The following is a 72,089-nucleotide window of genomic DNA, read 5'->3' as shown; positions in this document are numbered from 1 at the left end:
TAGGGATTTAGTTACAAAATTGATAAATTGCCCATCTGCCCTTCTCGAGAAGACACTTTTACGACTGCTATTTGGAGAAGATAAATTATACAACTAATTGACACATCTAACTGTTTTTCTTCAAAAAATCTTTACCTTTTCTGTTTACTTTCTTCTCTTTTCAGCTCAGCTCTAAGGATAGTTACTTGATTTATGATCCAATTACCAGGATACAATCTATGTGGAGAACATTGAAGAAAGGGAGGTGGCTGGAACACCACTCTATGTGGAGAACATTGAAGAATGGGAGGAGGCTACATTGATATTCGATGGAAAGCTCAAACAAAACAACATTGATATTGAAACAAGCTCTCAAAACTCTTACGTGATTGACAAATTTGAGGCTTTTGGTAATTCGGTGCTTTAGTTGTGTTGATAACATAATTATGATGGATAAATATAAACAATAGAATATAATTTTTCTACAATTTTACTACAACTTTACTATAATTTTGTAAGTATAATGTATGTCATGTCGTCGTCTTCTTCTTCTTCTTCTTTTTCTTCTTCGACGAGTTTCAATCTGAAATTCAGCCAAAATTAAGTCTAGTCTCTACCAAATTATCTTCAAAATTGAGATATATACTCCAAATAATATTCCCAATTATTTGCAACAACACCCAATCCAAACAAATAATGGATTTTGAAAACCCAAATTCGAATTCAAACCTTCAAAGCTTTTTAATGGCTGTCAATGGTGGAATTGCTGCTCTCTTTTTCTTTGTTCTACATTACTGGAATTAGGGATTGAGAGATATAGAGATGTAGAGGGAGAGAGAGAGAGAGAGCATGAGGGAGAGAGAATAAGGATGAGAAATAATTGATTCCTAATATAAAGGGATATTCATTTAATTCCTAAAGAGTATATAATTGGTAAATTTGTATATGGGATGTAATTAAATTGAAACTTGAGTAGGAATGGTAATAAAGTTTCAAATAGTGTATAGGAATGTAAAAATTACTTCTTGTAAACCGTCTCAAGAATGAAAGATAAAAATACAGGAGAAAAAGGTTTATGAGAGCCACTCTAATTTGAGTGGGTCCTACTGCTCTCCTCTGAAGTTTGACAATTTAAAAAGTGGACAAAAGAACTGTTCAACATAGAGGTTTACATGGTCGTAAATAAAAATCTTAATGGATGCAAGAAATAAACTCAAAAATAAACAATTTTAGTCATCGTAAACTCGTACAAGGATATTGTTATTGCTCAAAGGAGCAATAATAAGTAGGAATGACACATTTGAACCGGTGGCATTTTGTATCGAAAACAAACGCGTTAGCAAGCTGCACCACATTCCTTTAATTTGCACACTGTAATTGTAGAGAATTCGTAGTAAACAATTGACGTATCACATTTGACACTTTCACATGCCTTCTTGTAAATGTTGCAGCCAATTTGAGAAGCAGTTTCTTGAGTTTAGTTTATGCTAGGGTTTGAGGAATAAATGAGAGAGAGAAAAAGAGAGAAGCAAATATTTTCTTTACTCTGCAAGAAAGAAAAAATGTTTCTTCTTTTATCTAGAAGAATTCAATATAGTGGCTATATACAAAAGAATGAACTAAGTAGTAAAAGAACCGGACTAAGCTGACTATTACAAAAATGGGCCTCACTATTACAAGTGGGCTGATACAAATAAATACATCAAATGGACCTATTATGTAGGATGTGCCTCGGCATCAGCAACAAATCGGGCCAACTTCTGCTCAACTCCAACACTTCCCTTCAAGGTGGAGGGTGACTGAACCCCCAGCTTAAGCAATAAGGTATGATGAACAAGGCCTGTCAAAGGCTTGGTAAAAACATCAGCCAATTGAGAAGTAGTAGGAACATGATTCAAGGCAATCAACCCCTCATGAAGCTTTGCCCGAATAAAATGGCAATCCACCTCAATATGTTTGGTCATCGCATGAAATATAAGGTTCTTGACAATGTGAATGACTGCTTGATTATCACATAAGATAGGGATAGCAACAGAAACAGGAATACCAAAGTCAGAAAGCAATCCGACCAGCCAAGTTAGCTCAGCTACAACCTTACTAATTGCTCTATACTCAATCTCAACAGAAGAAAGAGACACAACAGTTTATTTCTTAGCCTTCCAACCAGTAAGTGAGCGCCCCCCAAGAGAATGCAGAACCTAGTAACTAATCTCCTTGTGTCTGGGCAAGCAGCCTAGTCACTATCACAATAAGCAGAAAGTGAAAGATCAGGGAAGTTGCTGATGAACACCCCAACCTCAGAGGACCCTTGATGATACCTAAGTATATGCAAGACTGCATGCATGTGAGAGAAGGTAGGTTTCTGAAGGTATTAGCTTAGGCGTTGTACAACAAAAGCCAGGTTTAGTCTGGTGTGGGTGAGAAAGTTGAGCTTACCCACCAGACTCCTATAGGATTCAGGAGAATGAAGAGGATCCCCCATATCTGTTGTGAGCTTGGCAGTCAGGTCAAAAAGACAAGTAACATTCTCACAATGGTACTCTTTGAGAAGGTCTTTAATAAATTTTCTTTGATGTAGTAACAATTCACCAAAAGTGTATGCAACTTCAATCCCAAACAAATAGTTGAGAACTCCTAAGTCTTTGATTTTAAATTCATTGTCGAGAAAGCTCTTTAATGCAGTAATTTCAGCCAAGTCATTAATAGTGAGAATAATATCATCAACATACACAGCCAACAAGATAGTGGAAGAACCAGATTTTCTAGAGAAGAGAGAGTAGTCATTGAGAGAAGGAGAGTATCCCCTAGAGCATAAAGCTTGAGACAGCTTGACATACCACCACCTTGAAGCCTGTCTCAAACCAAATAAAGACTTTTGAAGATGGCAAACCAAAGGGGAAGAAGATGAAGTAGAACCATATGAAAGAGTGGTTGACAACCTAGGCGGCAACCTCATATAGACCTCCTCATCCAGGTCATCATGCAAAAAGGCATTGTTGACATCAAGTTGAAAGAGAGACCATCTTTTCTTGACAACCACAACAACAAGGCACTTAACAGTGGAAAATTTAACAACATGAGAGAAGGTTTCATTGAATTCCACACCCTCCACCTAGGTGTCACCCCTAACAACCAATCTAGCCTTATATCTTTCCACAGTCCCATTAGCCATATACTTGACCTTATAAACCCATTTGCAACCAATGAGTTTCTTGCTAAGTGGCAGATGAACAATGGACCAAGTATGATTGGTCTCTAAGGTCTTAAATTCCTTCCTCATGGCCTCCTGCCATATATGAATGGAAACTGCCTGCTGATATGAGGCATGTTCAATCTCAGCAGTGTTAACTAAACTATGAAGACAAGCAAAAGAAGAACTGGGGTCAGACAAGGATGGATGAAGGTTACAAATATATTATTGCAGATGAGCAGGAGGAACATGAGTCCTACTCGGCCTCCTGGGAGCAGGTGGAGTGTGTGAAGAAAAGGGATATTGTTGAGAAGGAGGAGATGGTGAAAGAGGAGTAGAAGGTGAAGGCACATGAGCTGGTGGATGATAAGGAAAATCAGAGAAGGAATTGTCAATTGGGAAACTCCAACTAGTAGCAGGATTGAGAGGAGGAGGCGGAGAAACATTGGGGTGATTGAAATAGGTAGCAAAGGAAAAAATAGTTTCATGGAAAACTATATCCCTGGATATTAAGGTAAGCTTATTTTTCAAATTGTATAGGTGAAATTGGGTCGTGACAGATATCCCAGAAAAAACAAGGGTCAGCTTTAGGCTGAAACTTGTCCCTATGGCATTTAGGAACTGCAGTAAAACAGAGACAACCAAAGGTTTTAATATGATTATAAGAAGGAGATTGCCCAAACAGTAGTTCAAAAGGTGTTTTGTTATTAAGAAGCTTAGAAGGGAATTTGTTTATAAGGTATGTAGCAGTAAGCACACAATCTCCCCAGAATCTAATAGGTAAGTGAGAATGGAAAAGTAGGGCTCTTGAGGTTTCTAAAAGATATCTATACTTTCTTTCAACCGCACCATTTTGTTGTGGTGTATGAGGGTAAGAAGTTTGGTGAACTATTTCATTCTCAACAAAGAAATCACTGCCATAATTACTAGACCCAAGCTCAAAAACATTATTACTTCTATCAATTTGTACAACAGACTTGAATTGTGTTTTGACCATGGCAATGAAAGCTCTGATAAGAGGGAAAGCATTGCTCTTAGACCCCATAAGGTGAGTCCAAGTAGCTCTAGTAAAGTTATCAACTATGGTTAGGTAGTATTTATACCCATTAGCATGTGTAGTTTTGATAGAATTATTAGGAAAAGGTAGCCTAGGCTGCCTTGCTAATGGACAAACAGTACAGGTAAATGGCTGTTTAGTAGAGAATTTACAAGGTATATGAGGAAATTCTCTCATTCTAACAAAAGTTATATGTCCCGGTCTATTATGCCATAACATCTCCATTTTATTCAATTCAGAATGATATGTACAATAAGAAGAAGAAATAGAATCAGCAACTAATAGAGAATGATATTTATAGGGAACATTTTCAGAAAGTAAAAGAGCACTCATAGAAATAGATTGACATGCAGTTGCATGAGATTGAAAGGAAGGGGAAGACTGCACACGTCTGTAAAGTCCATCGTCTAATTTACCAATTTCCAGTGGCCTCTTTAGTGAAGGGGCCTGTATCAAACATGAAAATTTAGTAAATAGGACAATATAATCCAATTGGCAAACAAGTTTGGATATAGAGATAAGGTTGTAATGAAATCTAGGAATGTAAAGGACATGATGCAATGTGAAAGAAAGAAATTGAATCGAACTAGTACAAGTTACCTTGACCTTATAACCATTTGACAAGGTGACTAAGTATGGTATGAATAAGGGTTTAATGTCAAAGAGAAGATCTTTATTGGAGGTCATGTGGTTAGTGGCCCCAGAGTCTATAATACAAATGCATTCATTTATTTTAGTTAACATGCAAGCACTATAAGATACATTTCTTACCCAACTGGGTGAAGAGAGAATACCAGCTAAGTTAGCAGATGCTATGAGGCTGGATTTGGGTTGTGATTCTGAGATTTGTGTCTACTGAAACAACATTATGAGTTGTGAATTTGGTTAACCCGGGGATCAAAGACTCTGAATTAGAAGACCCTTCAACTAGAGAGTGAGAAACCTTAGCAGAATTTTGATGACCGACAGAATTTTGATGACCCTGCACCTCAACATTTGCAACAGTCCTTTTACCCTTGGTAAACGTGAAGCCTGGTGGAAACCCATGGAGCTTATAACATTTGTCAACCAAATGCACAGGCTTCTTACAGTACCTACACACTAGATTTAACTTGTTGTATTCAAAATTGACTCTTTGAATGAACTGTTTAGGAGGGACATGTGTCCTTGGGAACTTGTTAGTATGACGGGCATTGAAAGAAGTAGAATCAGTACAAAAATGAGATGGTGAGGACACTTGTTTTTGTCTTTTATCCTGAAGCAAGATGTCGTAGGCAGTTTCTAGAGACGGAGGAGGCTGCATCATGAGCAGATTACTCCAAACTCCAACATAAGTCTCATTAAGCCCCATAAAAATCTGATGCAGCTTGTTCTCATCATCCTCTCTTTGAAGCTCAGATTTAGCAGCACGTGTGGAGTTTTTAGCCAAAATTCTCCCTTATATTTGGGGGTAAGTTTAACTTTGTCCTTTATCTATTGCCCTGAGCACTTATTGTCCTTTAAGTTTGCTAAGCTTGAGCAACTTTAGTCCATTTAACAAAAGACCTAAAGGGAGACCTAAAAACTAACAGTGATTTCACTGAGTCAACTGGGTAAAGAAACTTTCAGTACTCAAATTTTATAGAACCGATGTAGTAAACCTAAACCTGTTTAACGGGTCGGGTTGACCCAGTTCCGGATCGACCTAGACTGGTAGTAAACCGGACCGTCGACCGGTAGAAGGGGGCCGGGTAGGGCTGGGTTAGGGGGTTGATTTGTATATATGTTTTTACCAATTAATCGGACCGGTCAAACTCGTTCAATAAAAATTATTATTGAATCGGTTAACTGGACCGGCCCGGTTGAGAAAAATAGTGACCGACTGGTTACCGAGTTTTTAAAACCGGACTTAACGGGTCCGAGCCCATTCGGTGGAACAATTTCGGGCCTAAGAGGTCGACCCGGCCTGACCCACCCCTTTGTTACTTTTAAGATTGTATAAACTAGTGTGATAATTTTAAAAAAATAAAATAAAAAAATAGTCGTTGAACCGGGCCGGGCCGGTTAACCTGTTCAACAGTAATTTTTATTGATCGGGTTTGACCGGTCTGATTAACCGGTAAACAAATATACACGGACCAACCCCCTAACCCCTAAACCCAACCCTACCCGTGCCCCTTCCACTAGTCCGAGCCGGTCCGGAACCGAGTCAACCTTAAACAAGTTTAGATTCACTACATCGGTTCTGCAAAATTTGAGTACTGAAAGTTTCTTTACCCAGTTGACTCAGTGAAATCATTGTTAGTTTTTAAGTCTCCCTTTGGGTCTTTTGTTAAATAGACTAAACCTGCTCAAGTTTAGCAAACTTAAAGGACAATAAGTGTTAAGGACAATAGATAAAGGACAAAGTTAGACTTAACCCCAAAGATAAGGGACAATTTTGGCTAAAAACTCGCACATGTGCAAGAGCTACCACAAGAGGCACACATGAAAACCAATTCATCCTACAATTTCTTGAGTTTGTTGAAGCAAGATGCTAACTCTTGTTTTTGTTAAGCTGAGTCCAAATGCTTTGGGCAGTGTCAGAGTACTGAACACTTTCAGCTATGTCTGGTGTAAGGGAGTTGGTTAACCAAGAGATGACCATATTGTTACACCTATGCCTAAATTGAGGGGAATTTTCAGGAGGCTTAACAATTGTTTCATCAATGAAGCCTATCTTATTCCTAGCAGAAAGGGAAACAATCATATTCTGTCTCCACTCCCCAAATCCAGTTCCAAAAAAATGAGTACTAACAAGAGAAACCCCCGGAACATCAGAAGACAGAAGAAAGAGTGGTTTCGAAGGGTCCAGGATGAAACTAACAGAAGAATTAGCAGATGTAGACTCGTCAACGACATTCACCATTTTTGAGTTCAAATAATTAGTCAAAAAATCTTATAGGAATCAACCATAACACATGCAACTGCATAACTCCACCACAATTAACGATATAAGAAACACGTGAAAACTCATGACTACTCACCCGACCAACTAGCTACACCAAATGTCACCTAAACATATATATTGTAATCCGGATCCAACAAGCACAACTCAATCATGACCCAAAATTCAACTAGTCGTGATGACACCAAACCCAACCCGCTAGGTAAGCCAATTAACAACTATCCAATTCCAATAAAATTTAATAAGACAATTAAGTGAAATAAAATATCTGAATCTTATAAATTCCCCAAGGACTGGTAGTACAAATCACGAGCGTCTAAAATTTAGAATTTACAAAGCTGGTATGAACTAAAGTACATCATCTATTTGAAATATACATGACCAGATCTTTCATAAGTCTAGAGCTACCATGAACAAGAGGCAACTATAACCGGAACGCAGGTACATTTTCAAATCAGCTCCCGTCGAACACAGCAACATCAGCATCTAACATCTGCACACAAGGTGCAGAAGTGTAGTATGAGTACAACCGACCCCATGTACTCAATAAGTAACAAACCTAACCTTAAGTTGAAAGTAGTGACGAGTTAGAACAGATGTCGGAGTCCAACACCAATATCCAACTACAGTTCGTAACAACATAATAATAATGGTACTAGAAACATACTCAGATATAAGATGCTCATCTCGTTCACAATTTCGGAAAAATAGGCATGCTTTTCAAGTATATCAGTGAAAACCCAATTCTTTTACCGAAATTACCAAAATATGAGTAGGTTTGTAAAACTGTGATTTTTTCCCAAAACTTTTCAACAATAAAGAAGATGTTTCACTTTTCAGATAGCATGAGTAAAGTACATCTTTATGCCTACATGTCACTATGCAGGTGAAACCATAAATGTCGCCAAAACCGGGTAGCAGAAAAAAATGCATCTCTATGCATGTATCTCAAGTACGCATGTCAAATGCAATGTATCTCAGTGATGAACTCATGTACTCACACTCTAAGAGTACTCAATCTCACTGTCTCACACTTTCCACTCATCATGCTCAATCACTCGACATGCACAGTCACTTAGTATTGTATATGGCCAATCTAGCCCAGGGAAGATCCATCCCAAATATATATATATATATATATATATATATATATATATATATATATATATATAAACCAACAATCAGTCACTCAGTACTATATAAGGCCAATCCAGCCCTGGGGAAGATCCATCCACAAATATAAATGATTCGAGCAAGATCCACACCCAGGGAAGATACATCCCTTAATATAAATCAACTGTGCTCACTGGGGGTGTGTATAGACTCCGGAGGGGCTCCTTCAGCCCAAGCGCTATAATAAGCCAGTTCGAGCACAAATCAATAAAGCATGATGCGGCGTGCATCCCGATCCCATAAATATCACTCACAATTAAGTCCTCGGCATCACTCAGTCATCAAACTCTCTAGTCTCTCGGGCTCACAATGTCATGAAACTAGCCCAAAAATGATGATATGATGTATCAATAAATAGCAACAGATACTGAGATATGATATGAAGTGAACAAATATGACTGAGTACGAAACTTCAATTTTAACATATAATTCAACAATAGAAATGATCTCAGTGGGTCCCACATTCTCACACAACTGAAATCCCCGTGCTCGAGCTACAGTCAAAACCCGGCCTCAAGTCCTTTAGACTGGCCCATCATCAGCACACAAAAATCACATCTCGCACCCCATCCAAGGAATCACAAGCCGTCGATGCACAACTGATACATATAACTCATGTTCGCATACGAATGCATGGAAGAAATTCAAAGAGTAACGCTTCAAGTTGAATCAATATCGCACGATAAGGAAAGAAAGATGTGGAGTTTATCCTAAATACCTTATAGCCTCTCGAAGATAGGTATGGACGTCATCATACCGATACACAAGGCTCTACTAGACACTTGCTCATGACTTGTAGAACCTATGAACCTAGAGCTCTGATACCAACTTGTCACGACCTAAAATCCAACTAGTCGCGATGGCACCTAACCCAACCCGCTAGGTAAGCCAATTAACAACTATCCAATTCTAATAAAATTTAATAAGACAATTAAGTGAAAGAAAATATCTGAATCTTATACATTTCCCAAGTACTCGTAGTACAAGTCATGAGCGTCTAAGATTTAGAATTTACAAGCTGATATGAAATAAAGTACATCATCTGTTTGAAATATATATGAACAGATCTTTCATAAGTCTAGAGCTACCTTGAACAAGAGGCATCTATAACCGGAACGCAGGTACATCTTCAAATCCAACTCCCATTGAACACAGCAACATCAACATCCAACATCTGCATGCAAGGTGCATAAGTGTAGTATGAGTAAAACCGACACTATGAACTTAATAAGTAACAAACTTAACCTTAGATTGAAAGCAGTGACGAGTTGGAACAAAGGTCGGAGTCCAATACCAATAGCTAACAATAGTTCATAACAACATAAAAATAATTGTACAAGAAACATACTCAGATATAAGATGCTCATTTCGTTCACAATTCAGGAAAAATAGGCATGCTTTTCAAGTATATTAGTGAAAACCCAATTCTTTTACCGAAATCACCAAAATATGATTAGGTTTGTAAAACTATGATTTTCCCCAAAACATTTCTACAACAAATAAGATGTTTCATTTTTCAGATAGTATGAGAAAAATACATCTCTATGCCTATATGTCACTATGCAGGTAAAATCGTGAATGTCACCAAAATCGGGTAGCAGAAATAAATGCATCTCTAAGCATGTATCTCAAGTACGCATGTCAAAAGCAATGTATTTTAGTGATGAACTCATGTGCTCACATTCTCAAAATACTCAATATCACTGTCTCACACTTTCCACTCATCATGCTTAATCACTCGACATGCTCAGTCACTCAGTATTGTATATGGCAAGTCCAGCCCAGGGAAGATCCATCTCAAATATATATATATATATATATATATCAACTGTCAGTCAGACACTCAGTACTGTATAAGGCCAATCCAGCCCACGGGAAGATCCGTCCCCAAATATAAATGATTCGGGCAAGATCCATGCCTAGGAAAGATCCATCCCTCAATATAAATCAACTGCGCTCACTGGGGGTATGTACAGACTCCGGAGGGGCTCCTTCGGCCCAAGCGCTATAATACGCCAGTCCAAGCATAAATCAATAAAGCATACTGCGGCGTGCGGCCCGATCCTATAAATATCACTCACAATCAGGCCCTCGGCCTTACTCAGTCATCAAACTCTCCAGTCTCTCGGGCTCACAATGTCATGAAACTAGCATAAAAATAATGATGTGATGTATCAATAAATAGCAATAGAGACTAAGATATGATATGCAATGAACAAATATGACTGAGTACCAAACTTCAATTTAAACATATAATTCAACAACAGAAATGACCTTAGTGGATCCCAATAATGCCAACATATGCCTAAGCATGATATGGAGTTGCCAACATATGCCAACAACATATGAAGTACAGTAAAAATATCCAAAGAAGATAGCTACACAGTTCCATGGAATCGACTAAATCACAATTCACACGGTGCACGCCCACACGCCCCTCACCTAGCATGCGCGTCACCTCAACATCAATCATATAAAATGCAATTCAGGGTTTCATACCCTGAAGTGTTACTTACCTTGAACAAGCCAAATCTAATACCGAGCAAGCCAAACGATGCTCCAAAATGCCATCCCGCGCGTACCTGCCTCCGAACGACTCAAAACTAGCCAAAAGCAACTAAAATACATCAAATAATGCCAAAGAGAACAAACCCAATCGATAAAGGTCGAATAATTAATCAAAATCCCGAAATCGACCAAAACGTCAAACCCGGGCCCACACCTCAAAACCTGATAAAACTTACAAAATTCGACAAACCATTCAATTAAGAGTCCAGCCATACTAGTTTCACCCAAATCCAACTCTGAATCGATGTACAAAACTCAAAAAATCACTCTATGAAGCTTTGGACAGAAACCCTAAATTTTCTCTTTAAAATTCACAATCCAATTACCAAAAACAAAAATAGATTCACGAAATATAACCAAAACTGAGTAGAGAACATACCTCAATTCATATGGTGAAAATCGCCTCAAACATTGCTCAAATCCGAGCTCCCCAACTTAAAATATGACCAAATGACAATCCCTCGATATTAAATATTTGTTGTCCAGCTGTTATGCCTCGTTTCATGTGCTAAACGACCCCGAAACTTACTTTTGATACTCCAATGGATTCCTTGTAAAATTACAGTAAAGTTAGGCTTTTGAATCACCCAATTTGGCCTTAAAATGAGGGAAATATGATGTTTTAAAGTTTTAAATGAAGTCTGGAAATTTAAGGGATAAAAAATAATATTTTCGTAATTATTTTACACCAGAAAATCAGCAACGAAAGAATTTTCGTTTTAGCACCTAAAACTCATTCGGAACCTCCCGGACACAAATCATATATGCTTTTCAATCATACAACACGCTACGAACATGCCCATGCACTCAAAACACCGAAAAGAGGTCATTTTGACCCGATATTGACCATGGTCAAACTCCAAATCCTTAACTAGTTTCTCAACCAATGATCCAAAACACACTCGAGCCCCTCGGGACCCCATTCAATCATGCCAACAAGTCTTAAAATACGATACGAACTTATTCGAAGTTTCAAATCACATCAAACAACATAAAAACCATGAATCGTACCTCAAATCAAACTTAATAAACTTTTGAACTTTCAACTTTCAAAACTCGTGCCAAACCATATCAAATCAACTCGGAATGACCTCAAATTTTGCACACAAGTTTCAAATCTCGGAACCAAAATCCTAACCCGATATCACCAAAGTCAACTTCCGGTCAAACTTCTGAACATTCCAAAACTCCAAATTGCCAACTTTCGCTAATTAACGCTAGAACCTTCAAGAAACATCCAAATACAAATTCGGGCATGCACCCAAGTCCAAAATGACCATCCGGGCCTAACGAAACCATCAAAACTATGATCCGGGGTCAAATACACAAAATTAAAACTTGGTAAACTCTTCCAACTTAAAGCTTCAATCATGAAGTTCATTCTTCCAAATCGATTCCGAACTACTTGAAAACCAAAATCAACGATTCACACAAGTCATAATACATCATGCTTAGATACTCGTGCCCTCAAACTATCGAGCAAAATGAAAATGCTCAAAACGATCGGTTGGGTCATTATATTCTCCCTCACTTAAACATACGTTCGTCCTCGAACGTGCCAAGAGTCGTTCCAAGGCCATAAAACCGCCGTGTAACCTTACCATGCACATAACCAGGGGTGATCCCACATCACCCTAATCCATATAAGCCCGATAACATAACATAACTGAAGATCATTACTCCAACCTTAGACCGTAAACCTTAGAATCCAATTTCCACATCCAGAATTCCTTATAATACCCGAATCTCGCACCTACACACTATATAAGTCTGAACAAGTTGTATCGAGCCATAACCATAACCCAAGATGTAATCACATGATGTACCACATCAATGATCACTCAGATGCTTACAACAATAACTTTTGGCCATAACAACTGCTCAAAACACAACTAATACTGGTAATGAACCTCATATCAAACAAAACCTCATTTTAAAACCTTTGTACAGTGCCAATGATGAAAGAAACATATAGAAACTAATAACCACTCATCAGACCAATAAGTCATTGAGCCCTCTCTCGTCCAATCAGAACCAAAGCCAAATCCTAAGCCGACTCCCAATATTATTCCTCCATACATACTGTAATCAAATTCGATAGCACCCATTCTAGGTCCGACGACCTTATCTTATCAAATACAGCCGCCCTACTGACATGCCACACCAATACAACCTTACTCCACAAACCGTGCAATCTATGCACCAATACGTAACAATTCAAGTGTACTCAAACATAGAAAATGACTCAAATGCGAGAACTATCCCGCAAGCTCAACAAGTACCACCACAACGTAATGCTAAGAACCCATCACATGCCGTCAAACCAAAACACACGAATCAATCACAAAGGATCATATCCTGGCATACCCCAGTTGCAATGCGTGACCCCATCCAAACACTGGTCCATATGAAATATCTCCAGCCAAAATGCTCAAAATCAATGACCACGCATAATTCGACATCCAGTACCCAAAGTGCATGACCATAGCCACGAAGGAACCAATAACACAATACCACAAACCGGAAAGAACATCACCAAATGCGCTGTCAGTCATTCAATGCCCTAATAACCATCTCGTTTAAATTTCGCTATAAGGCCTAAATGGAACCGCACCATGTGTGAAGATAATCAATAGATCACAACCCCTCATAGCATAGAAGAGTAACTCATAGAACATATCAGAACATGAACAAGCCCAACTCTAAACCGACTGACTCACCCCTCAACACTAATTGTGTTGAGTCAACAAATCCGACCCGATATAGGATACACATCCTCATTAGGCCTACCAATGGGCCATGAATCAACTTTGGTCATCCATAAATAGATAAATAACCCTCCAAAGTCCTCAATCATCTAACCATAACATCTATCACCATCTAGCTAACTTTGGCCACATCTTCACAGTTCACAACCACGAAATAATCTGCTTCTGAGAACTCTCGTTCTCTAAATCCATAGAACACACGAGTCACCATATATGATCCAAACTCCACCTCCTGAATGGCTAACACATATCTCATACATAATCATCCCCCGAGAAATACTTCTATAATTCTTCCATGCCACATAGCAAAATCTGAACATCAGCAGTCGATCAGCTAAGCGAGTACCGCAATACCCATGAAGCATCTGTAAGTCAAAACTCAGTGCGCCTTGTGAATATACACTCTCCTCAGGCAATACCAAGTTGTAATAACATTCATCTAGGCATCTGAAACCGTCCATGTTGTCTAAGAATTCATGACCTTCCCTTCAAAACTGAACCATGACCTTACACATGCAAATCTCAATCCTACACAACACACCGCATCTATCATGCCATTATATGAAAAGTACAAGAATCTCATAATCAATCTCTGAGTCACCAGCAGAACACATACCCGATCAGCCAGAAACCTTCCATTTGATCCCATCCAGGAGAAAATCATAATACGCAACATGCCCTTCATGCCGGTAGGAAATATCCATCTCAAACTGGGGTAGAAACAATCGAGAACTCTTCGAAACCCATTAACATGTAACCAAGCCTTCAGAACTGAACCTCTCTAACTCAACCAAGCCACACAGGTCTCCCAACCCTAGAGTATTGCCACTAATCACATGTAGAGACTCACCACATTGTAAGAACCAAAAGGACCAAGCATACCATTACCATACTAATCGAACCTACTGCCAAGTTGTCCTATTTCCTGTGAGTTTCTTCTGAATTGCCTTCAAGTTAATACTCCTCCTTGCTATAACACCACGATCCTTAACCAAAACTCACCCCATGAATCCTAGCATAGAACCACACCGCCCTAAGGTTCATAAGCCGCTGAATTCCCTCTTAAATACCCCAAAAGTGCCACAACTGAGATACCCATTCTGAAGAGACCTTCTGTGAGTCTAAAGTCGTTTCCTTCACCCTCCTGATACCGAAATGTAAGATCCATAATGACATATAAATACCGCGAGTCTCAACACCATCCAATGTAAATCTCAGATTCTAGCCATATATCAATCCGAAAAACTCATAATTGCTACGCATAAATCTTAAATCCATTAGAAGTAAACCCACCTTAATGCAACCAAGCAAATTCCTACTCCATGCGCACTACATCCTTCACGAATAACAACTCAAATCATTTCATGATTTCCATATACCCATAAAGTGTAATATACCCCGTATCAAGAAATTTCCTTACTCGAGTCATCCTCGATATCAACCTTTGCAAGTCATAACTGATTCACAAGTATGCCTCAAATCGAAACCAGTACAACACATAACCATGCAATCAAACTGTCGATAGCAGACTCCCCTACCTGGCTCAAAGCCATAGAACAAAATAGTCGATAACTCACAATACCCATACTCTATTACCGCCATAATCCCGCACTGAAATTCAACTTAATCCTTTATAAGCTCATGTAACACAAACCATATAATACCTCAAATCGTCTTCTAAGCTCGCATTCATCCCCGTGATGGTAAGGTCAACTTTCCCGGAGCGATCCAAACCACATCACAACACATATAACCCACTAGTAGCAAGAAACTCTCCACACAACCATCATAAGGGTCACACCCCCGTAGATTACCCTGCAGGTCATAACCCACCTGCTTAGCCTCAAACTAATATCTCTCTATACCTTTTCATAGCCACAACTACTACGCAATCACTTTATCTTCCTGAGTCTCAACCCATCGACAAGCCCATGAGAATCTAATTCATTCCACATTAAGCAACATGAAAGATCCTTCAATACACTCATGGCTCGAGACTATACGTCACATCAAGACATAAATCAAACACCCAATGGTCCCTTTACATCTCAAGCAAACTCTTCTCAACAACTTCGAACCCTCTGAACACATACCGCAGTCATATCATACTCATTATATAGCCATCCAATCACTCATCGATCCACAAATTCCACTAATAGGGACACTACCGGACTTATAAGTCCAAAAGCACGTGCTCACACATCCGAAATCCCCGTGCTCGAGCTACAAACAAAACCCGGCCTCAAGTACTCCAGACTGGCCCATCATCACTACACATAAATCACATCTCGCACCCCATCCAAGGAATCACAAGTCGTCGATGCACAGTTGACACCGAGCACTCATGTGCGCATACAAATACGTGGAAGGAATTCAAAGAGTTACGCTTCAAGCTGAATCAATATCGCACGATAAGGAAAGAAAGATGGGAAGTTTATCCTAAGTGCCCCGAAGCCTCTCGAAGATAGGTGTGGACGTCATCATATCGATCCGCAAGACTCTACTAGACACTTGCTCATGACTCGTAGAACCTATGAACCTAGAGCTCTGATACTAACTTGTCACGACCCAAAATCCAACTAGTCGTGATGACACATAACCCAAACTACTAGGTAAGCCAATTAACAACTATCCAATTCCAATGAAATTTAATAAGACAATTAAGTGAAAGAAAATATCTGAATCTTATACATTCCCCAAGGACTCGTAGTACAAATCATGAGTGTCTAAGATTTAAAATTTACAAAGTTGGTATGAAATAAAGTACATCATCTATTTGAAATATACACGAACAGATCTTTCATAAGTCTAGAGCTACCATGAACAAGAGGCAACTATAACCAAAATGCAGGTACATCTTCAAATCCAGCTCCCATCGAACACAACAACATCAATATCCAACATCTTCACGCAATGTGCAAAAGTGTAGTATGAGTACAACTGACCCCATGTACTCAATAAGTAACAAACCTAACCTTAGGTTTAAAGTAGTGACGAGTTGGAATAGAGGTCGGAGTCCAACACCAATAGCCAACAATAGTTCATAACAACATAAAAATAATGGTATAAGAAACATACTCAGATATAAGATGCTCATCTCGTTCACAGTTCAGGAAAAATAGACATGTTTTTCAAGTATATCAGTGAAAACGCAAATCTTTTACCGAAATTACCAAAATATGAGTAGGTTTGTAAAACTATGATTTTCCCCAAAACTTTTCTACAATAAATAAGATGTTTCATTTTTCAGATAGCATGAGGAAAATACATCTCTATGCCTACATGTCACTATGCAGGTGGAATCATGAATGTCACCAAAATCGGGTAGCAAAAAGGAATGCATCTCTATGCATGTATATCAGGTACGCATGTAAAATGCAATGCCTTTCAGTGATGAACTCATGTGCTCACACTCTCAGAGTACTCAATCTCACTGTCTCACACTTTCCACTCATCATGCTCAGTCACTCAGTACCGTATATGGCCAATCCAACCCAGGGAAGATCCATCCCAAATATATGTATATATCAACTAACAGTCAGTCATTCAGTACTGTATAAGGCCAATCCATCCCATGGGAAGATCCGTCCCCAAATATAAATGATGCGGGCAAGATCCATGCCCATGGAAGATCCACCACTCAATATAAATCAACTGCGCTCACTAGGGGTGTGTACAGACTCCGGAGGGACTCATTCAGCCCAAGCGCTATAATAAGCCAGTCCGGGCATCAATCAATAAAGCATACTGCGGCTGCATCCCGATCCCATAAATATCACTCACAATTAGGCCCTCGGCCTCATTCAGTCATCAAACTCTCTAGTCTCTCAGGCTCACAATGTCATGAAACAAGCCCAAAAATGACGATATGATGTATCAATAAATAGCAACAGAGACTGAGATATGATATGCAATGAACAATATGTCAGAGTACCAAACTTCAATTTAAACATATAATTCAACAACAGAAATGACCTTAGTAGATCCCAATAATACCAATATATGCCTAAGCATGGTTTCTAGCATGAATTACAGCTAAGGTGTTCTAACACAAAGAGTACAGTAAAAATAACCAAAGAAGATAGCTACACAGTTCCATGGAATCGACTAAATCACAATTCACACGGTGCACGCCCACACGCCTATCACCTAGCATGCACGTCACCTCAACATTAATCATATAAAATGCAATTCGGGGTTTCATAACCTCAACACCAAGTTTAGAAGTGTTACTTACCTCGAACAAGCCAAATCCAATACCGAGCAAGCCAAACGATGCTCCAAAATGCCATCCCGCGCGTACCCACCTCCGAACGGCTCGAAACTAGACAAAAGTAACTCAGATACATCAAATAGTGCCAAAGGGAACAAACCCAATCGATAAAGGTCGAATCTTTAATCAAAATCCCGAAATCGGTCAAAAGGTCAAATCCGGGTCCACGCCTAGAAACCCAATAAAACTTACAAAATCTGACAAACCATTCAGTTACGAGTCCAACTATACTCATTTCACCCAAATCCTACTCCGAATCGATGTTCAAAACTCAAAAATTCATTCTATGAAGCTTTGGACAAAACCACCAAATTTTCTCTTTAAAATTCACAATCTAATTACCAAAAACTAAAATAGATTCACGAAATATAACCAAAACCGAGTAGAGAACACTTACCCCAATTCATATGGTGAAAATCGCCTCAAAAATTGCCCATATCCGAGCCCCCCAACTTAAAATATGACCAAATGACAAACCCTCAATATTAAATATTTTTTGTCTAGTTGTTCTGCATAGTTTCATGTGTCAAACGACCCCGAAACTTGCTTTTGATACCTCCAATGAATTTGTTGTGAAATTTCAGTAGAGTTTGACTTTTGAATCACCCAATTTGTCCTTAAAATGAGGGAGATATGATATTTTGAAGTTTTAAATGAAGTCTAAAATTTAAGAGATAAAAAAAATGACATTTTCGTAATTACTTTACACCTGAAAATCTACAACGAAAGAATTTTCATTTTAGCAGCTAAAACTCATTCGGAACCTCCCGGACACAAACCATATATGCGTTTCAATCATAAAACACACTACGAACATGCTCGCGCACTCAAAACACCGAAAAGTGGTCATCTTGACCCGATATTGACCATGGTCAAACTTCAAAATCTTAAGTTAACTAGTTTATCAACCAATGATCCAAAACACACTCGAGCCCCTCGGAACCCCATTTAATCATACCAACAAGTCTTAAAACACGAGACGAACTTATTCGAAGTTTCAAATCACATCAAACAACATAAAAACCATGAATCGTACCTCAAATCAAACTTAATAAACTTTTGAACTTTCAACTTTCAAAACTCGTGCCGAACCATATCAAATCAACTCGGAATGACCTCAAATTTTGCACACAAGTTTCAAATGACATAACGAAGTTATTCCAACTTTCGGAACCAAAATCCTAACCTGATATCACCAAAGTCAACTTCCGGTCAAACTTCTGAACATTTCAAAACTCTAAATTGCAACTTTCGCCAATTAAAGCTAGAACCTTCAAGAAACATCCAAATGCAAATCCGGGCATAAGCCCAAGTCCAAAATTACCATCCGGACCTAACGAAATCATCAAAACTCCGATCCGGGGTCAAATACACAAAAGTCAAACTTGGTCAACTCTTCCAACTTAAAGCTTCAATCATGAAGTTCATTCATCCGAATCGATTCCGAACAACCTGAAAATCAAACCAGCGATTCACACAAGTCATAATACATCATGCTGAGATACTCGTGCCCTCAAACTACCGAGCGAAGTAAAAATGCTCAAAATGACCGGTCGGGTCGTTACAAACTCGAATATGGCTAAATATGAAAAGAGAAACTCATGTGAGAACCACCCCACAAGCTCAACAAATACCACCACACAACGCAATACTATGAACCCATCACACAAAGAAGAAACAAAACACACGAAATAAGCATAAAGGATCATATCCCAACATAACTTCGCTACGATGCGTGACCCAATCCATATGCATATTAACAACAACCACGCGAAAGCGTATGATCATAATCATGGAGATACCGACATCACTATATACCACAAATAGGAAGACCTTAACCAAGGTACAATCAACTATTCAACTCCCCAGAAGTCATCTCGCTCGAATTTTGCCACAAAGTCCAAACATAACTATTTGCGTAGATAGTCTACAATCTCACAACTCATCATGGCATAGAAGAGTAACACACAGAACACATCAGAACACAAATAAGATCCACTCCAACCGATATCACACCCCTCCACAATAACCGTGCTGAGTAGACAAATCCGACCCGATGTAGAATACACATTCTCGTTAGGCCTACCGGTGGCCTCCAAATCAATTTTGATCCTCCCAAAATATGTAGATAATCTCCGAATGCCCACAAACTACTATATTTCCTTTGAAGCACCCAATAATGCCGCAACTAAGATACCCACTCTAAAGAGACATTCGGTGAATCTGAAGTTGTTTTTCTAACCTCTTGTATACTGAAATGTAGAATTAATAATGGCACAGAAATACCACAAGTCTCAGCACCAACCCATTCAAACCTCATATTTTAGCCATAAGCAATTAGGGGGAATCCTCATATAACACATATATACCTTAGACCAAAACTACTATAACACATGATCATGCAATCTGATTGTCGAAAGCAGACTCCCCTACTTGGCGTGAAGCCATAGGACACAACATCCGATGATTCATAATACCAGCCTTCATAAGATCGTATAGCACCAATCATAAGATACCTCAAATCACCTACTAAGCGCATATCCAACCTCGTGACGGTCAACCCACTTTCTCAAGTGCCTTGAATGATAATATGTACCTTCCTTTGAATAGAAGTCCCATAAAAAACACATAACCTCTAATACCGCCGACCAACCTCCAATAAACATTCTCCCATAACCCTATTATGATCACCACAACTAGGCAATCAATCAAATCCACCCAATTTCGTACTCACACACCGGATAGCAGAACCAGTTGCACCCCATATGTGAACAACTGAAAGATCTACCAATACATTCGCGTCTGAAGCGGACAACACCTCGAGACAATGATCGAGCATCCATAGCCCCCTCGTAGCCCATCCGTAACATCACAAATCATCGGCGCGTAGTTGATACCGAGTGTGAAACATCGTATACGAGTAGATGTAATGGAATATAAGATATACACTTCAAGCTGAATCAGTACCGCATGATAAGGAATGAAAGAAGTGGAATTTCCTATTAGTTATGTAGCGTCTCGAAGATAAACAAACATCTCTGTACTGATCCACAAGACTCTATTAAACTTGCTCGTGACTCGTAGAACCTATGAACCTAGAGCTCTGATACCAACTTGTCGCGACCCAAAATCTCACCTTAAGGGTCATGATGACACTTAATCTCTAAAACTAAGTAAGCCGATTACTTACAACAGTTAAACCAATTAAACATGATATTATGAAGCATAATTTAATATAAATAAGGAATTTTAAGGTGATACATGCCAACATGGTGATAATCACTAAACTCCCCAAGACTAGGTAGTATAGAGTCACAAACTCTAGCTGAATACATACAAATGTCTAAAAATACAAATCCTCTTCAGATAGGAATTTGACAGTATAAATGTAAAGGAAAAATGACTCCAAGGAACTGCAACGACCAAGTAGCTCTACCCTGAATTCTCGCGATCAAGAAACTAACTCTGCCTGAGTCCGCTATCTTTATTACCTGGATCTGCACAAAAATATACAGAGGTGTAGTATGAGTATACCACGGTGGGTACCTAGTAAGTATCAAGACTAACCTAGATGGAGTAGTGACGTGGTACAAGTCAAGACACCAATTAAACATAATAACCTGTGTAGAATATCAGTATAAAGCTAATAATGGAAGCAAGAATTAGTAAATGGCAACAAGGAATAAACATGTGAATTAACAGTAAAATAATCGAAACACATTTAAAGTATCAGTGAAACCAATTAAGAAAAACAAATGACAACCAAATAATCAAGCCATTCTAACACAAGATTTACAACAAAAATCACCCTGAGGTACCACACCTCATAACCACAAGTCCCAAGTCCCAAATCACAAATCATATACATATGGTACCTCGTGCCCATATTATCGTTCACAACTGCACGGAAGACTGACGTATTACACGAATAATTCACATGCCAATATCTCAATCTGCCTGTCATGGTCACAGGCTCTCTATCACAATCCGCCTGGTATGGTCATATGCTCAATATCACAATCCGCCTGGCATGATCACATGCTCAATATCACAATCCGCTTGGCATTGTCACAGACTCAATATCAAAATTTGACGTGGTCACAGGCTAATAGTCCAACCATATCACAGAGAAAGCAAATATACAAGAATACATGTGCATGATCAATGAACATCAAGTTTCATACTTCTGAACTGGTATGATGACATGTTACAATGTATGTATGTGCAAGTCTATTATCATATCTCAAGTCAACAGGTAAAATCAGAGACACTGAGTAGCACATTGAAAACAACACAACAAATGACGTAATATTCAATTCAATAGAAACTTAACTTCTACCCCACTTTTTTTCTTTTCAGGCTAAATTGTGCATGACACACACAAGGATGTTACACCACCATACGAATATCATCAATAACATACCCCCGGACCATCACATATCATCCCTAACATAGCCTCCCTTGCCTCGCTGCATGTGCAATAATATAGTAAATGTCTGCCTTGTCTCGTCACACGCGCATCAATAATTATCCCACCTTATCTCTCCACATGCGCAAACCCGATATAACCTACTCATAATATATATATATATATATATATATACCTTTTTTCTTGTCGCATATGCAATATCAATAATATCAATAGCACGACAGAAATTTCGTGCAAATACATCGACAATCCGCTCAGCATGCCCACATGTGCCAAAAACACAACACAACATATCATCTCGCACCACACGTGCCCATATGCCACAACATTGCCAAAACAACAATACCAATATCATAACAATGCATAGCCCACGACTCAACAATAACGTATACAAGAGTCTCAATTAAGAACTATTCAACTCTACAATGCTAGATATCAACAACAACAAAATTAAGCTAGATAATGAGAATACCCGTCGTCTTTGCGACCGAAAGATGGTAACGGCCTTGAACTTGAACGAAGAAAACCCTAACTGTTGGATAGGGAAAAATTAAAGCAACCGACTAATCTTCGCGTCAATCCAATGAAACTCTGGTAGAAAGAAGTCGTCGAAGAAACGATTGCAGAAGAAAACTCAGCGGAAACAGAAAGCCCCAAACTTCTCAACGAACACAAATTCTCGGATGAAAATAAGCGAGGAAGGTAGTGAGAAGCAGGAACAAAATCTCTGCTCTGATACCATGTGAAAAATTTATTTCCAAGAATTAATCAAGGGTTTATGCTAGGGTTTGAGGAATAAACGAGAGAGAGAAAAGAAGAGAGAAGCAGATATTTTTATTACTCTGCCAGAAAGAAAAAATGGTTCTTTCTTTTTCTAGAAAAATCCAATATAGTGGCTATACACAAATTAATGAACTAACTAGTAAAAGAATCAGACTAAGCTTACTATTACAAAAATGGGCATCACTATTACAAGTGGGCTGATACAAATAAATAGAGCTTTTGACAAAGTTAGCCACTCGACAAAAACTATAAACAACCGCCTAGCCTACAATTCCCTATTACAGCTTGTAACCAAAAATAAATAAAATATGTTAACTAACATATTTGTGTTGCCTGAAAATTTTTATGTTGGGTCTATGTGTTAGATTCCTCTTAATTTTTGATAAATGGGAAAGTAGGTCCTATGGTGTCACTTTATTACTAACTTTTTGCAATCTCCTACCTTCGTTCTTAAAAAAATAAACCTTCTTTCTTCTTTGAAAAAAATTTAAAAACCTTCTTTCTTCCTTGTACTTCAATGTTCAAACCATTTCATCTTCCACTACAAAACTTTGTCACTACTCCGTCAACTTCGCCAGCAAACTTTTTTTTTTTCACACAAGAAAATTATTCTCACACAAGTATTACGTATCATGTCTCACATATGATAAAATTTCTCGTGTCGCCATGTCCTCTCTAGTCACCAAAGTCCAAAATTTTCTTGCATTCTTTTCTCTTCTTCCAATTTATCTCGTTCATTACAGCTCTACCAATCTTCGCTCTCGTATCTTCTTCTGGAAAATAAATCATTCACCAAAGAGAAAAAATAATTGTAGTAAATATCAACAATACAAACTCTCAACACTTCTTTTCAGGCTATTTGTTTTTATTCTGCCACTTCCATTCTTATTTTATAAAAAAATTCATCTTACCTTACCTAATTCTCGTATACAAAAATAGATTGCCACTATACAAACAATATACAAAATAGACTGTCACTATACAATTTATATAAACTATACAAAATATATACAAAATAGAGTGTCACTATACAAAAAATATACTAAATAGACTGTCACTATACAATTTATATACAATAGACTGTTACAATACAAAATATTTACAAAATATACTATCACTATACAAAAAAAATATAAAATAGACTCTCACTATACGAAAAATATACAAAATAGATATTTCAAGCTATTAGATGTAATATGTTTGGGTCGGAGGGACATTTCGTGTCAATGAAGAAAAATATGGGCTATTAAAATTTTGAGAGGCTATAGAGAATCATTTTCTCAAATAAATACATCAAATGGGCCTATTATATAGGATGTGTGTCAGCATCAGCAACAAATTAGGTTAGCTTGAGCTCAACTCCAACACAAATAGCATGTTGTCCCATTCCAGAGCATAAAATTCATAAATTTGCTGGACCTGCTCGAACAACTTCTTCCATTGCCCAGCTTTACTGCAATTATTCCGCAAAAGGACAGTTCGTTAATAACTTGATAATGAGAAAATGGAGAAATAATCGTCTTCAAAAAAATGGAGACACGTTGTCCTTGTTCTAGTAAAGAACAGTTTCGGAGTAAATTGGGCATTAAGGACGATTTTGTTCATCTTTGACAAATCAGAGGAGCAGCTCTCCTAACCTATTCTTTTTCCTTTATCTTTTTTGTCATTTTTTGGACTTTGGACCAATCAGATTCACCTAATATTCGCTAATCTTATCAATTTGTAGGTCATAATATTTCTTTGCTTCTGTAACGCATGAGCGCATATTTGAATACTATTATTGTTACTAATTCAAGTACAACTCAACTACTTACATGAGCTAATATTTGTTGTCTTAAAATTGTAAACTACAAGCTTAAGGTATGTTGGATAAGCACTGTCCAAAACAGTATTAATCCGTATACCTTTTTGCTAGTCAACAAGCAATTAACTTACTTTGAAATTTTCAAATATTACTAATAAATTAAATCTTTAAGTATATAGTATATATAATACATGGAAGGGTTGTATAATGTTTGGGAGATTAAGTAATCTTTGGTCATATTAAAGTAATCTTGAGATCCTTTTTGGTCAACAGAGCAGGTGTTTCTGCTCCCACTTTTCTCAAATTTTAGATTTTGAATACTTTTATATTTCATGCATGTATGTCATATAGACATCCCTTCACCCAAAAGCAATGGATGTGTGGTTGACCAACGCATGCACATTTATTTATAGAAGAACTTTTGACTTTTGTAACCCACGAATAATTTTCATACTAAGTCCACATTCTTTCTATTTTATTATATATGTAACCTTGATCAACTTTGTATTCTTGATCAACTTTGTAAAGGTCTAAAATAGCTAATTAAGCTATTAGTAAGGTAAGCAGTTGTTGCCAAACATCAGAATTGCATTAAGAATGAGTTAAACTTTGAAAAAATTGTCATTTCCTTATCACAGACCAAATCAATCATCATTGTACTTGTAAAGCACATGACTCTGCTACACTATATAAGTGAGCTCATGGAAAAAAACTACTAATCATAACTAATAAGCTACCAACTCCATCAATATGTCTCCCCTTTGTAACAACACTCCATTCATTGAACACTATATATACTACTCGTAACTTCCCCCCTTCAATTTCATCAAAGCAAGCCATATAGCCTACTTACATTCTCAAATTAATCACTTATATACTAAGTTACCTTATTAATACACTCTAAGTATGGCTCAATCCTTGAGCTTCTTCATGGTTATTGTTCTCCTTGCTTTTGCACCAATTTGTTTCTCTATTAAGACTTATGGTGGTTACTTATTCCCACAATTTTATGACCAATCATGTCCCCAAGCAAAAGAAATTATTAAGTTTATTGTTGCCAACGCTGTAGCCAAAGAAGCTCGAATGGCTGCTTCATTATTGAGGCTGCATTTTCACGACTGCTTTGTCAAGGTAAAGCTCACGCCTTATTTTATGCAGTATTTATATTTGTTTGAGTCTGGAATTTTAATCAGGGTATTCGAAAAGGGGAAAAAAAATAAGAATGTCACAATTATTCTACTAAGGAGACTCAGAAAAAAATGCTAGAATGTCACACGTTATTCGTACTTTTGGCCTAAAGCAAAAATTTAGTCAGCCTTTGCCGCTACATGACTAGGATTCCTTTAAGTCATAGAGATTCAATCCTATATCGACAAAGCAAATTCAGTTGAACCCCTTCGGACCACGTAACTCGGACTAACTATTATTTTCATTGTGTCGTGTAGGGGTGTGATGCATCTCTACTTCTTGACAGCAGTGGAAGCATAATTAGTGAGAAAAGATCAAATCCCAACAGGAATTCGGCTCGTGGATTTGAAGTCATTGATGAGATTAAGAAGGCATTAGAAAAGGAGTGCCCTCAAACAGTCTCTTGTGCAGATATCTTGGCATTAGCTGCAAGGGATTCAACAGTTTTAGTAAGTTAAACACCTAGCACGCATATATAGGAATGAAAGTTGATCATTTCTAAGAGATTATATAACTGACATAATAATTTTTTATTTGTGTATATAGGCTGGCGGACCAAACTGGGAGGTCCCATTGGGAAGGAGAGACTCCAGAGGTGCTAGTTTAAGTGGCTCCAACAATAACATTCCTGCTCCAAACAACACATTTAATACCATTCTCACTAAATTCAAGTTAAAGGGGCTTAATATTGTTGACCTTGTAGCTTTATCCGGTAAAAGTTTCTCTCTCTCTTTCCTAGCTAAAGAATTTAACTTATAAACACTATCAGTAAAAAATCGTTTTTACACAGTTAGACCACCTATAGTTTAACGATAACTATAGGTAACTTCCTATAATAAGTGAAAGTATATTTATCTGAAAAATAAAGCAGGCAACCTGCTATTACATGTTAAATTGCACTTTAAATCCTTTGCTAAACTACATATCACACATGAAATTATAGGGTTTAACTTATTTACAATGATATGTAAAGAGATCTTACATCACCAGTGTATCTTAAGCTGCTAGGTAAGATGTCTTATTTTCCGGAATATTAAAACGATGACATGTATCTGATAGCTTTTTTTTTTTAGAGTGAATTCTAGAAAAATTAGACTGTAGGCTAAATAGGTTGTCACTTAATTAATGCCACTACAGGGAGCCACACAATTGGAAATGCAAGATGCACCAGCTTCAGGCAGAGACTCTACAATCAGTCAGGAAACAGTAAACCAGACTTTACGTTGGAAGAGTCATATGCCGCACAGTTGCGCACTAAGTGCCCAAGATCTGGTGGCGACCAAAACTTATTCTTCTTGGACTTTGTATCCCCAACAAAATTTGACAACAACTACTTCAAAAACTTGTTGGCTTCAAAGGGTTTACTGAACTCAGACCAAGTTCTTGTTACTAAGAATCAAGAATCATTAAACTTAGTGAAACAGTATGCAGAGAACAATGAGCTTTTCTTTGAGCAATTCGCTAAGTCTATGGTTAAGATGGGAAATATTTCACCTTTGACGGGTTCCAGGGGAGAAATTAGGAAGAGCTGCAGGAAGATCAACTCCTAAAATGCACAACTTACGTGGCAGCACAAGAAAACTAATAACATGTGGCTCTATTATTAATATTATGTAATTTCTGTTTTCTAGTTTCTTTCAACATTCTTCTAGCTTTGTTATTGCATTTGTTCTTGAGGATGTTATAGCTTGTAGCTAGCCTGGTAGACCATCTTTTGTTGTTCAAGGAATATTTTGGTTTGTTATTTTCAGAGTGCGGTAATCAGAATAATGGGTTTAATAGACGAATATTCCTGGGTTTTTTTTTTGGCCTGACTAGTCCCCTAATTATCTCACTAAAAGAAATTTGATCCTTAAGATATCATCTTACAAGGAAATTAATGTTCAAGTATGCAAAAGTAGAGCACTTTTAATCTCAAATTTCTAATATTGACATCAAAGGAAAAAGACTTCGACAACAGTAATCATGTCCTAGCTTCTCTGTTTCTATCTATGATATTCGAAATGGAATCGCCTTAATTGATCTTATTAGATGCTAAAGTCTTCGTCTCTTTGTTTAACTTTGAAATGCTAATAGCTCTTTCAAACTAGAGGCCCGTGTAATAGCTATGATGTTTTCCTATGAACTCCATTCTCACTTTATTTACAAAAAGAGGGCATTGTTTATCGTTCGAGGGAACCCATTTACCTACACCACCTTAGATCTACTCAATCCCATGAGCTGATATGCTTGCTTCAATGGAAATTCTTCAATTATTTGCCAAGTTATGGTCTATTTCCATAATCTCTGTGTCATGGCCCCTTTAGAAGGATTATATCATAAGCCTGGACATCGTGTGTTTATCACGAAAGAGCCATATCTTACTACCACTATAAAAATATACAAATATAGCTGGACCCAAACTACTACACTTCCTGTACAACCTTTCTCTGTCTTCACTCTAATGTTGTGTACTCCTTCAACTCACCTGCACAGCCAGAATGGTATAACACTAGCATTTAGAAACAACAAACTAATCATCATTCCGAGCAACAGAAAAGCTGAGGTGAGGTGCATTCTGTATATATCTGAAGCAATATAAGATATTGAGTTACTGTGTTATTCACTGATATAGGCACTGATTATTAACATCAGTATGGAAACCTGAGCTAGTTACCTCGGCTTTTGAGAAAAGGGAAGGCGGGAGAACTTTATATGGGTTCAGAATCCCGTTAGGGTCCAGTAGCTTCTTAATAGAAGCCATTAGTTGCACCTGGGAAAAGAAATACATTGTCTCAGTAATTTATGAAGAAGGATGTACCTATTCGTTTGAGGGGAGGACAAAGAACAGAATAAAGGAAACAGTACATGTAGCATCTTTTACCTTTTCATTCAACTTTTAGCTCAATTTTAAGTTAGCTATGCAGACTAAATTAGAAATATTGACACCCTATACCAACATCCACATTCCACAATCTTTTTATCATACTATTTTGGTCAAGAACCCGTCAAACATTGCTTAGGAGCAGGTCTACTAGATGTCGGTATATTAACCACACTGGCAAGATGGGCATGTAGCTGCAGAGATGCTTTAGCAAGCTCATGTTATCTCCTCTACACATGATGCTTTAGAGGAAGAACAGGGCTCGATGTTTGTACGAAATAACAGTACTGTTTATCCCTATACAGTCTTAACCTATGAAAAGAACTGCTATTCTTCCTGTCTCTTGAACTTAAATCACATTATTCCAGAATGTCCAGTAGGAAAATACTGAGGATTTTCTGCATTTTGGAGTAAATTCTCTGGGTCATCACGCAAAAATAATATCTATCTACATGTTAGTTTCATTAATCCCTAACTAGTTCATTTGATACTTCTTTAGTTCTCTGAAGGAAAAGAGAAACTTGTATATTGAGATGTGCAGCATGTGCCGACAATTTGGTGCTTCCAAACACTATCTCCTGAAAGAGAACTCAGTAAAACTGATGTCATGTCTATTTAAATCATAAACAAAAGTACCGGTCTTACAGTTTCAGGTGACTTGCTGTAATGGATTTTATTGGCTTTCATCAGTCCAAGGCCATGTTCGGCACTAATACTCCCTTTGTGCTTAGAAGTCCATTCATAAACGAAAGGCTCGATCTGTGATAAAATCTGGAGCCAACATTTCCAGTTAATGTGATAATCAACTAATAAAATTAAGTGAGAAGCAGGCAGGCCCAAGGATAGTACATTATCATCATACTGAGGAGTTGAAATATTAAGATGTAAGTTGCCATCCCCAAGGTGACCATAAGCGACTACTTTTGCTGAAGCATCTGTAAATTTACAATTAAGACAGCATCAAATTCTTTGAGATTGATAGTTACTGTTAACAGAGGCATGCCCCTAAAATTGTTGATTCAACATAAAAAGGAGAGAGGGATAAAAATGAAGCCATCTAATATGATATTGCATCTCTGAACAAGACATTTAAAATAAACTATGTGCATTTACTTTTTCTGCAGGAATACTGAGTCTTAATAAAGGAAGTACTATGAAGAATAGATCCCATAAATAATCCAGACACATGAATAAGAATGAAAATGGAACATGCTTTCAGCAAAGCAAGAATTTTGACAACCTTACCAAGTCGGACTCGCATTTCCTCAACAAGATCATACATTTTTTCAACCGGTATTGACAAATCATATTTATATACACCTCCTGCCTTCATCAAAGCTTCAGGAATGCCCTGCAACATAAAGAATGTCACCTTTCATTTATCAAAACATGAGCAGATGCTTACCACAGGAAAGTTTTTCACTTTTCTTACAGCAATCGGCTATCGACAATGTTCTTGGTTATGTGTCGTCAGTGTGAGTTTCATTTCGCAGTCTTTATCTTTCTGTATTGCTAATTGCAATACTGAATACACACATAAACATTGTTCCGTGCAGTTAGCTGTTAATTTGAATTTAGCACTGATATAAAGGAATCATTTGCTTAAGTAACTTCACATGATGGAGACTGTTGGACAACATACCCAAAAGTTTCGTCTGAGAGCATTATTTTTGAATCACCTTATTCACCAGTCTCCCTCTCACCAACTCTCCCTATTTACCCCAGATAAAACGATAGAGGCTGCACCAATCACTGTCATTAGCTGATCAGTATTCACCTCTCCCTCCCTCACAGCCTTTTGAGAACCAATTAGAACTGGTTTCAGTGTTTTATGTGACAAAAAGATGCTGTCATTAGCACCACAATGTAATAAACACACCTATCCACTCTCTCTCTATGCTGCTGCCTATCCACCTTCCCGAGAAGTCAAAATCTCCTGTACTTTTGTCTCCATTCTATGAGAAGCATCTTCACACATATGATAGCATAAGAAATTCGAAATTTTTCGAATGTCCAAATTTTCATCTATTGGATTCATGCAACTTTAAAATGAAAATCCACATTTGCTATCTGGCAGCTGGATGTTTGAATGGTGGGTGGCCTTTTTAAGCTTGAGGAAACGCGTCAAATCCATGGTTCTAATACATAATAGTAATTAATAGGGTAAAGTTTTAATCAGTTAATTCATTAGTGAAGTTAACCCCTTTCATGTTGACGTGGACCATATGGAGGCAAAGAACTGAACAGCTTCTGAAGGGACACAAAAATCCTTCACCCAAATTAAAGATGGAACTGTTTTTATTTATTGTAGAGATCACAGTATGTTCCCACTTGACTGGATGAAATTTGTGGAAAACCTATAAATTAATATTGGGATCTTAAAGGCTCCACATAATATTCCGTAGAACCTCTTAAATACGGAGGTTTCCACTTTAGTGGCAATGAAACATTTACTTACCAAAACTAATAGGTAGATTATCACAAGTTACCGATACAAGCTTATGAATACAGATTCACTTGTCAAGTATAAAGTAATAACCTCACGAATATGCCAGCAAGAAGATGCCTGAGTTATATCTTGTGCAACAACTCCATCACTTATCAAGCCATTTTCCATTGAGTGAAGCAAGAAAGCATCCAGTTTCTCTCTGCATATGTCAACACGAAGCAGCAAAATCCAAGAAAGGACAAATTCAACTCATCAATGTGATCAAAGTGGCATAATGAATAAGCAGGAAATCAGCAAAGTCCACTGAGAGCGCTACAAACATCCAATCAGCTTCATAAAGCAACTAAACGTGATAGATATCAACTCTGAAAGATTATAGATTCTTTAAAATGACTCATGCATGGCTTTACTTTGTAGACCTTTTTTGTGATAGTGAAACATAATAAAGTAACTAGCAAACCCATAGTAAAAACTTGACTAATCTCCTAGAAATAGTGAAATGCTAAATTTAGAAGTAAAATTTGTCATCGTTTTGCTTTAAAATTAAAACTGGAAACAACTTGTTTTCTAAATTCTACTCCACTTAAGAATCAAATAATGTTCTCTTAGTAATTTTACTATTTAAGCATTTCAAATTCTATAACCTACAAAAACAGCAATCTTTTGATCAAGGATTCTTTTTTTTTTTGAGAAGGTAAAGTATCCGGTCTATTAATAAAAAACATCAGCACAAATTTTGTGCTGGAAGCCAAAATAGGCAATTACAATATGGAAAAGCAAAAATATAGTCCTTGTTTTTCTTACAAGGAACTCAAAACATCAGGATTGAATCAGGATCCTCTACATATTCTGATTTACACCAAAAACAAAAAAGAAGAATACATTTCATCTTAATCTTTTGTAGAGAATTGGTTGTATCTTCAAAGCATCTCAGGTTCCTTTCTTTCCAAATTGTCCACCAAATAGTTGCTGGGACAATTTTCCATCTGTTTTTGTCTGTGATAAACTCTATTTCTGTGTTCCAGCATAATAAAAGCTCAGAGGTTCTCCCTGGCATTACCCATCTAGCACCTCTGAGATTAATGAACAGATCCCATAATTGGCTGGTCACTCTACAATGAAGAAACAAATGGTTGATTGTCTCAGCATCATTCCCACACAAATAACATCTTGAAACAATTGGTATACCCCTCTTCCTTAGATTATCCTGAGTGAGGACAGCCTCCCTAATTACCAACCAGGTGAAACATGCCACTTTATAAGGCACTTTTACTTTCCATATGTGTTTCCAAGGCCATAGACTGAGTTGAGATCCTTCCCGGTTCAAATCTTTGTATGCTGAGCTGACTGAATACATCCCATTACTATGTTTTTGCCATCTGAGTGTATCTTCACCCTCCTGTAGTCCACTACATTGTTCTAGTGTTCTATAAAACTCAATCATTCTAGGCACCTCCCAATCCTGTAGGAATCTTCTGAATGTCAGATTCCAACTCTGTGTAGACCATAGTTCCTTCATTGTAACCGCATGCTGTTGATTCAAAGTATAGATGTTAGGATATAGTTGTTTTAGACTTCCAATTCACAACCAATTGTCCTCCCAAAACAATGCTTTCTTTCCAACTTTCGCAATAAGACTCAGCTTATCTTTCAGGTTTGGCCACAAATTCCTTATGGATCTCCAGAGACTAACTCCATAAGGAGTATGAACTCTTTAGTCATCCAAAATCCTTCCTTTTCATATTTTGCCCTAATCACCTTGCTCCATAGTGCTTACTCCTCCTTTGAAAACCTCCATAGCCACTTCATCAATAGACTTTTGTTTTGCCTTCTTAAATTCCTAACTCCCAGTCCTCCTCCTTGTTTACTGATAGTCAGGGTCTTCCATTTAACTAAATGGATCCCTTTCTTATCTTTGTTTCCTTGCCACAAATTTTTTTTCCTCAAAACTTCCAATCTCTTCTCTACACTTGCTGGTAAGGGGAATAAAGACATCATATAGGTAGGAAGTGCATCCAGAACAAAATTGATGAGCACCAATCTACCTCCCAGAGAGAGATAATTGAATTTCCATCTTGCAAGCTTTTTCTCACACCTTTCCAAAACATCATTCCAAATGTCTTTGGACTTGCTTTTTGCTCCCGGAGGCATACCCAGGTAAATGGTTGGAGCAGTTCCAACTTCCCCACCCAAAATAACCACCAATAGTTGTATCCTAGGTACCTCATTTACCGAAAATATTAGGTTTTTCCTCCAATTGATATGGAGCCCAGATATAGCTTCAAACAGTACCAGGATAACCCTTAAATGTCTTAATTGACTCTCCTCTGCATCACAAAAAATCAAGGTATCATCTGCATACTGAAGGTGAGTAATTTCCAGCTTGTTTGTTTGAATATTAGCCACATTGAAACCATTAATCCAGCCATTCCCATGAGCAGTCTTCAGCATGTTGTTCAATCCTTCCATAGCTAGTATAAAAAGAAAAGGAGACAAAGGGTCACCTTGTCTCAATCCTCTTTGGGAGGGGAAAAATCCTTCAGGAGATCCATTTATCAAGATTGAGAACCTGACAGTGCTAATACAGAACTTCATCCAATTGATCCATTTCCTTCCGAACCCCATTTTTTGTAAGATCCCTAGTAGAAATTCCCAATTTACATTATCATAAGCCTTTTCAATATCTGACTTACACATTATGCCAAGTTTTTTCTCCTTTAACCTAGAATCCAAGCATTCATTAGCTATCAAAACGGCATCTGTAATTTGTCTGCCTCTGATGAATGCCATTTGATGAGAGTCAACTAGTTTGTGCATCACCTTTTTAAGTTTTTCAATGAGAATTTTGGAGATCATCTTATAGATGCTGCCGATTAAACTAATAGGTCTGAAGTTCCTTAATTCCTTGGCACCATTCTTTTTAGGAATCAAAGCTACATATGTGGCATTGAAGCTTTTTTCAAACATCTTCTGAGAGTGAAAATTCTGGATAGTAGCCACAACATCTGACTTAATTACCTCCCAACACTTGATAAAAAAACCTATTGAATACCCATCTGGACCGGGAGCTTTGTCGATTGCACATAGCTTTAAACATTCAAGGATCTCCTTCTCATCAAAGGGACTTTGCAATGCTTGTTGTTCTTCTTCAGTGATAGTAGAACAATTATGCATACTGCAAGTGGGTCTCCAGTTTTCAGTTTCAGAGTAAAGCTTAGTGTAGAAATTTGTGATCTCCCTTTTGAAAGCTTCTGGTTCTTCAATAGTCTCCCCTTCCACCAACAACGGATCAATGTTGTTATTCCTTCTATGAGCGTTGGCCATTCTTTGGAAAAATTTTGTATTCCAATCACCCTGCTTGAGCCATAGAGTCCTGGATCTTTGTCTCCAGGCTATTTCTTCCCTTTTAGCATTTTCTTCAAATTCCATGTAAAGATTTTCCCTTTTGATCTTTTGCTCTTCATTCAGACCTCTTAGTTGTTGGATTGCATCCAATTTGGATATTGATGCAGTATTAAGTTTTTCCTTATCTCCAAATTGCCATAATTGCTTTGACTCCATTCTTTCAATCTCCCTTTGAGTGCTTTGAGCTTACATGCAAGAATGTAGTCGGGTCTACCTTCAAAAATAAAAGAAGTCCACCAGTTTCTAACTCTATCAGTGAAGCCTTCGGTCTCCAACCACCAATTCTCAAACTTGAAACACGATTTCTTCTGTTCCCATTTACCACATTGTAACACTAGTGGTGTGTGGTCAGAGCAAATTTTGGGTAAAATTTCTTGTTTGATATTCGTAAAACAATCATTCCATTATGCAGATACAAGGAACCTATCAATTCTGGATGAGATGTCGTGATTGTCTCCACAAGTCCATGTATAAACTCCCCCTATCAGTTGAAGATCCACTAGTTCCATGTCTTCAATAAAATCAGAGAAATCTGGTATTTCTTGTGCAATTCCTTTTTTCGGAAGGGAATCTAACTATGTTAAAATCACCTCCTACCACCCAAGGACCAGTGAAAAGACTCACAACTCCAATTTCCCACCAAGCTTTGTCTCTCTTTGTTGCAATTTGGAGCATAAACCCCAATGAAATGCCAAATGTAATCTTGAGTTTGAGATTCAAATCTACATGTTATAGAGTAGGATCCAGTAGTAACCACCTCCCCCTTCCAAATCTTGCTATCCCACATCATTAGAATACCCCCTAGTTCCACTAGCCTCCAATTGCCCATACTTTACACCCCTATTTCCCCACAGTTGCTTGATAATCTCCTCTATGTCCTCTATGTCCCCACAGTTCCGAGAAACAAAAATTGAAGGGATCAAGGATTCTTGATTCTCGATTGTAAGAAGTCTATCCTAGTTAATTATACTATAGGTTATCTATTTAAGCGCGACCTACTACCACCCCATAACCAGGGCGTATATGCATTGGGTGAAATTGTACGAAACAATTAACAAGAAAAATCCAGAGTTAATAAGCACATTGGAGAGTGAAAATTGGAATGGTTCAAACTAATTTTACTTTATTAATTAATAAGAGATAAGGGATAAAATGTGCCCGAGTTTTTCCCAGAATCGAGATTGAGTTTAAACAATGAAAAGACATTCTAAGATGATGTTCAGTCCTCCGGTCTAGACATTTCATGGCACATTTGAAGTCAGAAAACAGAAGCACACAATGCCATCCAATGGCTCGCATCTATACCCTGAGAGGCACGGGAAGAAACATGCACCCTTAAGAGGATTAAGTTTTGTGGAAAAGGGATTTTGTTCCTCCACCTTTTTCAGAATAAAAAATGCATAACATAAACTAAAGTTCTTTCAAATAAAAGGTATAAAATAATTTTGAGCAATCTAACTTTGAGGAAGTATTTTAAACAAGTCGAGCATATTAAGCAACGAGGACATTACCTGTCATAAGATTCACTACTGCCAGTTGTCTCAATCAGAACATAAAAGTTATGCATTGCGGAAGGAAATGGATTACGGACACCTTCTAAATGTTTCAGGACCTGCTCCACATAACATAATAGATAATGCTGCATTAATCTACTGCCATGAAAGAGACCGAAGACCTTTAAAATAGTCGTCAAATGACCACAATCTCAAACTTAAAAAACAGCCTAAGCACAAAGTTGACAGGTAAGGAATGAAAAGCTCTGCATCAGAAACACTGCCGACTATGCAGCACCTGCAAGCTTACCATGCAACTTTGAATTACAGAGAAGTAACAATGCAGTTCATTAAGTTAATAGCTTCCACAAGGCTACTAAAATAGAATAGGAAAAGAACTTGACATTTCTGGGTGATATGGGCAGGTGAGACATGATGGATAAAAAAGAATACATAAAGCTCACCAGATCCATTGCATCATGATCAAGGAATTCAAATGCAGAAAGAATTTCCCCAAGTTTCCTCTTCGCGTCTAACAAAAGTTGCTGATGGGAAAGAGCATAATTCATTAACTAAAGCTATCATTTCAAGCAACTTAATAGCTGCATCAGACTTGAGAGGGTAGAACCATTATTACCAGGCAGCTTGCATAATCTGAACAAGCAAGAAAGCACACATTTACAGAGGACAACTTTGGAGGAGTTAGTATGGAAACCTTTGTTACAATCCCCAAGGATCCTTCACTTCCTATGACATGTAGAAAAAGAAAATGTTTTATCACAAAGTAAACCAACTTCAGCTGACACAGAATAAGCAAATTTAGCCTGTTCACCTATAAATAAATGTTTCAAGTCATATCCAGTGTTATCTTTTCGCAATGTGCCGAGCATATCAAGCACCGTTCCATTTGCTAAAACCACTTCAAGACCTGAAGAGATGAAAGTACATTTGAGAACAAAATGCAGGAGAATAGACTTCACTATTATTGTTTTCAAGGACGGAAAGATCTTGAAAGGCTCATACATAGCCTTCTTCTCAAAAGAATGTCACAAAATGGATCCCAAGATTATCTAACAGGGAAACAGGAGCTCTACGAAGAGATAGAACATGATTTTCCTAGTTGGTTAAATCTTTCATCAGCCCTATTAACCCACTCTTAGATTGATTTAGGGTAACAACTTAAACTTGAAATTTCATAACATAGCACAGTCAGATCTTACCCAGGACGCTGCCATGCAGTGAACCATAGCGGAGAAGCCGTAAACCACCAGCATTGGTTGAGACATTTCCTCCAATTTGACAGCTTCCTTTAGCACCTAAATCTAGTGGCATAACAAACCTAAGAGAGAATGTGATTGACATTTTATTTCATACGGAAGCAGAATAGAAAGGAGCTTATTCATTGGCATCAGAAGAGCCAGTAAATAAATACCCAGAATAAGTTTATAAATAGAAATGAACTAGACAGAAGACTGATGTAAGAAACAGGGCATAATCCTTCACTCTGCATTTCTTTCTATTGTCATATAATAAAATAAGATGCTAAGCAAGTTTGGAGAAGATCAGTCAACAAATTGGTTAGATGGTAAATACAAAACTGTAACACCTCACTATGACATGGTAAGAATGCGTAGAATAGGTCAATGTGATAGATAATATTTCAGAGAGTTCATATGTAAATTAAATGGAGAAAGAAATATTTTGGTCAGAATTTGCACATATTACATGACAATGAAGAATCCGAAGGTGTTTTTCCAGATTAAAACTTAAAAAATTGTACAAGCAGGGCAATCCAAAAGTAAAAATATCATTGACATGATTCATATAGTAACTCTAAAAAGCATAAGAAAGAAAAATCACCCTTGGTTATCAAGAAAAGCGATGAGATTTTCCAAAATGCATCCTGCCTCACAAACCAGTATGCCGCTAACCTGCAAAAAGATGTAAAGAGAACTTATTCTATCTGCATAAACTTACTGCATTCTCAAGGACTCTTTCTTTCAGCAAATGTAACGCTGACAAGAATAAAATTTAAAGAAGATCAGCAGAGTTACTTTTATCTTGTCAATATCAATGATTTGATTCATGTAACTGATATTGACAATCACCTGGACATTTTCAAAATAAATTATCTTACCTTGTCGAAAGAAATGATTTTATTCATATGACTGGTATTAACAATTACCTGGAAATTTTCAAAATAAAGAAAGAATAAATCAGTAATCAGATAAGATAAGACAACATAATTAAGTCAGAAAACTTTCAAAACATTCATAGCGAAGAGCTTATCCAGCAGCAGCAACACTAGTTATCGCAATCGGTCTATCAACTACTTCCCAATCATGAACCAATTGTGATCGCCTATATGGCTCATCTATATCCGCTTCACTCTACTTATTCCCAAAACAAATCTAGTAGCAACGACACTGATGTTTAAAATGACATAAAGTTCAGCAAATGTGGATAATGTTTGATAGACGCCGATTACTACTAAGTACTATCCTTACCATTTCTAATACCTAAGATTTTCTTACCTCATCAAAAGCAGGTACACTTCCTCCCACAAGACCTGTATTCCCCCCTTGAGGAACAACAGATAGGCTCCTGGAACTGCAATATTTAAGAATCTGAGAGACCTGTAGAACCAAAATCCAAGAAACCCAAATGGAAAACCAAAAGGTATATATATTAGTAGCTATTATATTATCAATAAGGAGCTAAAGCTTCTGGAAGAGAAAGTGAGATTCCAACCTCCTCTGCTGACCGAGGTTGGAGCATGAGCTTACTGGCGCCCTTGTATTTCCTCATCCAATCCATGTTCACAGCATCCAGAGTCTCCTCATCCTGAACTACCCCTCTTTCCCCTAATATCTTCTTGAAATAGCTCACGTCTTCTGAGCTAATTGTTGAAAAATCTGGTCTTCTCTGAATAATGGTGGCCTGAGAAGCAAAACATCTATAATGGCTTCTGCATCTGTACCACTGATTAATACCCAGAGATAGTGAGGGTTGTTTATATGTTTGAAATTCTTGTTGGTAATGACCAATATAAGGATTTATCGGCTCAGAAGGTTGGTTAAAATGATACCTACGACCTGCAAACCATAAAAATGAAGGTATTCAGTTAGCTTCATCAGAGAATCTTCAAATACACGTAACATTTGGTTCCACTTGGAGTGATTTTCAGCTAAACCTTAATGTAACACCACTTTATTCATTGAACTGAGGAAACTCGCTAGATAACAACCGAAAGTTTATCTCAACGATCTTTTCTTCAATCACTAACCCCAAAAACATGTTACTATAATTCTTTTGTTGTCAGAAATCACGAAAATTGAGGACAATTCCATCAAGCAACCTTGAGCACAAGTAACTATTACAGCCGAATGATTGCAGTCTCTGTATCAGGACAGCTCCACATGGAATCATCAAATAACTACGTCTCAGTCCCCAATCAATTGAGGTCAACTATCAACGTGTTTGGTATAAGCGAAGTCAATTCTTAGGAAAATGTTTTCCATTAGGAAGCATTTCCTAGGAAAATGTTTTCCATTAGGAAGTCATTTCTGGTGTGTGACAGAAGTCATTTCCTGAGAAAAACATTTTCCATCAAAAAGTGACTTCCCCCGCTTATAGGCGAAAGTCATTTTCCTGACAACTACATTAACTTTTAACTACATATTACTTATTGCAACTAAAACTTCATGTTACTAAAATTTTTGTCAAAACACTCTCCGATTTGCTAATATTATTGATCTTTAATATATATTTGTTCTGTAAAATATTTTCCACTCGCCAACCAAACACCAGAAAACTTTTTTCCAGAAATATATCTTCCATAGAAAGCATTTTCCAGAAAAATACTTTAACGGAGAATGACTCTCATCATACCAAACACACTCTATAGGAATCCTCTTTACCCATTCCACTAAATACAGTTCAATCGCGTTTTATCCTTGTTTGACTATTTATTGGAATTAGTAGGATTGCCTGAATTATACGCTTAACTGAGATGAATAACAGCAATAAGAGCCGGTACCTGAGCTGCAAAAACGTTTTGAATTGTGAAAATTAGGGCTTGATCGGCCATGAAAAATGTGTTTGCAGTGTGTAAGTAAACGGTAGGTCGCTCTCCAGTCCTCCATTTCAGCAAATTGGCCTTGAGTTTTCAACCGCTGATGCTTTGCTCTGTAACCGGTTCCACCTTTACGACTATTCACTTTTAAAATACTTTAAACTTTGATAGTAATACATATTTTCAAAGTGAAAATTTGTTTTTCTACGTCTAAGGAGTATAAGGGAAATTGCCTATAGAAGAATAATCATTTTGTTAATAATTGTTAGTACCCATTGACCTCAAGATTTTGGAGAAATAACATATTTTCTACCAAAATTTTAATTAAATTAGAATATCAAATATAAGTTGATAATATTTTTAAAATAAAGATATTCTACTCTTTTTTATTTATGGTTCATTTCTGAATATAAATTTTCCGCATGTGTAATCAAACTGTCAAAGTAGGATGAAGATATCTATTTGTGCACGTAGCTGTATGTGATACTTAACTAATCACTACTGGTCAATCGAACCTTCAACTCTTAATTAGAAAGGATCACAATTGAACAACAGTTATTTTCATGTGCCATTTGCATAAATAGCCACTTTAATGTTACTGTTTAAAACGATCACAAACTATAACTTTTAACTATAGCCTTTTTGTTTTTCTTTTTTTACTCCACTTACATTCTTCACCTTGAAACTAAAGGAATTGTTAGCTTGATTTGTTTCTTCGCAAAATACCAAATGAAGACTGTTCAAGTATTTGGAGCAACCATAAGCAGTAATATTGCTCAAACAATCTCTTCATATCTTATCAAGCAATTTCCATGTGAATTCATAGAGAATGCTTCTCGGAAGCTCACTATGATGCCACTATAACAATATGATAACGATTAAGTAAAACATAGAATTTCTAGTTCTAGATTAAAATCACCAATAAATACAAGTTTAACATTTCGTTTTCATTTCCCTGGACAAAGATTCAAGCCTCTTGACCCTGCTGGGACATCCCATAAGTTTAAGCCTCTCCTACATCACGTCTCTGTGGAACAAGAAACGCTACACTTCCAAAAATCTTGCAGGTGAAACAAAAGCAAGCTTTCCCAACTGAGTATCTCGACATATACACAACTCTAAGTTACCAGCTCTAAGATATTAGAGTATATCAACTAAAGAAGTTACTTGTATCATGTCCAAAATTACAAGTGTCAGCTAACATACAGATTCGATACTGGCTATAGGAATCAAATAATCACAAGCGACTGACTACACATGGATCAACTTCTTGAAAAAGTATGTGCCGAGGAGAAACCAACCAATAAGAACAAACATGAAAATTACCAGGTAAGTAAGGAAAGTCCCTCCTCCAAAGATGAGTCCTAAACCAAGCACAACGAGAGGCGGTAAATAGGTTTTAACTATAGATGTTTTATTTACCCAACGTCCCTTGAGGAAAATGAAAATGGCCAGGTTGACTACATTCCATCCACCAGCCTGAAACCCCAGCCTGTTTAAACCATTAGCTACAAAAGAATGGCAGTTGCAAGTGAAAATGCTGTAAGACAGGTGTTGGAATTCTTGAATGCTCTTCCTCAAGGCAGCATCCCATGTGTCCACATTGCTTCCAGATTCATCATTGTTCTCGACATATTCACTCGTATTTTCAGCTGGATAAGGAGGTATGCAGCAGCACTGTAGGCCATAAAAGCGACGAAAACAAAGTGAATATACATCACAACCAACCGGCCAACAAGCAAAATCAATGAATCCTACTCAATCACATCATAAAGTTAATAGATCTGATTGGATGGAAAAGCTGTAGGTAGCACCTAGAACAAGGGCACAACAACCAAGTGACAGCTTGGTAAGAGTAAGAAGATCCATGAAGGACAAAGCACGTTAGAGCCAGCAAACATACATGTTCTCTGCTTACTTGGAAATAGCGTGTTGGTTCCCCAAATGTGAAATTGTCTACAGAAACGAAGTTTGGCCCTGCAAAGTCCAAGATTATGCCATCCTCTCTACAAATCCCTATATGCCCAATAAAGGGGATAAACCATGACAGGACAGGAAGTGGTGACCATACGATGCAGCATGGAAATCGATCTCTTTTTGGATCAACTAGCATGGTATCAAGAAAATTATCTTCAATCATCAGAGCATGATCTGGATCTACCTCAGGTGCCATTAACCAGAAGAGCTTAAACAACTGGATCAGAAGAACATAACACTCAAAAACGATTACGATTCATATACGAATGCAATCATGTATGTCCAGTTACAACTTATGGTCTGCACTATCCAAAAATATGCCTTGCAGAAAAATCAAACTCATATGGAACACAACTAACCAACACTGCACCGTGCCAGAATACACACAGCTTTAACATTTCATCAGCATGATAATACATTTCCCTACATGTCCAGCAACAAAAGATATAATGTGCTCAAAGAGTTGCCTATCTTCAAGAAAGTGTTCCAGCTAATTATCTCAAATAAGTCAAAAATCCTGCAAAGCATCACTAGCACTAGCTTGAAACATGAAATGAATTCCCTTCAGCTATTAAATTGAACCCTCTTTTGAATTAGCACCAGTAAACTATGTTGCTCGGACTCTCCGAAAATGTCGTCAGGTGTGTGTCGGATCGTCCAAAAATAATGCATCTTTTAAGGATCCGACAAGGGTGCAGCAGCATTTTGGAGAGTCCGCAACGGTAAACACATATTGCTGGTATAGCTGTTACTCGGTAAAAGAATAAGCAAATGTCACGAGAAGGAGCAGAAACGTGCTAACAGTCACTTATAAATTGTTGAAATGCATGAAAGAGTGTTCAGCGGTTTGGAAATACAAAATCAAGTGTAGGAGCAGAGGCTGATCTAGCTTTCTAAACTTGGCCCTGAGCCAATGGCGTAGCCACATGCAATTAAGGGGGATTTAATTGAATCCCCTTCTCTCGAAAGTTATACTGTGTAAATATGGTTTTTTAAAAAAAGTTTCTATATATATCTAGAATTTTGAATAGAGAAACCCTTGACATAAGAGCAATATAGATCCCAATTGTGACATATTTGGATCTCTTTGAAGCCTCTCATCAGAATTCCTCGCTCCGCCACTGCGCTTTAAAAAGCCTTCTGCAGCAGCGACTATTTTGGCACAGATTACATATATATATGCTTAAAGAAAACATATACAAAATAAATTGCAACCACTACAAATTCACTGATTCTAAATCCTAGACCCGCCTACCTATAAGAGGCACATTCACCTAAACCAACAATCACTCTCATATATAGCAAGAGCAAACAAGGGTAAAATACCAAAACCATTTAACTGACTTAGAGTATGAACCATATTCCATCTAGTACATAAAACCGCTCCAACACAAGAAATCTTCAATTTTTAGCTACCGGAAATTGTTGGGATCACAATTTAGTTTTAACGTTTCCACCTTTAATAGGTTTAGCGGAAATTGTTGAAGATTGAAAAATGAAAGCCCTAATTTCTTTCTCCGATCTAAAATTGCATGATTGTATCAATTCTCTTACAAGTAGGACACAATAAGACTGGATAAATAGGTGTTTATATTAAAAATAGAAAGCATACCTTTGACACGAAGAGGAATGGCGCTCGGAGATATGATGGGGCTTCTGCCGGATAGACCGGAGTTTGCCAATTTTCACAAATTGGGACTTAATTTTAAATTTGTGTTTTTGGGTTAATTACACTAGACACCCCTTTCATATGATTCAGTTTCGGATGCATCCCACATATTTTAGAATAAAGCATTTAAACCCCCTATATTATGAAAATTATACACTCGCACCCCCTTATGAGGTATATTCATAAATAACTATATTAAAACATAATTTTTACTACATCCGTTCTAATTTATATAAACCTTTTCGAAATACAAGGATTAAATTTACTAATTATTTGTGTGAATTTGGACATAAAATTTTCAAAATATTTAAAAATTATTTGCAACAGACATGCTCAAAGAAAATATTGTTTGACTCTCCAAATAGTAATAGCAAGATGGTCGAGCTTTCAATTAGATTGTATTCCGATTCCATTAATAAGTATATATGATATTTAAGTTCATTATTATAAAACAAAATAAATAAGGAAAAGTGACATGGAAAAGTTTTAAATATGAAAGAATTACAAGAAAATACACATGACTTCACACTAGTTAAGTTAGATAATTCAAATAAGAAATAAAATAAAATCTTAATCGATATTGTAGCCCTATATATTAGATTTTTTATATATATTTTAGATAAGGAAAGATTATAATAATTAAAATTTTAGTTCATTTTTAAAGTTTTAAATACCAAAGAAAAAAAAGACAAATATTATCCAATGTAAAATCATAACTATTGAAGAAACAAATCCCAAAGAGAGAAGTAGAAAATGAAGCACTAGTTTTAATTGACGTATGAAATAATTACCGGTAGAAATTTCTTATATTTTTGTGTGTGTATGGATGAAAATTGAGTGAAATTGCTGCCAGTATATGATTGATACACGAGTTTTGAGAATGTGCTTTACTAGGTATTGCTACATGCGAGTAATTCATTATTTTCTCTTATACACAAGGGGGAAGGAGAAATAGGAGAGGGGATTACAAGATAGAAATTAAATCCTCACCAACAATGTAAAAAACAAATACATTAAATAAAAAAATCATATAAATCGAATAAATGAACGAAATGTTATGACCGTTTCAACCATTTACCACTACCTTTATTCCTATTACTAGATTATTATCTTATTGACTTACGATCTAAAACTTTGAATTAGATTAGGCTAAGCCTAATATTATATTAGGCTACTAAAATTACACTAATAACATTACAAAGCTATATTAGGCTACTAATTTTCAAACTTCAATTGATAATATTGTAAATTTAAATTCAAATTTCCAAGCTTATAAATTTTAAAGTACAAACACGATTTTTCTATTTTAATAAACTTTAAAAAGACAAAGAGAAACTTCAAAATCAAGCTCTAGACAATCATCTACTCTTCTTTTGTTTTTTTTTTCCGATCTAATTCAATCTCTGACCTTCTAGCGGCCTTTATTTTATCTCTTACTTGTAGGTGCTTATTGTAACGACCCGATCGGTCGTTTTGAGCTTTAGTATTTCGTTCAGTGATTTGAGACTTTGAGTTGCTTCATATAATGTATTATGACTTGCGTGTATGATTAGTTTTAGTTTTCGAGTGGTTCGAGATTATTTTGGAAGAATGATTCTCGATTTAGAAGCTTTAAGTTGAAAGAGTTGACCAAGATTTGACTTTTAGATAAACGGACTTAGAATCGAGTTTTGATGGTTCTGATAGGTTCGTATGATGATTTTGAACTTGTACGTATGTTCGGATTCGGTTTTGGAGGTTCCTAGATACATTCGACACTATTTGTCGAAAGTTAGTAATTTGAAGAACTTAAGAGTTCATAAGTTTGAGCAAAAGTTGATTTTGACGTTATTGGACACCAATTGGTGTTCCGAGACTTTGGATAGGTCTATATAGTTAAGTTGAACTAGTGTGCAAAATTTGGAAGTAATCCGAAGTATTTAAGTATGATTCAGACATTCTTTTGAAAGAATGAAGATTTAACAACTTAAGAGAAATTATATTCGGTTTGAGCCTCGATTCTTTGTTGTGATATTTATGTGTGTGTTTTGAGGCTTAGGAGTTTGGATAATGTATTTGCACTTTTGGTATGATTGGATGGGGCCCCGAGGGGCTCAGGTGTATTTTGGATCATTGGTTGAGAAAGTAGTTAAGGATTTGGAGTTTGACAATTGTCAATATCGTGCCAAGATGATCTTTTTCGGTATTTTGAGTGCACAAACAAGTTCGTAGTGTGTTTTATGATTGAAATGCATATATTGTGTCCGGGAGGTTCTGAATGAGTTTTGGGGTGTTAAAACGAAGATTCTTTTGTTGCTGATTTTCTAGTATAAAATGATTACGAAAATGTCATTTTTGTCCCTTAAAGTTTTAGACTTTCTTTAAAACTTCAAAATATCATATCTCCCTCATTTTAGCTAAATTGGGTGATTCAAAAAGCTATCTTGAGTGTAATCTCGCAAAGATTATGTTGGGCTTATCAAATATGAGTTTCGGGGTCATCTAGGATCTGATTCGAGATATAACAACTATTGCATTTTTTTTACTCGTTCCGAAATTTACTCACTTTTTATCACAAGGTTTTGGAGCTCGGATTTGGGTGATCTTGTAGGAAATTTTTACAAGTTGGATCGGGTAAGTATTTTTGACACGAATTTACTTATATTTCATGATTCCAATCTTGAATTTAGCAATTGTTTAATGAATCAAATTGAAAAAAATGAGAATTTTAGTAAAACATTTATAAAACATAAATTGATGATTTGAAGGCCGATTTGAGGTCGGAATTAGATGAAATAGTATGTTTGGACTCGTAACTGAATGAATGTTTAGAATTTATGAGTTTTGTCGGGTTGTAGGGTGCGAGCCTCGAGTTGACTTTTTTTATTTTTGTTAAAGATCGAAACTTTATTATTCGAAATCATTTTTATGCCTTTTATTTATAATATTAGGTTATTTTGGCTAGATTCGAGCCTTCCGGAGGTTGTTTCATCCGGGAATGACTTCTTAGAGTATTGGTTCAGCTTTTTTGAGGTAAGTGTATTGCCTAACTTTATTGAGGGAATTTTTCCAATAAAAGGGATGTTTTCCTAAAAAATGATATTGTTTGCTACATGCGAGGTGATGAGCGTATATGCATGTGTCAGGGTTTCCATGCTCGGGAGGGGGAAATTGTATGCTCCTTTGTACATTGATGAACTTTGTGATTCTATTGCCTTAGGTTTTACTTGATTCATGTGATAATATGAGTACAAATTTCAAAGCTAGAGACCGTGCTTTAGCCTATTACCATTTGATTTAATTTGATGGGCTCTTTGTGAAACTGTTGATGTACAAATTTGATCGTAACAATACCTAAATTACGAATACATTACTATGGCTGTTATTCTTGAAATACTTGAGTTCCATATTTGAGTTGAAGATCACTTTTGAGATTTGTTGAGATACTTGAGCAATGGGGTTTTTGAAGTCTATTGAATTGCTTAATTATGCAAGAATTATGATTCTCGTTCACGTGGTGTATTTTGCTTAACCACTCTTCTTGAAGTTATATGTGCTTCCTACCTCGCTTGTTGTTGATGTATATATATATGCTTGGTGAGGAAGAGTGTAAATCACGAAGGGTGATGCCATGCCATTATTATACATTATCATGTGAGAAAGAGTATAAAGTATGAAGGATAATGTCGTGCTATTTCATATACATTATTATGCACGAAGGATAATATCGTACTATTTTATTTACATTATCATGTGAGGACGAGAGTAAAAACACGAAGGGTGATGTCGTGCTATTGTATTTACATTATCATGTGAGGACGACATTAAAAGCACGAAGAGTGATGCCGTGTTATTTTTTTATATTATCATGTGTTCATGGCACGAAGGGTATTTCCGTGCAGGTGAGGACGAGAGACATGCATTATATTGTGATATCTTTTTCTTGCGTATACTTTTATGCCTTTATCATGAGTTGTTATTGTTGCACCTATATTTTATATTATGCTCGCAGTTGTCACATCTTTACCTTTTCCTTATTTGCTATTGTTATATCCATGTCTTCTATTTATTAATTATTATTTCGTTCATGTCTACCTTCTTAGTTATTATATTTACATCTATGCCCTTCCTCGTTTGTTGTCCTCAGATATAAACTTTCTACTTTACTAGATAGTGAAATTCATGTTCCCTTACCTAATTGCTATCATTACTTTTGTGCTTCCCACCCTGTTTGTTGTCGTTGTCCATATGCTTTGCTTTATCCGCTATTGCTACCTGTGTATTTTCTACTTTGATGTTACTGTTATTGGTATTTCTTTTACCTGGTTAGTTCTATTATACATATGCTTGGTGAGGATGAGATAAATGCACGTAGAATTTTTCCATGCCAATTAATTTGACATACATTTATATATTTGGTGAGTAAAAAATAAATACACGAAGGGTGTTGTCGTGCCATTTGATTTGATATCTTGAATACATTCCTCATACTATGATAATTCATGGATTTACTATGTTATTTGTTAGTTATCGCTTAAAGAAAAGAATTGGTTGTGATATTGAGAAAACTGACCATGATTTTCTTTAGTAATCAATTACTGCTTCGCATATTTGTCCTTTACTCTTCTCTGTTGTTTCTAGTATGGTCTCTATTGCAATCTACTTCACATGTTATATTACTAAGTATCTTTTAACTAAAAAACCTCGTCACTACTTCACTGAGGTTACTAAGTATCTTTTAACATTGCTTAACATGAAAAGCATGCGACTTTGTCTAACTGTTACTCTGGTCTATGAAGCCTCTAATGAAGTACTGAAAACACTGACTGTCTAAAAATACTGAAGACTGTAAAGTAATGATAATGCCCCGAAAGAACTGGGGCTCACCATATAAATAGTGCGAGAATCCCAGCGCTCTGAATCGTCAACCTGTAAATCACGATGCAGGCCCAGGACAAAGGGACATCAGTATATTTAAATTGCACTGGTATGTAAAGCAACTGAAAGAAAGAACTATAAATGCTGAAACTGAAACTAAATTGATAACTGATAACTGAGATGTGAGAACTGATAGCTTAACTGATAACTGATAACTTAACGAACAAATAAAGTAAGGATATGAAGACTCCCTCTTCTGAATGATGAACCACCTTTTATATGAATAAATAACCTGCGACCTTAGGGCCAATATATATGTGTACAAACTGCGACCTCGTGCACAAGTATACGTGTCACGACCCAAAATCCTAACCTGTCATGATGGAGCCTATCGTAGTACTAGGCAAGCTGACATTTATGAAATAACTCTAACACTTAAACAGAAAACAGATTTAAAGCACTTTAAATGATAACAACTTCTCATAAACAGGATAGAAAATCCAAAATACAACGCGGAAATTCCCAATATCGCGTCACTGTGTACATGAGCATCTATACATCACAAGTCCAGAAAATACTGTCTATGATAATATTGAAACTAAATACAATAAGTGGAAAGATAGGGAAGGAGAAACAAGGTCTGCGAAACGCCGGTAACTACCTCGAAATCTCCAGAAGATCAACTATGCGCGGAAATCAACACCCATTGCGTTCGGGAGCATATGGATCTGCACACGAAGTGCATGGTGTATTATGAGTACAATCAACTCAGCAAGTAACAATACTAAATAAAGAACTAAAGTAGTGACGAGCTTCACAGTTATAGTTCAATTACAGTGATTTCAACATAAGAAAGTAGGCATGCTCTCAAGTTCGATAAATTAGGTCAAACAGTTATTCCATGACAAGTTCAAGTGAAACAGAGTGTAATACCTTTCACAAATTTCAAGGCAATGATACATGAAAGCTAAGTGCAACAACAATGAAATCAAATGCATCATCTCACGGCCACAGTCACTCAACCTTCCCATTCACTCAGCACTCGGCACTCGCACTCAATAGGTACTTGCACTCACCGTGTGTGTGTGCAGACTTTGGAGGGGCTCCCTCAGCCTAAGCGCTATAATCTGCACGGACAACTTACGCGTTGCACAGACAACTCACGTGCTATAATATAATATCTGGATCTGCACGGACAACTCACGTGTTGCACGGACAACTCACATGCTGCACAGACAACTCACGTGCTATAGTATAACATCTAAATCTGCATAGACAACTCACATGCTATAATATAATAACTCACAATCAGGCCCTCGGCCTCACTCGGTCATCAACCTCTCCAGTCTTTCGGGATTCTAAAAATCATAATAAGCAGCCCAGACAAAAATAATATGATGCATCAAAATAAAACAATAGAGACTGAGATGTAATATACAATAAATTGTGGCCGAGTATAAAACAAAAATTAGCATATAATTCAACATGTACACGATCTCTATGGGTCCCTACAATGCCAACACGTAGTCTAAACATGATTTGTGGTTCAATTTCTCTAATACATGGAGAATGTACAGATAACAATAGATTATACAACTACACGGTTCCATGGAATTTGACCAAGTTGCAATTCCTACGGTGCATGCCCAAACGCCCGTCACCTAGCATGTGCGTCACCTCAAAACAAAATACATGACACATAATACGGGGTTTCGTACCCTCAGAACCAAATTTAAAACTATTACTTACCTCAGTCTGAGAAAATATCTACTCCAACACACCCTTGCCTCACGAAACGGCCTCCGAATGCCTCAAATCTAGGTATAAATAATGCGATATAATCAATACGGGATAAAGGAATCAACTCCATAAGAAAATGCTAAGTTATTAATCAAAATAAAAAATTGGCTCAAAAGCCGACTCTCGGGCCCACATCTTGAAATTCAATAAAATTCACAAAACCCGAAAGCCCTCTCAACCACGAGTCTAACCATACCAAATCTATCAAAATCCGACACCAAATTGTCCCCCAAATTCCCAAATCAAACTCTCTAAATCCCTAGCCTCAAACTTCCAATTTACACCTTAAATACACACCATCTAGGTGGGAAAATCAATGAGGACAAATATTATTGATCAAAAATAAGCACAACGGACTTACCTCAAGAATCCCCTCGAAAACCCTGTCAAAAATCGCCTAAACCGTGCTTGAAATGAAGCCAAAATCACGAACCCTCGTTTTAATAATCTGCCAAGGATTTTCGCACATGCGGCCATATATCCGCACCTGCGGAACCACTCCTGAGGTCAATTCCCCGCTTCTGCGGAAGCCACTTAAATTCCTCAGGCCCACATCTATGCTCTATGTTCTGCACCTGCGGAGTCGCTTCTGCGGCCTTCCATATGCTTCTGCGGAAACTGGCCCCTCTCTCAATTCCGCATATGCGGGCCTCGCTCGCACTTGCGGGTTCGCAGATGCGGTAAATTCCTCTCACCTGCGCCCTACCCAGCCCAGCCCAACTCCTCTTATGTGGTTCACCTCTTGCTTCTGCGAGATTGCACCTGCGACCCCCACTCCGCAGTTATGATTACACCAGAAGCTGGTGAGCTTCAGCACTTCCCTCAAACTTCAATTCGATCTGTAAACCATCCTAAATCACCCTGAGGCCCCCAGGACCTCAACCAAACATACCAACAAGTATTAATACCTCATACGAACTTAGTCGAGCCTTCAAACCACCTCGAACAACATCAAAAACACGAATCACACATAGATTCAAGCCTAATGAACTTTAAACTCCTAATTTCTACAAACGATGCCGAAACCTATCAAATCACATCTGATTGACCCCAAATTTTGCACACAAGTCACAAAATGACACCATGGACTTACTTCAATTTCCAGAATAGAAATCTGACCCCGATATCAAAAAGTCCACTCCAGGTCAAACTTTCCAAAAATTCAACTTTCGCCATTTGAAGCCTAATTCCACTATGGACCTCTAAATCATAATCCGGAAATGCTCCTAAGTCCAAAATCACCTAACGAGGCTAACTGAACCATCAAAACTCTATTCCGGAGTCGTTTACTCAAAGATCAAATTACATAACAGCTATAAAGTACAAAATGAGCAGTAAATGGGGGAACAAGGCTACAACTCTCAAAACGACCGTCCCGGTCGTTACATCCTCCTCCTCTTAAACAAACATTCTTCCTCGAACGGGTCTAGAAATATACTTAGAGTCTCAAATAGGTGTGGATATCTGCTCAGCATCTCCCGCTCGGTCTCCCAAGTAGCCTCCTCAACTGGCTGACCTCTCCACTGCACCTTTACTGAAGCTATGTCCTTTGACCTCAAATTTCGAACCTGTCGATCCAAAGCGGCCACCGGCTCCACATCATAAGTCAGATCACCATCCAACTGAACTGTGCTGAAATTCAAAATATGAGACGGATCGCCGACATACTTCCGAAGCATAGAAACATGAAATACTAGATGCACACTCGACAAACTAGGTGGCAAGGCAAGCTTGTAAGCCACCTCCCCAATCCTCTGATGTACCTCAAACTACCCAATATATCAAGGGCTCAACTTGCCCTTCTTCCTGAACCTCATAACACCCTTTATGGGTGAAACTTTGAGCAGTACCTTCTCCCCAACCATGCAAGCAACATCACGGACCTTCCTGTCGGCATAACTCTTCTATCTATACTGCGTCGTGCGAAGCCGCTCTTGAATCATCTTAACCTTGTCCCAAGCATCCTGGACCAAGTCAGTATCCAATAGCCTAGCCTCCCTAGACTCAAACCAACCCACAGGAGATCTACACTATCTCCCATACAAGGCCTTATACGGAGCCATCTAAATTCTTGACTGGTAGCTGTTGTTATAGGCAAACTCCGCGAGTGGTAGAAACTGATCCCAAAAAACCCCAAAATCAATGATGTAAGCGCATAGCATATCCTCCAATATCTGAATAGTGCGCTCAGACTGTCTTTTCATCTGAGGGTGAAATGTTGTGCTTAACTCAACCTGGGTACTCAACTCTCGCTGCACGGCCCTCCAAAACTGCGATGTAAATTGCATGCCCCGATCTGAAATGATGGACACTGGCACGCCGTGGAGGTGAAAAATCTCTCCGATGTTAATCTCAGCCAACCGCTCCAAAGTATAAGTAGTCCCAACTGGAATGAAGTGCGTGAACTTGGTCAGCCGATCCACAATCACCCAAATAGCATCGAACTTCCTCGAAGTCCGTAGGAGCCCAACTACAAAATTCATGGTGATCCGCTCCCATTTCCACTCTAGAATCTCTAACCTATGAAGCAATCCGCCCGGTCTCTGATGCTCATACTTTACCTGCTGATAGTTGAGGCACCGAGCTACAAACCCCACTATATCCTTCTTCATTCTTATCCACCAATAATGCTGCCTCAAGTCCTGGTACATCTTCGCGGCACCTGGATGAATGGAATAAAGCGAATTGTGGGCCTCCTCAAGAATCAACTCACGTAGCCCATTCGCATTAGGCACACAAATCTGACCCTGCATCCTCAATACCCTATTATCCCTAATAGTAACATCTCTGGCATCACCATGCTGAACCGTATACTTAAGGACAAGAAAATGAGGGTCATCATACTGGCGCTCTATGATGCGATCATATAAAGAAGACAGAGTAATCGCACAAGCCAAAATTCTGCTCGGCTCAGAAACATCCAATCTGACAAACCGGTTGGCCAAGGCCTGAACGTCCAAGGCTAAAGGCCTCTCTGCTACTGGTAGATATGTTAAACTCCCCAAACTCTCTTCCTTGTGACTCAAGACATCGGCCACCACATTGAGCTTTCCGGGATGATAGAGGATGGTCATAATCCTTAAGCATCTCCAACCATCTCCGCTGCCGTAAGTTAAGATCCTTTTGTTTAAACAGATGTTGTAGACTCCGGTGATCGATGAGAACCTCACAAGGAACACCATACAAATAGTGCCGCCAGATCTTCAAGGTATAAATAATAGCTGCTAACTCGAGGTCATGGACATGATAGTTCTTCTTGTGCACCTTCAGTTGTCTAGACGCATAGGCAATCACCCTACCGTCCTGCATCAACACTGTGCCGAGACCAATGCGCGACGCATCACAATATACGGTATAGGACACTGAACCAGTAGGCAATACCAACACCGGGGCTGTAGTCAAAACAGTCTTGAGCTTTTGAAAGCTCTCCTCACAATCTTCGGTCCACCTGAACGGAGCACCCTTCTGGGTCAATTTGGTCATAGGTACTGCAACAGACAAGAAACCCTCTACAAATTGACGGTAATACCCCACCAAGCCAAGAAAACTCTAGATCTCCGTAGTTGAGGAAGGTTTGGGCCAACTCTGAACCGCCTCTATCTTTTTAGGATCTACCTTGATCCCCTCACTCGATACCATATGGCCCAAAAACGCCACTAAATCTAGCCAAAAATTCACTTCGAAAATTTGGCATACAACTCTTCTCCTCTCCTCTCAAGGTCTAGAGCACAGTCCTCAGATGTTGCTCATGATCCTCCCAGCTCCGGGAGTACACCAGAATGTCGTCAATAAACACAATTACAAAGGAGTTAAGATAGGGCTAAAACACAATATTCATCAAGTGCATGAATGCTACAGGGGCGTTGGTCAGCCCAAAAGACATCACAAGGAACTCGTAATAACCATACCGAGTCCTGAAGGCAGTCTTCGGGATATCTGGCTCCTGAATCTTCAATTGATGATAGCCTGAACGCTAGTCAATCTTAGAGAACACCTTGGCACCCTGAAGCTGATCAAATAGGTCATCAATACGTGGCAATTGATACATGTTCTTCACTGTAACCTTGTTCAACTAGCGATAATCAATACACATTTGCATGGAACCGTCCTTCTTCTTTCCAAACAAGATATGAGCACCCCAAGGCGACACACTAGGCCTATTAAACCCCTTATTAAGGAGTTCCTGAAGCTGCTCCTTCAATTCCTTCAACTCAGCCAATGCCATACGATACGGTAGAATAGAAATGAGCTGAGTGCCCGGCGCCAAAGTAATACCAAAATCAATATCCCCGTCGGGCGGCATGCCCAGCAGGTCTACAGGAAATACATCTGAAAAATCTCGCACCACCGGGACAGAATCAATAGCAGGAGTATCAGCTCCAACATCCCTCACAAAGTCCAAATAAGATAAACAACCCTTCCCAACCATCCGTTGGCACTTGAAATATGAAATCACTCTGCTGGGAACATAGTCTAGAGACCCTCTCCACTCGATCCTTGGCAAACCCGGCATCGCCAACATCACGGTCTTAGCGTGACAGTCAAGAACAACATGATATGGAAACAACCAATCTATACCCAAGATCATATCGAAGTCCCCCATACTAAGCAATAAAAGGCCAGCTTTAGTCTTAAATCCCCCAATAGTCACTACACATGACCGATATACACGGTCCACAATAATAGTATCGCCCACTAGCGTGGATACATGAACAGGTGAAGCTAAGGACTCACGGGGCATATCTAGATAATGAGCAAAATATGATGATACATATGAATAAGCGGAACCAGGGTCAAATAATGTAGAGGCATCCCTGTGGCATACTGAGACAATACCTGTGATCACCGCATCAGAGGAAACAACATATGGTCTGGCAGGGATAGCATAGAATCGAGCCTGACCGCCCCCTGCTCGGCCTCCCTCTCTAGGGCGACCTGTAGCTGCCTGGGTCCCACCTCAAGCTGGCTGAGTGGGTGGTGTAACTGCTGGTGCTGGTGCTAGTGCCATCAACCGAGAACTCTACTGTGGAGCCTCACTCGATAATCTAGGTCAATCTCTCTTAATATGACCATCTCTATCTGTCGAGCAATGTCAACCACCTCGTCAAAAGTGGCACCAGATACCCTCTCTCTAGTCATAAGCACCCATAGATGATACGTGGGGCCATCAATGAACCTCGTGATCCTCTCCCTATCAGTAGGAACCAACCAAACTGCATGACAAGCTAACTCATCAAACCTCATCTCGTACTAGGCCACAGATATGCCATCCTGTCGAAGCTGCTCAAACCGTCTACGCAACTCCTCCCTAGGAGACTGTGGCATGAACTTCTCCAAGAAGATAACAGAAAACTCCTTTCATGTAAATGGTGCTGCACCAACCGGCCTGCACCTCTCATAAGCCTCCCACCCATCTGAAGGCATCCCCAGAAAACTGAAAAGTAGTGAACGAGACCCCACTGGTCTCCAGAATACCTGTTGTACGAAGCATCTACTGGCACTTGTCCAAAAAGCCCTGGGCATCCTCCGACTCAACACCACTAAATGATGGAGGCCGAAGCCTATCAAATCTCTCAAGCCTCATCTGCTCATCGTCAGTCATAACGGGGGCCACCAGGGCCTGAGCAGCTGCAACCGGCTGGGCTAGTAGCACCTCTGGTGTTTGAAGTCCCTGCATCACCTGCTCTAGAGTACAGTCAGCGGGGTCATGAGTACCTCCCCCAGCTTGAGAAGTGGCTGGTGCGGTTTGAGCCAAAACCACCTGAGCAAGACCAGTGCAAACTGTTAATATCTGGGCCAACGCCTCCTGAAGGCCTGGAATCACAATGGGCACAACTGGTGTCTGAGATGGCCCCACTCGCTCAGCTACATCTGGAACCTCCTCCTGAGCTGGAGCAACTAGTGGATCTGCAGGTGCCGCTCTAGTTGCTGTACGAGCTGCACCTCGGCCTCTACTGCAACCTCGGCCTCCCGTGGCCCTAGCTAGTGGTACTGGTGGTTGTCCATCCTATTCGGTAGAACACGTCCTCACAATCTGTGAGATAATAAAATACAAAAGTTTAGTTACCGAAAACTACAAATCCGCACGAAAACAATACAAGAATGTGGAATTTCCTAAGGGTTCGACAGCCTCTCAAAGATAAGTGCAGACGTCTCTGCACCGATTCGCAAGACTCTACTAACTCTGCTCTTGACTCATGAGACCTATGTAACCTAGGCTCTGATACCAACTTGTAACGACCCAAAATTCTAACTTGTCGTGATGGTGCCTATCATGGTACTAGGTAAGCCGACATTTATGATATAACTCTAACACTTAACAGAAAACGAATTTAAAGTAGTTTAAATGATAACAACTTCTCATAAACAGGATAGAAAATCCAAAATACAATGAGGAAATTTCCAATATCGTGGTGTCACTGAGTACATGAGCATCTTATACATCACAAGTCCGGAAAATACTGTCTATGATAATCTTGAAACTAAATAAAATAAGTGGAAAGATAGGGAAGGAGAAACAAGGTCTGCGAAACGCCGACAGCTACCTCGAAATCTCTAGAAGATCAACTATGCGCGGAAATCAACACCCCATTACGTCCGGGAACACCTGGATCTGCACACAAAGTGCATGATGTTGTATGAGTACTACCAACTCAGCAAGTAACAATACTAAATAGAGAACTGAAAGTAGTGACGAGTTTCACAGTTATAGTTCAATTACAGTGATTTCAACATAAGAAAGTAGGCTGCTCTCAAGTTCGATAAATTAGGTCAAACAGTTATTCCATGACAAGTTCAAGTGAAACAGAGTGTAATATCTTTCACAAATTTCAAGGCAATGATACATGACAGCTAAGTGCAACAATAATGGAATTAAATGCATCCTCTTAGGGCCACAGTCACTCAGCCTTCCCATTCACTCAGTACTCGGCACTCACACTAAGTAGTTACATGCGCTCACTGGGTGTGTGTATACTCCGGAGGGGCTCCTTCAGCCCAAGTGCTATAATCTGAACGGACAACTCATGTGCTATAGTATAATATCTGGATCCGCACGGACAACTCACGTGCTATAGTATAATACCTCAGAATCAGGCCCTCGGCCTCACTCAGTCGTCAACCTCTCTAATCTCTCGAGCTCCTAGAAATCATAATAAGCAGCCCAGACAACAATAATATGATGCATAAAAAATGAACAATATAGACTTAGATGAATATACAATAAATTGTGACTAAGTACAAAACAACAATTTAACGGATAATTCATCCTGTACACGACCTCTATGGGTCCCTATAATGCCAACACGTAGTCTAAACATGATTTGTGGTTCAATTTCTCTAATACATGGAGAATGTATAGATAACAACAGATTATACAACTACACGGTTCCACAGAATTTGACCAAGTCACAATTCCTACGGTACACGTCCACACGCCCATCACCTAGCATGTGCGTCACCTCAAAACCAAATACATGACACGTAATACAAGGTTTCGTACCCTCAGAATCAAATTTAGAACTATTACTTACCTCAGTTCGAGCAAATCTCTACTCTAACACACCTCTGCCTCGTGAAACAGCCTCCGAATGCCTCGGATCTAGGCATAAACAATGCGATATAATCAACACGGGCTAAAGGAATCAACTCCATAAGAAAATGCTAAGTTATTAATCAAAATCAAAAATCGGCTCAAAAGACGGCCCCCGGGCCCACGTCTCGAAATTTGATAAAAGTCACAAAACCCAAAATTTCTCTCAATCATGAGTCTAACCATACCAAATCTATCAAAATCACACCAAATCGTCCCCCAAATCCCCAAATCAAACTCTCCAAATCGTTAGCCTCAAACTCCCAATTTACACCTTAAATACACACCAACTAGGTCGAAAAATCAATAGGGAAACAATATTATTGATAACAAATTAGCACAAGGGACTTACCTCAAGAATCCCCTTGAAAATCCTCTCAACAATTGCCTAAACCATGCTTGAAATGTTTGAAATGAAGCCAAAATCGCGTACCCTTGTTTTAATAATCTGCCCAGGCCTTTTGCACCTGCGGCCATATATCTGCACCTGCAGAACCGCTCCTGCGGTCAATTCCCCACTTATGCGGAAGCCACTTAAATTCCTCAGGCCCGCATATACGCTCCATGTTCCGCACCTGCGGAGCCGCTTCTGCGGCCTTCCATCCGCTTCTGCAAAAACATGCCTCTCTCTCAATTCCGTATCTGCTGGGCCTCGCTCGCACCTGCGGAGTCGCAGATGCTGTAAATTCCTCGCACATGCTCCTTGACCAGGCCAGGCCAGCCCAGCTCCACTTCTGCGGTTCACCTCTCGCTTCTACGAGATCGTACCTATGATCCCCACTCCGTAGGTGCGATTACACCAGAAGCAGGTGAGCTTCAGCACTTCCCTCAAACTTCAATTCGATCTGTTAACCATCCAAAATCACCCCGAGGCCCCCGGGACCTCAACCAAACATACCAACAAGTCTTAACACCTCATACGAACTTAGTCTAGCCTTCAAACCACCTTAAACAACATCAAAAATACGAATCACACATAGATTCAAGCCTAATGAACTTTATACTCCCAATTTCTACAAACGATGCCGAAACCTATCAAATCACATCTAATTGACCCCAAATTTTGCACACAAGTCACAAATGGCACCAGACCTACTCCAACTTCCGAAATCGGAATCCGACCCCGATATAAAAAAGTTCACTCCTGGTCAAACTTTCCAACACAAACGTCTAAATCACAATCCGAAAACTCTCCTGAGTCCAAAATTACCTAACGGATTTAATGGAACCATCAAAATTCCTTTCCGGAGTCATTTACTCAAAGATCAATATCCGGCCAATCATTTCACCTTAAGCTTTCAACATTGAGACTAAGTGTCTCATTTCATCCAGATATCTTACCGGACTCGAACCGACTACCTCGATAAGTTACATAACAACTATAAAGTACAAAATGAGTAGTAAATGGGGGAACGGGGATACAACTATCAAAACAACCGGACGGGTCATTACAATATGCATACATAACTGTGGTCTCATGCCCAAAGATGCATAAAGCATAAACTGCGCTCTCGGGCCCAAAGATGCATAAAGAATAAACTGCGGCCTTGGGCCCAAATACAGGTGTTCAATATTCAGGGATTTAAATTCAGAAAAGGAGAATCATAATACAATATGTGATGCTGAGATACTGAATCATATTGAGTTACATGACACTGGAATGCTGAAGAGGACTAGACTGAGACATGTATTCTTGAATTGATTATGAGAACTTATGCTTCAACTGTTTATGACATGCTGGGTAATCTAGACTGAGACTAATGGGCATCAAACCCAAGTATATATCAATTACGCACTGAGCTTACAACATTCAGAATGAAAGTCATGAATGAGTTATGAAGCTAGAGAATATAAATTCTGCAACTATTTAAGGAACTAGGCTTAACTATATTTCTGAGGCAATTAGTAACATTGTAAAAGAAACGTAGTGTAAGGAGAATAATTAACATTCCCAAAAATAGAGAGTTAGCCTCATATACCTTAACTCCATGATATTGAGCATAATACAATGTTTGTCAACCCTTTCAACTTTAATCTATAGCAATACAAGTCAAAGAGATTCCATATTAGCAATAATACTCATGTTTTGGTTACTTGGGTATTTTATCAAATACTTGGTGGGCATAAAGCTTCATAGCCCTTATCAATGGTGTTTGTATACCCAACCACCCATTCTTTTGCTCCTAGATTAATCTGATACTGTAATCAATTAGAGGGTGAAGATATTATCTTTTTGATGTCCAATCCTCTTGAATTCGAGTTCTAGGGTTTCTTTTCTCAACAATGATTTCCCAATCGAATATCTAATGATTTGGAGGGTTTACCCATGTTAATAAGGTGCTAGAGAATTGAAATAGAATAATCATCAGAACTTACCTTGGATGATGGAGGGACCTTGGAGGAGTTAGGTTCTTGGGGGCTTCCCTTTCTAAAGCAAGTTTTTGTGTTTTGGGGTGTGGGGACGAAGTAAGGCTTATAAAACGGCTTCCCTGGTACGCCCCCACACAGATGAAGGCCCAACCGCACATGAATGAGCATCAAAGGAAGTGGCACTGCCATAAGTGCACAACTGCATAAGGGAACTGCTGGGCGCGCGCAGACTGCGTATTGTCCAGTAAAACTCACATAACATTTTGCGCAGAGATCCGTTTGGGATACACAATATATCTTTAGAAAGGTAGTTCAAAGGGCTACAACCTTCATGTTTTATCTTTGCCCAAATTCTCAACATGTTTTCACTAAATCCTGCTAGAAAATAGGCATTTTATAAACTTAGTCGATTTTATCGAACCTTATGCACCTCACTCTCGGTTTTGATTCCAAAACAACTATTTACACCCATACTCACCATGATAGGACTTCATATGTATAAAATGTCATATTAATACTCATATACCACGTCCACACCTAGTCCGAATTTATAGAATGTTACAATTTAGCTACTCATTTGGACTTGAGAGAGCTAAATTGGGCATAATCACTCCTTAACCGAGAGGTATTGTGTGAGTACTTGAGTTTTGAGAGTCATAACAATCCAATATACCAAGCAAGCATGAATCTATTATATCCATTAGGTTTACGCCTAGTTTAAGGTTACAACCCTAGTCTTTTTTCTATAGGATAAAACTTTAAAAAAACATTTTAATTATTACTAGTTTGCTAGCTTAGTCAAAAATCCTTAGTAGTTTAATTAGCAAATATTAATACACACTTTTGTTTGGAAGTTAAATTTAGTTATTTTGAGTTTCTCTCTTAAGTATTTTCCTTAACATCCAATCTAAACTCCTTGTGAATTTAACTCTGACTCGTGTTGGGTTTTATTATTGTAATGGCCGTTTCATATTCCTTAATTATGTTGTGAATTGGACGTGATCAATTTTTGGCGCCGTTGTTGGGGAGTTTACAGTGTTAGCTATATACTTGAGTTTGTTTTTTGAGTATCTTCTTTTACTTTTGTGATTCTAACTTGTTGAACTGACTTTAGGTTTCAAATTGCGAATAATGAATTTGAAAACATACCATTGGGAGAGGTGAATGGCGAAGAGGAATAAATTGACGAAATGCCACAAGTTCCACAACAAAGACATTGAGGCCGTGGGAAACAAGACAATTTGCCTCCACCTCCCCCGCCTCCATCACCACCACATCTACAAGCGGCACAACATCAGAGTTTTTCCAATGAAGGATATGTAAGTGCAATTGTCCCCCTTGCATTAGGCAGGCAACTTTCAAATTACTAATGTATTGCTCACTTTGCTCGAGTAACGAGGTTATTGCACCAGGGCGTCGACTCAAAATGCTTACAAATAGTTGAAAGATATTTTGGATACTTGTTGGGAAATCAAACAAACAAATGTTTCAGAAGATGCATTACGGTTAAAGATTTTTCCTTTCTCACTAAGGAATAAGGCTTTGGATTAGTTGTAGCGCTTGCCCAATAATTATATTCACGCATGGGATAAGTTGCCATTTTAAAGTTCTTCTCTTCCCTCTAGGGTGTATGACAACTCTACGGGATGAAATATTGGCTTTCAAGTAAGAGCACAATGAAACTTTGCATGAGATTTGGGAGCAGTATCGGACTATGGTGAAGGAGTTCCCGAATAATGATATGACCGACGAATCAATGTATGGTCAATTGATTGGCCGGAGGCAATTTCATGACAATACCTTATGTGGAGGCATGTGAGATTTTTGATGAGATAGCGGAAACCTCTTCGGCTTGGAAATCCCGAGCCAATGTTCCCCAAGGTGATCCTAACATGATTCACCTTTTCAAAGAATTGTAAAACTATGGGCAAGCTATTGCTGAATTGACCACAACCATAACTCAACTCACTAACGCGCAACTTCATCAAACTCAAGATCCTAAGAAAGTTCATGCTTTGGATGGGGTGAGTATTTTAGCTAACAAGAAGCGGACTAAAGCTCCCAATTTTAACCCCGAGTGGAGACTAATTCACAAGATGATGGTAGTTATGATCAAGATGAGTCCTATCAATAGCAAGAAGAAGAGGTACAATTTGTGAACAATTACCAAAGGCAACAAAGTAATTTTCAAGGCTCCAATAAAAATTAATGGATATCTCAAAATAATCAAGGCAATTGGAGTTCTAACAATCAAGGAAATTGGCATAACAATAACAACAACCAAAGGAATTGGGGAGGTAACAACTAAGAAAATTGGGGAAAAAATAATAACCATGCAAATTGGAGTTCGAATTTTCAAAGACCCCTAATATACCAACAACCAAGCAACTCACCTCCTTATCCTTCCCACGGTTTAAGTTCCTCAAGCATTAAAATGGGTCGTATTGAGAACATGTTCAAGCAAATGATGAAACTATGTGCGGATTCGGACAACTTGCCTCACATACCACATCAATCGGAATCTTGAAGTTAAAATGGGGGAAATCTCTCATGCTCTTAATAATCGCCCTAAGGTTGCATTACCAAGTGATACGATAGTGAACCCAAAGGGTGGAAACAATACAGGGTATGCCATGGCAGTTATCACAAGAAATGGAAGAGGCGGGAATGCACCTACTTCAAATGAAAGGCAACTTATAGATGATGACCAAATATTCCAAGACGAGGAAGTCCCAAAAAATGATGTTCAAGTACATGATGAAGTTCAAATTGATATTGATGATAGTGTGGAAGAGAACTGAGAGAAAGTGAACCCATCTAGGGAACACATCATTAACATGGTGTATCTAGTGGTGAAAAACACTAAGGCACCTTTTCTAAAACCTCCACCTCCTTACCATCAAAGACTTGCTAAGAAAAATGGTGAAAATGAATTCCAGAAGATTAATCAAATGATGAAAGGTTTCTCTATTAATGTGCCATTGGTGGAAGCTTTGGAACAAATACCCAGTTATGCCAAGTTTATGAAAGATCTTGTGACCAAGAAGAGGTTGATGAACTTTGAAACGATCATGGTTACTTATCAAGTGAGTGCAATTGTTCATTCTATGGCTCCTAAGTTGTAGGATCCCGACACTATCACAATTCCTTATACTATTAGAAGTGCCGATTTTTCTAAAGATCTTTGTGATCTTAGGATGAGTATCAATTTTATGCCCTATTCGATGCTTAAAACTTTAGGGATTGGGAAACTAAGACTCACATCTATGAGGTTGTAAATGGTCGGTCGCACAATGAAATAACAGTTGGGTATGATTGAAGATGTATTGGCCAGAGTTGATAAATTTATTGTCCCGACGGACTTTGTTATTCTTGATTATAAAGTGCCTATCATTCTTAGGAGGCCTTTCCTTACTACGGGTAAGTCCCTTTGTGATATTGAAGCCATAGAAATCACTTATCGGGTTGGTGATGAATAAGTGGTATTTCATGTTTGCAAGTCTATGCGTCAACCAAATATCAATGAGGTATGTTCTTTTGTGGATTTGGTGATCGATGTCATTGTTGACGATACTAGTGCCACAATTAATATTGGTGATATGTTGGAAGATATTTTTCTCAACTTTGATAATGATGAGATGGATGATTTCATGGAATGTGTTAACTCTTTTTGCAAGGAATGGGGTCTTACAATTATGCACCTTAAAAGTTGTCATTGAATCTTGAGAATTGCACTCACCTTGGAGTTTAATCCATTCCCACCCCATCATCAACATGATTTTTTTGGTTTTTGTTCTACTTTACCGGTTATTCATTTCTCTTATTTGACTAACGTACAAGTAGATTCTACATTAGCGGTTTAACAAAGGAGGAAGAAAGCTATTAGATAGACTTTGGTGGATATTTGGGGTATAATCCCTGCATTTTGCATTCATAAGATCAAGTTGGAAGATGGTGCTAAACCATATATTGAACATCAAAGAAGACTCAATAAGGCTATGCAAGAGGTGGTAAAAAAGAAGATTATCAAGTAGTTGGTTGCTTGGGTTGTCTATCCTATTTCTGATAGTTCATGGACTTCTCCAGTTCAATGTGTCACATAAAAGGGGGCATGGCGGTTGTTACCAATGATAATGATGAGTTGATACCTACAAGAACAGTCATAAGTTGGAGAGTTTGTATGGATTATCATAAGCTTAATAAAGTCAAAAGGAAGGACCGTTTTCCTCTCCCTTTCATGGATCAAATGCTTGATAGATTGGCCGTTCGTGCTTTCTTGATGGTTACTCGGGATATAACCAATTTCTTATTGCATCGGATGACCAAGAGAAAATCACATTTATATGCTCATATGGTACCTTTGCTTTCAAACTGATTCCCTTTGGATTATGCAATACACCGACGACTTATGATGGATGTCTTCATGTACATGGTGGAAGACAAACTTGAGGTCTTCATGGATGACTTTTCAGTGGTTAGAGATTCATTTGATGATTTTCTTTCTAATTTGGACAAAGTGTTGGCTAGTTTGTGAAAACAAATTTAGTACTCAATTGGGAGAATTATCATTTCATGGTCGAGGAATGCATTGTTCTTAGCCATAAGATTTCAAAGAATGGTAATGAAGTGGATAGGGCGAAGATTGAAATTATTTCTAAGATTCCACCCCTACCTCGGTGAAGGGTGTGAGGAGTTTCTTGGACCATCAGGATTCTATCAGAGATTCATCAAAGACTTTTCTAAAGTAGTGAACCCTTTTTACAAACTCCTTGAGAAGGAGGCCAAGTTTTATTTCAATGATGATTGTACGTGAGCCTTTGAACAATTGAAGCTCAAGTTGACAACTACTCCTATAGTTACATCTCCAAATTGGTGTTTGTTGTTTGAGCTCATGTGTGATGCAAGTGATGTAGCGGATGGGGTTTCTTTATGGCAACATATCAGAAACATTTTCCACCCGGTCTACTATGCTAGTAAGACCATGAATAGTTCCCAAGTCAACTATACTGTTACGGAGAAGGAGCTTTATCACATCCAATTCACACCCAATTAACGAGTATGAAATGATCGTTGCAATTATAAGAGCCCAAAACAAGTCGGGGTCAAATCCACAGGGAGTTTCGATCGATGCTAAGGTAAACACTTAAGAAAAAAACTTGAAAAAAGTATATTTATCTTTCAAATAACAGTGAAAAATTGTTATCTAAGTTGACTTGTAAGAAATTAAACTAAGTAGTAGCAACTAGTGAATGAAATCTTTTTGGTATTTATATCACACAAGAGAAAAGCCTAGGGATGTAACCTTTACCTAGGTGTAAACCTAATGGGTAGACTAAATCCATGCTTGTTTGGTAGATCGGGGTGTGTTATGACACTCAATTCTCTAGTACCTACTCCATACCTCTCGGTAAAAGAGTAGATATGCCCAAATTGGCTTTCTCAATACCAAATGGGTAGAAATCTAAATAATTGACATGAGTTCAAGTGAGATTATCCTTATCTCTAGTTCAGATCCTTTAATCAAACTAATCAAAACCTCACCTAGTTCAATTTCTTGTTAGCCAATTGCAGGTACGATGGACTCTCCATAGAAGCGGACTCGCAGGAGCGAAGGCAGGACTGCAGAAGCGGTCCTGCAAGTGCACAAGCTTAGATGTTCCTAAGTGGAATCCGCAGGTGCGGAAATTTAACCACAGAAGCGGCGTCACAAAATCGACCAATTTTCCGCTGAAGCAGAAATCACTGGGCAGAAATAGAGAAATCGAGGGTTTTGTTTCATTATCCATATTTTGAGTTAGAGATCCCGATATTGGAAGAGATTTTCAAGGATTGGATCGGGGTAAGTGTCTTTGACTCGGATTCGCTTATTATTCATCATTCCATAATTGTTTTTTTATCATTTAATTAATATTTTGAGTGGGTGAAATTGAGGATTTTTGTGAAAACTTTCAAAACTATAAATTAAGGGTTTGAAGGTCGATATGAGGTCGAAATTGGATAATTTTAGTATGGTTGGACTCGTATCGAAATGGGTGTTCAGATTTTATAAGTTTGGTCAGGTTCCAAGGTGCGGGTCCAAGATTGACATTTTGAGTTGTCTTTTTTATTTTCTTTAAAGATTGTAACTTTATTATACGAAATCGTTTCTTATGGTTTGAATTTATGGTATTAAGTTATTTTGGCTAGATTCGAGCCGTCTAGAGTTGGATATTCATGGTAAAGGCTTACTAGTGGGTTGCTTTAACTTGTTTGAGGTAAGTATCTAACCTAACTTTGTGGGGGGAGGGGGCTACCCATTAGGATTTGGGTTGATGGTACTATTTGTGTTATGTGGAAGACGTGTACGCGTGGTAGCAAGTGTGTACACAGGCTATACGTGGTATTTGACTGGCCTATGTTATTTAGACTCTTTCCATGTCTCTAATTGAATTGTCAGAACATGATATATTTTCCATTGTTAATTTACTCCTACATGTATTAGTATACTCTTTACATGCTTTATACACATGTTGTAGTTGTTGTGGAAACATTGGTATTATTGATTTTGGCAAGTTGTGGCTTATGGACACTTGTGGTGTGAGTTGTTATTGTGTTTTGATAATTATACGCATGCGGTGAGATAAGGTGGGATTGATACGCATGTTACTATTAAGGGAATTACTTGAAGCCACACAGTGAGATAAGGTGGGCTGTATATCTATTTTAGGAAATACGTGTATCTATTTCAGAAAAAATAATTTTCAAAACTAAAATGTAAGGCTCACGTTGTCACGACCCGAAATCCACTATAGGTTGTGATGGCTCCCAACGTCACCGTTAGGCAAGCCAACGGTGAACTATCACATTAATTGTTCATTTTATTACTTTAGAAATCATAAATTTTATTAAGGAAGAAAATTTACACTTTTAAATCCACGGGAATGTACATAAGTAGTAGTTTATAAAAGAAATAAAAATCGATAATGATATATAAATCCATAAGCAACAACTAGCATATCCCAAAATCTAGTGTCACAAGTGTATGAGCATTTACTAAGGAATACAATAATAATACAACATCTGTCCGGAATGTAAATAAGACAGGATAAAGTAAACAATACGATAAAGACTCTATAGGCTGTGATGCGTAGCCTGGAAAGCATCTCACCATAAAGTCTCTTCAGCAGCTGCGCCTACGCGCCAAGAAGACCACAAGATGAACATGTCGGATCCTACACATTTAGTGCAGAAGTGCAGCATGAGTACGTAAATCAACGCGTACCTAGTAAGTATCTAGCCTAATCCCGAAGAAATAGTGACGAGGGGTTGCCATCGACACTTACTAGAGGTCCAATAAAGCAATATAATAAATCATAAACAAATATGAAGCACACAACAATAAAGGGGGAAAATATGTAAGTTACATAATCTTCCAAATATTTCCTTTAATAGTATGAATTTCTCCGTCTTGTATTCTACCTCAAGAGCTCATATGTATAAAGTTCAAGTATCAAACGGATAAGAAATACCATATAAAATGCCAGACATCAGTGAAAGGATAATCTCGTGAATATTCGACTGCCAGCGATTTAACATACGATATTTGCCGAGGTCATTCGGCTCAATCCAGAATAATGTGTACATTGACGAGGGTCGGGTGGCACTAACCATAGATGCATCTATTATACTGCCGAGGCGTTCGCTCCACAAGAAAGGAAGGAACTTATCGAATTACGAGACACGTGCTTACAATACAATACATGAGCATAAAATGAATATAACCTTTACTGATACTCAAATAACTTGCCAACAACTCAAGGTGATAAGGCTCGACCTATCATGTCTAATAAACACATATATTTCTAAAACAATTTCAATTATAAATTCAATTAATTAAGCCAACAGAATGAGTTCAAATAATTCAAATATTACATGATAAAGTCCTAAGTCTACCTGGACATAAACATGCTTTAGCTACGTACGGACTCTCGTCACCTCGTGCGTACGTAGCACCCACAACTAGTAGCACATAACAATTATATCACCTAGGGGGTAGTTTTCCCCTTACAAGGTTAGACATGAGACTTACCTCGCTCCGAAGTTCCACGACCGGCTCCAATGCCTCTCTAACTCTAAACCAATGCCCATCGATCTGAAACTAGTCAAACAAGGTGCAAGTCAATCAAAATATACTCCAATACAAATAATTTATCAATTTATAATAATTCTCAACTCCCCTCGAAAAGTCAACAAAATCAACCCTCGGGCCCTCGGGATGGATTCTGAAAATTTTCGAAGATAAACTTTACCCATAACATTACGAACTCAAATATATGATTTATTCCCCATTCCATGTCCAATTTTATGGTCAAAATCCAAAAATACCAATTTCTAGGTTTCTTTCAAAATCCCACAATTCCTACTAATTTCCATGTTTAAATCCACATACAATCAATCTATTTCACTAACATTATGTGAGAATTACTTACCTTGCAATAGATGATGAAAATCTCCCCTTGAAGAGCTCCAAAACTCACCCAAGCCATGTGAGAAGTATAAGAAATGAACCAAAACCCACAATAAAACAAGTCTGCCCATGAAAAATGCCTCGCGATCGCGAAGGCCAAAAATGCCACTGCCCAAAAACCATCTTCGCGTTCGCAGACTGGACATTGCGTTCGCGATGCATCATTGCCAAACCAACCTATGCGTTAGTATACCTATCTTCGCGTTTTCTTAGGCAATCAGCTGCCCCTCTAATTTCCTTCTTCGCGATCGAGGGACAATCTTCGTGATCGTGAAACACACCAACATACCAGCAATAATAAATCATCCAAACTTGGTCCGAAACCATCCCGGAACACACCCGAGGCCCCCTGGACCCCGTCTAATCACACCAACAAGTCCCAATACATTATACAAACTTACTCGAGGCCTCAAATCACACCAAATGACATCATAACTATGAATCGATGATCGAAACCTTCTTTAAACTTTCAAACTTCCAAACTTCGACGAACGCGTCCGAAACATATCAAAACATTCCAGAATGATGCCAAACTTTGCATACAAGCCATACATCATGATACAAATCTATTACAAAGCTCTAAATCTCAAACAAACATCGACAACATCAAAACTCACTTCAAATCAAACTTAAGAAATCTCTGTACTTTAAAAATGCCAACTTTCCATAATAAGAGCTGAAATGTTCCCGGGCCACCCGATACTCGACCCGAACATACTCCCAAGTCCAAAATCATCATACAAACCTATTTAAACCTTCAAATCCCGATTCTGAGGTCATTTACTCAAAATTCAAACCTTAGTTAACTCTTCTAACTTAAAGCTTCCGAAATGAGAATATTCCATCCGAATCAAGTCCGAACTTCCCAAAATTCAATTTCGACTACGCGTACAAGTCATAATACATGATGTGAGGCTACTCAAGCCTCAAACCTCCGTACGACACGCTAGAGCTCAAAATGACCAATCGAGTCGTTACACACGTGGTGATATAAGAAAAAATTGTGATTGAAATTGTGAAATGTGGAAATGCGGCGGCACCTCAGTTGTGATTCTTATTGCACCTCTTATGTTAAAATGCTAGTTGGTTGAGTAGTTCTTGTTGTTTCATCATTGTTGTACTTGTAATTATCCTTACTCGTCTACTTATTATTTTTCTCATGTGTTCACTCCTTGTTGCCTTTACTGTTTATATTTCCGTGGTTAGTCTCCATTATTGAACTGCTTACTTGTCATTTACTTTCTCGCCGTTCATTATTAGACCATGCTATACCCTGTTTAGTTTATTTATTCTAATAGGTGTCTTGACCTAGTCTCATCACTACTTTATCGAGGTTAGGATTGATACTTACTGGGTACCATTGTGGTGTACTCTTACTACATTTTTGCATATTTTTGTATAGATCTAGGTATATCTGCTCATGCCGGATGCCAGTGATTGATTGCTACTTTTTGAGACTTCAAGGTACACCTGCTCGACGTCCACAGGCCTCGGAGTGACCTTTTTCTATCTCTTATTACTATTTATCCTTTATTCAGACAGTGATGTATGTTGAGATCTTTATTTTCTGTAAAGCTTATGACTCAATCTCACCGGGTTTTGGAAAATGTTCAATTATAGTTCAGTATTGAGATCTTTCTGAGGATTATTAGTTTATATCATGTTTTCAGTCTTAATTTCCATCATATTTTCTTGTCTGTTGGGCCTACCTGGTCTTAGAGACTAGGTTCTATCATGACGTCCTAAGGCGAGAAATTGGGTTATGACAAGTGGGTATTATAGGTATAAGTTCATAGGTGTTACGAGTCATAAGCAAGTTTAGTAGAATATTTTGAATCGCTACGACGACATCTGTACTTATCTTCAAGAGACTAAAAAACTGTTAGGAAATTTCCACTTCTTTGATTCCTTATCTTGCAAATTTGTTGACTTCAAATCTAAATCTTTGTCTTTCTAATCTCTCATAGATAGTGAGGCATACACCCACACCCCTACTAGAGTCGCACGATGCCGGGGCCAGGGCCAGGGTATAAATCGAGGAGGAGCATGTGGTGAAGCCAAAGCACCTACCCGAGCAGCGACTGAGGAGCCACAAATAGATGTTATTGGGGGACAGGTACTCGAGGAACCTATTGTCACCCCTGCGCTTCAGGAGACCCTAGTAGAGTTCTTGAGCATGTTCGACACTCTAGCTCAGGCGGGGTTAATTCTATTTGCATAAGCCACATCTTAGGCTGGGATAGGTGCACAGACTCCTATGGCCCGTACTATAGAGCAGCGGGTCCATGTTGATCCGGTACTAGAGGTTATGCCAGTGCAACCAATTATTCTGGTTCAACCTAAGATCAGGCCAGCGACATATGAGGAGGAGTAGACGAGACTTAAGAGGTTCAAGAAGTATGATCCTCCTACTTTCAATGGTGCAGCTACCGAGGATATACATGGTTTTCTAGAGAAGTGCCATTGTATTCTACGCACCATGGGTATTGTGGAGGTGAGTGGAGTTGCTTTTACCACATTCCAGTTGTAAGGAACATCGTATCAGTGGTGGCAGGCTTACGATAAGGGTAGACCAGCCGATGCAGCCCCACTCACTTGAGCTTAGTTTTCAAAGATATTCTTCAGAGAGTTTATTCCCTAGACCCTTCGGGATGCATAGCGCACAGAGTTCGAGCAGTTATATTAGGGGACTATGACAATGTTAGAGTATGCTATCAGATTTAGTGAGTTGTCCCGACATGAACCTACCTTGGTTTCTACAGTCAGAGAGTTAGTCCGCATATTCATTTGAAGGGCTCAACTATGGTATTAGATTTAGCATGGCTCGAGAGTTGGAGACAGATACTCCGTATCAGCAGGTGGTAGAGATCGCATGGAGGCTGGAAGGTATGCAGGG

The 72,089-nt window shown here is 38.2% G+C and overlaps 3 protein-coding genes across 8 annotated transcripts; 1 reads left to right on the top strand and 2 right to left on the bottom strand.

The window, feature by feature from the left end:
- The first annotated feature begins 25,759 nt into the window (after positions 1-25,759).
- Positions 25,760-27,882, top strand: LOC107820136 (peroxidase 72-like). Its single transcript, XM_016646349.2, has 4 exons — positions 25,760-26,081; positions 26,396-26,587; positions 26,685-26,850; positions 27,276-27,882. Exons 1-4 carry the CDS (start codon positions 25,857-25,859, stop codon positions 27,686-27,688), a joined length of 996 nt encoding a protein of 331 aa, XP_016501835.2. The 5' UTR covers positions 25,760-25,856; the 3' UTR covers positions 27,689-27,882.
- Positions 27,883-28,251: 369 nt separating this feature from the next.
- LOC107820135 (D-2-hydroxyglutarate dehydrogenase, mitochondrial) lies at positions 28,252-40,683 on the bottom strand. Of its 3 annotated transcripts, none has more exons than XM_016646347.2 (16): positions 40,388-40,683; positions 39,100-39,443; positions 38,883-38,984; positions 38,486-38,533; positions 38,209-38,279; positions 37,569-37,687; positions 37,181-37,276; positions 36,986-37,095; positions 36,813-36,893; positions 36,367-36,467; positions 31,541-31,649; positions 30,247-30,352; positions 29,851-29,936; positions 29,647-29,772; positions 28,795-28,890; positions 28,252-28,605 (listed from the first exon to the last, which is right to left on the bottom strand). In XM_016646347.2, exons 1-16 carry the CDS (start codon positions 40,491-40,493, stop codon positions 28,597-28,599), a joined length of 1,710 nt encoding a protein of 569 aa, XP_016501833.2. In that variant the 5' UTR covers positions 40,494-40,683; the 3' UTR covers positions 28,252-28,596. The 3 variants fall into 3 exon arrangements, with proteins under 3 accessions (XP_016501833.2, XP_016501832.2, XP_075090383.1); XM_016646346.2 differs by having other exon boundaries at positions 28,368-28,705; positions 40,388-40,681; XM_075234282.1 differs by lacking the exon at positions 38,486-38,533 and having other exon boundaries at positions 28,368-28,705; positions 40,388-40,639.
- Positions 40,684-41,546: 863 nt separating this feature from the next.
- Positions 41,547-44,111, bottom strand: LOC142171544 (protein RTE1-HOMOLOG-like). Of its 4 annotated transcripts, none has more exons than XM_075234285.1 (3): positions 44,013-44,111; positions 42,327-42,617; positions 41,547-42,100 (listed from the first exon to the last, which is right to left on the bottom strand). In XM_075234285.1, exons 2-3 carry the CDS (start codon positions 42,594-42,596, stop codon positions 41,675-41,677), a joined length of 696 nt encoding a protein of 231 aa, XP_075090386.1. In that variant the 5' UTR covers positions 42,597-42,617; positions 44,013-44,111; the 3' UTR covers positions 41,547-41,674. The 4 variants fall into 4 exon arrangements, with proteins under 4 accessions (XP_075090386.1, XP_075090387.1, XP_075090385.1 ...); XM_075234286.1 differs by having other exon boundaries at positions 42,342-42,617; XM_075234284.1 differs by lacking the exon at positions 44,013-44,111 and adding an exon at positions 42,760-42,953 and having other exon boundaries at positions 42,342-42,617.
- Positions 44,112-72,089: the final 27,978 nt, after the last annotated feature.

Source organism: Nicotiana tabacum, chromosome 17, assembly GCF_000715075.1.
Source record: "Nicotiana tabacum cultivar K326 chromosome 17, ASM71507v2, whole genome shotgun sequence".
In the NCBI taxonomy this organism is placed as follows: Eukaryota; Viridiplantae; Streptophyta; class Magnoliopsida; order Solanales; family Solanaceae; genus Nicotiana; species Nicotiana tabacum.
Note: the sequence above shows the minus strand (reverse complement) of the source record. Positions and strands in the feature narration are given on the sequence as shown.

What these genes read in the sequence shown, in the direction of transcription:
- LOC107820136 (XM_016646349.2), top strand. Translation starts at nt 25,857, where the DNA reads ATGGCTCAATCCTTGAGCTTCTTCATGGTTATTGTTCTCCTTGCTTTT. An exon ending in TTCACGACTGCTTTGTCAAG is followed by an intron (nt 26,082 to 26,395) that starts GTAAAGCTCACG and finishes TGTGTCGTGTAG; the next exon opens with GGGTGTGATGCATCTCTACT. An exon ending in TGACCTTGTAGCTTTATCCG is followed by an intron (nt 26,851 to 27,275) that starts GTAAAAGTTTCT and finishes ATGCCACTACAG; the next exon opens with GGAGCCACACAATTGGAAAT.
- LOC107820135 (XM_016646346.2), bottom strand. Translation starts at nt 40,493, where the DNA reads ATGGAGGACTGGAGAGCGACCTACCGTTTACTTACACACTGCAAACAC. An exon ending in GCTTTTCTTGATAACCAAGG is followed by an intron (nt 37,688 to 38,208) that starts GTGATTTTTCTT and finishes ATTCTCTCTTAG; the next exon opens with GTTTGTTATGCCACTAGATT. An exon ending in CTTGCTGGCATATTCGTGAG is followed by an intron (nt 30,353 to 31,540) that starts GTTATTACTTTA and finishes TTTATGTTGCAG; the next exon opens with GGCATTCCTGAAGCTTTGAT.
- LOC142171544 (XM_075234283.1), bottom strand. Translation starts at nt 42,819, where the DNA reads ATGTATTATCATGCTGATGAAATGTTAAAGCTGTGTGTATTCTGGCAC. An exon ending in TCTGGCACGGTGCAGTGTTG is followed by an intron (nt 42,618 to 42,759) that starts GTTAGTTGTGTT and finishes CTTCTGATCCAG; the next exon opens with TTGTTTAAGCTCTTCTGGTT. An exon ending in TCCAAGTAAGCAGAGAACAT is followed by an intron (nt 42,101 to 42,326) that starts GTATGTTTGCTG and finishes TATGGCCTACAG; the next exon opens with TGCTGCTGCATACCTCCTTA.